Here is a 72,089-nt window from a genome sequence, read left to right as displayed (position 1 = left end):
AGTCATCGTTTCCGTCTGTGAATGTGGAAACGGCCCACCATTGCTACAACCTCACCTGCTCATCCTCATGACATTTTTGTGTGATGAAGCACAGAAGAAAACTCTACCAATAACAAAATTTAACTTGCCCCACGTATTGATTTGTTAAAAGAATTAGACTATAACAAAAAATTAGGCACAGGAAGGTAAGAATTATTTAAAATTATAAATTAAGTATATGAAGGTGAAATTTGTACTAGTCAACAAATTAAATATATTGATGATATTGTTTAGAATCCAAATGTACTATAAGTGTACAAAATAATTTCACTAAAAATATAAAAAATAAATAAAAATAAATATAGTTTCAATAAACATGTAGGAAATGCATAATATATAATAAGTTGAAAAATGAAAAATTATATAAATTATGTTAGTAAAAATCTAAAAAAGATTTTAAAAAGGGAGAATTTCATTTAAGGATCATGGATGTGACATTTTTAAATCCAGCCCAAAACATTTTGAAAATACTCTATTAGGAATTTTGGTTTAAAATGAAATAAAATTATTATTCAAAATGACTGAAATAACCTTCTTTAAAAGAAAGAAACAAGGCAAGGGCAACTTTACTTGTTAATTACTCAATAGGATTTGTTGATTACTTGTTAAATTCATGACTTTCTCAACTGAACTAGATGACTTGTTAATCACATAATTTTACTTGTTAATTTCATAATAAGACTTGTTAACTATTTAACTTTACTTTGTTGATTTGTAACTTCCTAAGCCCAACTACATTACTTGTTAAATTCTCAACTTTAATTGTTAATTTTGCAATAGCATTTGTTAATTTCGTAATTTAACTTGTTGGTACCATGACAAGACTTGTTTATTCTATTGATTCAAAAAGCAACTAAATTACTTGCTAATTGCATGACTTTACTTGTTAATTTCTTAATAGCACTTATTAATTTTCTATCATTACTTATTAAATGACACTTGATATCTTACTTATTCAATATCAAACCTGTAATAAATCCGTTACTTGTGAAATTATTATCATAAATTATAAACTACTCCCTACGTCTCAAATTATAGGGCACTTTTAAAAGAGTTTCTCCATCCTAAAATATAAAACACTGTGAATAGATTAAGGTTTTATTAAAATGCACTAATTTTAATATTACCCTTTCTCTCTCTATAATTAATTTTCATCCTTTCTGTTTTCAGTGTATTAAATGATAGGTATTTTTGAAACTTTATATTTTTGTTTTGAAAAAATAAGGTTGTTAAGTGTATTTAATAAGATTTATTGATACGTGAAATTTTATCTAAAAGTATTTTATAATTTGAGATGGAGAGAGTACATAACAATGTTGTCAAACTCGTAAATTTAACTAAACTCATGATGAGGAAGTAAACTTGAATGATAAAATTGGATCATAAATTTGTAAGAGTTTATTTTTATTAATAAATAGCCATTAAAATTATGCAATTAAATAATTAAAATATAAAATATGATTATAATTTGATTTAAATATATATATATATATATATATTTCAAATATAAATCATTAAAACTAAATTCACCCACATTGATAGATTTTCATACTCAATATAGAAATTTCAAAATATGGCAACTTATTTTTGTTGTTTTCTTTTTTATTAATATTAATATTTTTCTTTTTGAGTTTTATTTTTCTTTGAAACATGTCCTACCGTTTTTATGAATTGAGTTCTATATAATACATACCTAATTTGCTCAACTTGGTAAACAATTAATGAGTTTAGCAAGTTTAACCGAGTTTGTATATAGTTCAGTTTATGAGTAAGTTGACACATTTTTATAAGTTAAAAACTTAAAAACAGTAAACTCAGATAGGCAACTCGTGAGTTTAATTGAGTTTCATCTAGTTCAAATTGATGAGCGAGTTAATATAATTTTATGACCTAGAAACATAAAAATGATAAAATTAGAGTTAACTCAAGAGCTTGACAACTATGCTATATAATATTACTTGTTAACTAAATAACATTACTTGATAATGTTTGACATCACTTGTCAATTTACATTTTATCTCTAATTAAAAAAGAGCAATTGTCAAATACATTTTATCCCTAATTACATTTTAGCACAAGGAAGTTAATTTTGCTATCAATTTAAATTCCACCTCTAATTACAAAAGGGAGAACTTAAAAAAATGCATGCTTCAACTATGTCGTCACCTTTTCTTTTAGGCTGACTCAATATTTGAAATTAGTGAAAGGGTTTTGCATATGGATGATCCTTTAGTCACTAGAACAAGTCAATTTTAAGGCAGATACTTCATCTTACAAGACAGTCATTCACATTGTTAATACATATGCTACTTATAATAACATTAACTGTATGATATTGAAATAGATCTCAAACTAGATGCCTGCTACAAAGATCTACACTTAAGTTTTTCATTTAGTATCACTTGTTACTCTTTTATATATATAACACTTGTAAGTTTTCTAGGTTTATTTGTTATTATACTTCATACAATTCATAAACCAACAAATTCATATTCCATTCAATATTATCACTTGTTAATTTCCTATACCAATCTTATTAATTTTCTAGGTTTATTTGTTATTATGCTTCATACAATTTACAAACTAATGACCTAACATATATATTGTTAAATTGCTAGGCGTACCTATGAATCCATTGATTTAGGAAAAATATAAGTCAATAATAAAACTTTGATTACCTCGAGTTTAAGCAGACTTACAATCTATTAAGCCCTTGCAGTTTTTAAAAAGTACAAAGATGATGGAGAGAGTGAACAAAGATATGTGTGGTAGTTATTGACAAATTGTATTATATGGATCATCTCAGTAACTGCCTCAATAATTAATTAATTAATTAATTAATTTCACATTATCTTTGACTTGGTTAGTTAATAGATAGGGAACAACTAGCTATTATGGGGTTGTCGATTGGGCCTTTGTCTATCGGGTTCACTTGTGTACTTCACCTATTACGGTCTACACAAGATCATAAAGACTAATCTATTCTGGGCTTAATATCTAATTAATGCAAATCCATAATATATATATTATAAATATTTCAACAATCTCTTATTTGTATTACATTAATTAAATAACATTGGGCTACTAGCAAGATTCAGAAAATCATCATTGGATTCTATTGGGAAGCAAGTGATAATTAGACACAAAAGCAGTGTTTCCTGATCTAAATAGAATAGAATACAAAATTTTATCCCAAATACAGTTCAACAAGATAATAACATAAATTCACTGATTTTTATGAGGAAACAAGTGACATGTATAACATACCATAACAAAATCATTGAATCCTATGGAGATATAAATGATATATATGCATCTAACTAAATTGTACATAAAGCAGTTCTTCGAACCGCAATTCAATAAAGAAATGTCACAGAGTCACTAAATTCTATAAGGAAACAAGTGACATGAGGTGCACTAATACAAATAATTGAATTTTATGGGGAGACAAATGATATAAAACATCGTAACATCTCAAACCAAAAACTAAAGCTTAGTAGAGAAACAACACAACATCACTCCCAAGAGGAAACAAGTGATACAAGATGCATAAACACGAATCATTGAATCTTATAGAGAAACAAATGACATAAAGCATCTCATTGTTTCTAAAACAAAATAGAGCATAATAGCAAAATGACCTTAAACCATCAAATGTCCTTAAAAGGACACAACTCAAACTCGTACTGAACTAAAGCTATCTCAAAAGATCAATAAAACCTATATGGGTAATGTCACGCCCCAATATAGAGGGTGACCGGCACGGGTGTGAACCGTTCTCACATTCCCGTAAGCCTCCAAATAAACATCTATTTCATTTCATTTTGTTTAGAAAGTGTTGACATATTTGTAGAAATTTTGGCAGAACCTCCCCTGTAACTAGGATCTCCCGAAAATTCTACAACAAAATTTTTTACAACTAACAGTATAAGTCAGGAGCATAGCTCCTTCCAGCCAACAACCAATATACAGGCAACAATAAGATTCATCAACAACCTATGTGGAGCATCTACTCTTTCTTTCAAATCAAAAGACATACATACTATATATTTACATTAAAGCAACAATACCAATAAAAAAGGTCCACCCACTGTAGCTAGTTGCCCTTTAGAGGTCGATGGTGGGATCAGCATCAGCTAACAAATCTGAGGCCAAAATAATTTTTCAGTGAATAGCATCAAAAAAAAAATTCTCAAAATTTTAATCAATAATCTCTAATAATAGTATCAAATAGTTAAAACAATTCCACCAAAATTTATAACATGTAAGTCATGACCATTTTTATAAAATAAAATAAAAATAAATTGAAAACAATTTATGTTATCATGCTAAAAGAAGTCAATCTGCTCTCATATAACTCAAAACGATACCAATTACTAGTCAAAATCGGGTAAATTTCAAAAACACATATTAATTAACATTTAAATTTCTGAGAACTCAACAGAACAGGTTACAAACGTGAACACACAGTTCATGAGGGTAAATAACCAAACGCGGCTCAGGCCACGAAATCAAACGTGGACACACCAGTCCACGAGGGTGAATAACCGAACGCAGCCGTAGCTACGAAACAAACGTGGACACACAGCCCACGAGGGTAAGTAACCAAACGCAGCCGAAGCTATGAAATAAACGTGGACACACAACCCACGAATACCAAACGTGAGAATAAAACTCACGAAACAAACTAGCTAGTGTTTAACCACAGCGCGCTACGGGCTAACGGAACTGCCGTTAGCAACAGTGTTCTGTTTTGAGTCCTCTTAAAAATCACATTTCAAACATGCGAGAAGAATAATTACTGCTATAATAAGATTATCATTCTCAATGCCAAACTCGCATGAACTGTTTCAATTCTCAAAATTTGTGAAAATCATATTTTGTGGCTAATATACCAAACTTGCAATAATTGAATAGCCACTACATTCCAAAGCTTAACAACCATACAAAAATACTTTCATCAATCTTGAAAATACATTTTTTGAGCATAATAAATGCACGTATCATAACTCGTTTGTCCTTCATTGATATTTCATAATTTTCAAAATTACTATAATTCATAAGAATAAAATATTTCAGAAAAAGGCTATTGAAAATAAATTAAATGGAATGCTATTCACTTACTCGTCAGAACTTCAAACTCTTAAGGATATCCTTTCTTTTAATTCTGATCAGGGTCTCCTTCTTCCTCACCCCCTATCAAGAAAAATCATTTCATAGATTCCCAATCTTTAGAAACAATTCCAAATTAACCATCCTCATCTAAAATTTAAAGCTAAATTTATGATTTGAAATCGGTCCAAGTATTATCACTAATTCAATCGCTTTCCTTGGTTATACAACTACAATATCCATTTAATTTAAAACACTCCTTTCTATGTATGCACATGTAATCACAAGGAAGGATAAATATCTAAAATTTCAACCCCCAACCCACATTTATCATATATTGTTACTAAGTTCAAATGGGTTTCTTGCTTAATTTTAAATTTTTTTTTGGTCTTCTCTCTACGTATCAGTACAGGTGACAGCAGAAAAATTTGAAGCTTCCATAACTACACATAACCAAGAAGTAATAGCAAGGCACACACACTAACTTCTGCGTTTTCACGTACACACACAGCACTTATATTCTTACGCACAGCAACAGAAGCCTACATGCCCAACTCAGCAAAATTAATGACACAAAGATTGAAACTCCTCACCTCAACTTGACTGACCCAGGCAGCGACGGACAGCAAAGGAGGAAAAAGAAGGTCCTTAAATACTGAACAGAGAAGAAAACTGACGCTGCCACACGTTATGGAAGGAGAAAACGAAACTTGCAGTAAAACAGGGGATGTACGCCAATCTCCACTCACCAGAAGGAAGAGAACTGAATCAACTGAGACAACCCAGCTCTTGACAGCACATCAACTTCTCCGGTGACTTAACTTCTCATTCTGATAGTAAACCGAACTTGAGCGACGCAACCAGAACAGCAGACGAAAAGAAAAAAAACAGAGATAGGAAATATGACAGTGAACCTCTTTGATGCTTCAGAGCTGCAACGTCCTCCAGTCTCATAAGCGGCCACCAAAAACAAGAAAGGGAATTGAGGCACAGAAAAATGAAGAGAAGAAGTGCACCAACGTTCCAGACTTCTCTACCACTTTCTCATACTCTGTAAAACCGACTTAGATAAGAGAGAAGAGAAAATATATCTGAGGGAACAAGGGTGTTCTGGTAATTTCAGAAGAGCCAAGCAAAGTAAAAATCTCATTTGGTACGCCGGGGATTCGAACTGGGGACCTTATGTATGGAAGGTTGCTCAGCTGCCACTAGACCAAGTCTTTAACTTGTTATATTTATCTCAAAAATTAATATAAACACACTTTAAGTAAGTTACCCTATATATATATATTTATTTATTTAGTTTAAATTTTTTTGTTGGGGTTATTACATTCTTCCCCCCTTAGAAAATTCGGTCCTCCGAATTTAAATTTGTGCTTACCTTAATCCACAAATAGGTATGGATACTTAGCATGCATGTCGGATTCAATTTCCCATGTAGCTTCTTCCTGAGAATGATTACGCCATAACACTTTCACCGAAGTGATTTCTTTCGACCGCAACTTCTTAACTTGTTGATCCAAGATGGCCACTGGAACTTCTTCATAAGATAAGTCTGGGGATATCTGAATCTCCTCAGTTTCAATTACATGAGAAGGATCATATAAGTATTTTCGTAGCATTGATACATGAAACACCGGATGAATACCCGACAGTTCAGGCGGTAATGCCAAATGATAAGCAACTGCACCAACTCTTTCTAAAATTTCAAATGGTCCCACATACCTTGGGCTCAGTTTACCTTTCTTTCCGAACCTCATTACCCCTTTCATAGGAGATACTTTAAGGAATACTTTATCCCCGGCCATAAATTCTAATTCCCGACGTCGATTATCAACATAAGACTTCTGTCGACTTTGAGTTGTTATCAATCTTTCTCTAATTATTTTCACTTTCTCAATAGCATCTTGCACCAAATCTGGTCCCAAAAGCTTAGTATCGCCAACATCAAACCATCCAATAGGAGACCTACATTGCCTGCCATAAAGTGCTTCATATGGGGCCATTTGTATGCTAGATTGATAACTATTGTTATAAGCAAACTCTATCAAAGCCAAGTAACGGTCCCAACTGCCACCAAAGTCCAAAATACAAGATCTTAACATATCTTCAAGTATCTGAATGGCTCTCTCAGACTGGCCATCGGTTTGCGGGTGAAAAGCAGTGCTGAGATCCAATCGAGTGCCCAAAGCTTTTTGGAAAGATCTCCAAAATTGAGAAGTAAATTGAGGACCTCTATCAGAAATTATGGATATTTACAAAGAAGTACACAAAGCAAAATCTAGATCAAAAACTAGCGCATATTTTAGTATCCTCAGAGTCATTTACAGTGAAAATATACAAAATTCTTTATATGCAAAAAAAGGTCCTTCTTAATATTTATTTTGAGGACTTTGAAACTTAAACAACCTTACACCCCTAAACACAAGTATCAAACTAGGAGTATGCACTATATCTTAAAACACTCAATTGAAAATAGATTTCCTAAGAAAAATCAAGGATGTTGATAGACATATTAAAATGGATAACAATCATTGAACAAAATGTCCAACAAAATATTTTATATCAATGTGGCATGACCACGAGTACTTTATTTCATTTACTTAATCATTAGCTAGTAACTAGTTATTAAAATGGAGCATAAGAGGCAAAAAGGATGCTCTTCCCAACATTTAATAAATATAAACAAATATAAAGTATTCCAGGAAAAATTAAAGGAAGTTAATAGTCTTATCAAACTTCAAATATTACTGTCTAAAGACTTGCTTATTCCCAAACATGATTTTTGGTAGTTGCACATTAAATGAATAAATTGTACAAAACCATCTTATTAAGGTATTTTAATTCCTTGCCCCAAGTCTCTATTCATGTGAGATAATTTGATGGTAGATTATTATGACATCCATGAGTAATATGATAATGTCCTTATCATGTACAACAAGAAAGGTTTATACCTTGTAACTTCACCATTATTCATTTGGTTAATCATAAATTATTACTTTCAACAAGACATTATAGTTATACTAACTTTGTGAGATCATCTTAATAAAACTAACTCCTTACTATATTTCATATATATTTTTTATTTTAACAAGTGGATTCTTAACAATCTCATCTTCATTAAATGAAGCTAATGAACAAACAAGCCTAGATAAAGGTGCTCTTAACAAGTAGGCTAATGGTTTAAGCCTGTAACTCTTACTACTTATTTGAAAGTAAGATTCAAATTTGATTAACTTGATAGTGAATAATAAAATTGGCACCTTCTTAATCCTATGCAATAGTAAACAATAAATCCCTTAGTATATCGTAAGATTAAGCTTCATCAATTGAATATCTCACTAATGATTTCCATCCTAGTACAAATAATTTGTCTTATATTGTTTCGGACATTAGATTATTGGGTATCTAGTTCAATATGGATAAAGGATAATGAGAAGGGTTACAACAAAATGTATTTAATGTTACCATACCTATAGGGTACAAGGAACATCAAAACACTAAAACCTATATTTGCAAACTTGCCAAAATGAGTGCCTAATCAACTACTAACAATAGTAATATCTCATTTACAAAAAGCATCCTTAACCAATAGTGTTTATAAATAATTTCAAACTTTAACCACAAATTACATTGACAATGACATACTTATAAGGTAAAATTAATTGTCAATATAATATCTTCAAATATAATCTCAAAACAATACACTATCATGACTTGACCCACTATAGCAAGATACATATTTAGGGACTCTCACAAATGATTATAATTAGTCCAAAAAAAGAGTCTTAACAATAGATAGTTGCTCAAAATAGAAACTGAAATTGAAAAACATAATATGGAAAATAATAATTATGCATGTACAACATAATTATAGTACAAAATTTTCAACAATTGAATTTTAGTTATGCAACTATTATCATTCACTAAGAAATTCCACAATGGGCCTTAACAAAAGATAGTTGCTCAAAAAATAGAAACTAAAATTGAAAAAAAATTGAAAATAGTAATTATGTATGCATAACATAATTATAGTATACAGTCGCTAACAAGTAAATTTCATGTATGCAACTATTATCATGTAGTAAGAAAACTCTCATACCATATAGATTTGGCTCATACAAAGTCCATGCTAAAAAATCCATTAAATATTTTCATATGTATGGGGTACAACAAATATTTTATACATCATAAGTGCTGTAAGCCTATCCTCAAAGGTCCAAACTCCAATATTACATTAACAACATCTCCCTTATGTGTTATATTCATTATTAATGCAATGAGATCCAAAACATGACAAATCATAAGACTTCTATGACATTTAGGATCAACTAAAATAATTTCATGAATCTTTTAGGTCTACTAGGAATTAGGGATATATTTGGCACTTTCCTGAAATTTCTGAAAGTGTTTAGGGAAAGATAGAAATTCTGGAAAAGATTTGGGGTGAAAATGCAATTCTGGAATTTTAGGGATGAACTTGTAATTTCCAGAAACTTTCCTGCATTCAAAGTGTAATTTCTGTAAATCCTAGGCTTTAACAGTGAATGCAACTGGGTTTTACATCGTAATTGACTTGAAATTTTTTTTTCAGCCCACAACAAAGTCTGGGCCTATATGCCACAGAAGCCGGATCCCTAGAACCCAGGATTCGCTCCTGTGACCCGGTTGCAATGTCTGCAGATGCCATGACAAAAAAATCAAAGGGCGACAACTCAACCCCGGCGGCCACAACGGCAATGCTGACACCATTCTCCAGCAAATGAATGGGAGAACACGGCAGCAAAACACTCAGAAAGTGTCGGACGAAGACGTGACACCGTGAACCATAAAGCGGAGCAGGACGGCGTTTAGCACCGCGCCCACTCAGGCAACGCAACCTGCGAACTGGAGTCTGCCATCAGTGACTTCCAACAACGACGGAACCTACTGCGCAACCTTGAGGCTGCAATTTCCAATGTCACCCACGACGACATAAACGGCGGAAAAAAGGCATTTTTCTTGTTCCGACGATCCTGCTGTCGACGCCATATGATAGCAGATACGATGTCAAAATGCTCAAACCGACGTCGCAAATGAATTTTCCAGATTTATTAACCCATCAAACATGCGAAGAATTTAAAGCCATGATTTTACTTCATATTTGGCTCATTCAAAATTCAATCAAGAAGTAACAAGAATAAATCTGAAACAAGGTGATTGAAACAGTCACAGGTCCACTTGATGTCACAGAACGTAAAATTATATTAAACATCAAAGTAGCTCCTTTTAATTCGAAATTTCATGATAACTCAATATTTGGCAGATTAAATGGTAACATGCATTAAGAAATTCTTTCATCTGAAGAAATCTTAATTATCTCAACGTCATATACAATTATCGATTACATACATGCTTCTAACACTTTACATAAATTGTAATTATTCACAAAATTTTAGAGATATCAATTTATAGGATTTTATGTTGAGGCTGTAAAAGTCATGATTTCATCAAATTGATTGGAGATAATTAATTCAGACCACTGACATGAATATTTTCAACTATGTTCTGATACCAAATGTTGAAAATATTTCAATAAACAATATAAAATGATCAAAGTAAATGTTAGCGAGCATACCTGTGAATCCATTGATCTAGGAAAAATATAAGTCAATAATAAAAGTTCAATTAACTCAAATTTAGATAGCCTCACAACCTGCTAGGCCTTCATAATTTTTATGGAGTGCATATATAATGGAGAGAATGAAAAAAGATGTGTGTGGTAGTTATTGACAGATTGTATTATATAGATCATCTCAACAATTACCTCAACAATTAACTAATTAATTAATTAATTTTACATTATTTTTGACTCAATCAATTAAGAGATAGAGAATAATTGACTGTTGTAGATTGAATCTCTATCTATTGGACTCATTTATATGATTCACCTATCACAATTCACACAAAATTATAAAAATCAATATGTTTTAGGTTCAATATCTAATTAATCACATCCATAATATATATAGATATTCCAACAAATACTTGTCACTCACTCGCCTTAACTTTCTCATTCTTTAAAAGTCAGGTACAAAGTGGTAACCAAGGAGTATCAGCAGGTGATAAAGATTCAAGCAAAATATAGAAACACCTCATTCGTTATTTTTCTTTCCGAAAACCTTGGACTTTCCTTTCCTCTGACTTTCCACACATTATTATTTCTAAACACAAGCTCTCCATTCTACTCAACTCTATTCAATCAATGCTAACTTACTCTTCAAAAACCCCTTGAAGTTGTTCCCGCCGGCCACTCTCTTCTTCCTTGCCTTCCTCCTCCTCTACATGCCAACAAGTAGTGTCCTCTTCATTTCTTTCCAGCACAAGGTTAATAGAAGAAGATTCATACGGGAGACATTTTTTCTTGTCCTTTCTCGCAAAGCCAATTATTCTATTGTTACTCACAAAAGAAGCAACGAAAAATTTGAGGTTTCTCTGCTTCCTAGGGAACTTTTTGCCTGAAAGTTTGGAACTTTGGCTGAGGCTACTCCCCATTTGAAGAGCTCTATAAGGAAGCCACCCATTGAAGGTGGATCAGCATCTGGTGTAGATGAGTTGGTGCCTCGAGCCTAATTGCAGTCCCACTTCGGAGGAAAGAGAGTGGAGTGAAAATTGGAGTTAGAGTAGTTGGAGTGGAAAGATTCGAGGTCGACGCCATCGCCGGTAGGGATGCCCTTGATTGACCCACATAAAACCCACTTAGATTCAAGCACAAAGATGTATGAACCAAATGAAAATCCAATCGCGATATGATTTAATACTTGGCAAAAGTAACGAAACTTTAACAACAAGGACATTGAAATCTAAAAAAGGTCAGGGAGGGAGACCTTACCACTGCCCAGATGAGAGAAGGAGAGGCACCGAGAAGGGCTGGAGAACGAGAGGGAAGGGAAGAAACGAGAATCGCCGATTAACATGAAGGACGAGAGAGAAGGTCGAATTGAAGACACCATGAGAATTACTCTCATCATCTCTCTGCCTCTGTGGGCAGCCAGGATAGCTAAGTAGTATGTGCGTCCGTCCCTCAATTGTCGAAGAAGGGTTTTCTCGCATTTTAAACTAAGGGCAGTTCAGTCATTTACTATAGAAAATTATTTTCATTTTAGTCCCAAATGCCTGCAGTGTATTATCTGATTTCTTTGGTACTGAATTTTAGTTAAATTGCCACTGAGATCCCATATTGAAATCATCCCTTAAAAAAAAATGATTTTAGTAGTAAAAACACACTTTCAATATAGAGTATTGATAACTAATTCATAGTTTTCAAACAAGTTAGTTGAAACCTAAATTTTTTAAAAAAATTTACATTTTTTCAATTATACTCTCATTAAATATCCTATTTGAGTGCCTCAATAATGACAATTAAAATTTCAATGCATTAATTTTTAAAAAGAATAATAAATGATGTAGGGGTATAATTAAAAAATTAATTATAAAAGTTCTTCAATGCCTTATATTTTGGACCCAAGAAAGCTCATAAAAGATGTTCTATATTGTGGTTTAGAGGGAATAAAAATTAAATTTTTTGAATAAAAATTTCAATAAAAAATAATAGTTCATAATACTAAAAACATAGAGAAATCAAAGTATAAAAATATTGTTATTCTAAAATATCAATCCTTTCTCACTACCCATGATTGGCTATTCCAAATTTCCATCTCATGGACAATTTCACTCCTCCAAATATCTTAACTCAATTATACATCTTCGGCTTCCCTCCTCTCGCCTCTCCCCCCTCCACTAGCCCTAAAAAAGCTATGTATCTAGATAATCCAAATTTAATATTTTAAAAAATTTATAAATTTATACAAAATGTTAATAAATTTGGTCAGTAGTTTAGACATCTCAGGTTTAATATAGACTAAGATAACATAATAACATGCCTTTCCTCCTCATCCTCATCTTTAGTGGTGGAGATAGAGGATTTGGGGAGCCACTGTAATGTCTTCCTTACATTACTAGGACACTTAACCACACAAACATTTTATCATGATAATTAGAAGCTAACCAACCATAGTTAAAATTTATTATGATAGAAAAAGATAAAATATATTAAATAATTAAGACCTATAAAGTTGAGATCCCAAATTTAAAACAATGTTTTCAAAGCTGTTCGAGCTCAAACATTTCCAAAATTAGAGTATTAAAGCAATTGGAAGTATGGAAGAACAATAAAATGGGATAACAAATCAAAACAAGAGCCTTGCTCTTGGTTGCTACAGGAATAAGACTTGTTTGCACGCAGAAGATGAATGTGCTCTAACTTTTTGTTTGGATGAAGAGAAAAATAAGGAGAAAAGAAAACTAGATGAGAAAACTTCTAAAAATAGGAAAGGAAATTTTTCCTCCTAGTTTTCCCTGCTTTCTATATTCATCCCACTTTTCTCTCCATCCAAACCTAGCTTTTATAAAGTGGGTCGTAGCTAGGGGTGGAAATAGGTCAAGCCTCTAACAGCACCATTTGATTTTTAATTAATCTATTTTTTTTATTTCTAGTTATATTTTCAATTATACTGAATTTATATATTAATCTTAATGTTGTTACTTTGTTATATTGTATTATAGTTGATAAGTCCTTTCAATTATTATATATTGTAATTGATAAATTATATTATATATTATATACTATAATAGTCCTAAATTAAAGTATATATAAGATGCTTAAAACTAAAATGTGAGCTTATTTAAAATGCTTGTTTTTAAGTAGGCTTTTAAATAGGCTTTCAGGTCAAATTAGACTTTAAGTAAGCTCAGGCTTGAGCTATGAAAAAGCCTTATACAGGTTTCAGGGTAGGTTCAAGCCTTTGATTTACCATACAGATTCAGACTTATTTGATTAAAGCCTAGCTCAACCTAGCCTCTTTCTACATTTAGTTGTAGCCTCCACTTGCTGGTAAGCACAAGTCAAAAGTGTGCTAAAGCATACACATGTATCCCCTTTTATTTAAGAATGAGAAATAAATGATTTTTAAATAATTTATATATTTTATAAAAAGAAATTTATTTTATAAACTTTTCATAAAAGTTTGATATTATTTTATGTTTGGTTATAATAATAAAAAATAATTTTTATTTATTTTTTTAGATTTTGTGATATGTTCATGAATCTCCATTTATATAAAATATTTTTTCAGTTATTTTAAAATTTTATAATATTTTTGTATATCTCCCTATTTTTATGACATTTTCTCTTATCTACTACATTAAATTATTTGTAGAAGCTATTCAAAATAACTTCTTATAACAATCAGGAATTTATTTTTTCCATATTAGATTATTTTTAAAAAAATTTAAGCCAACAACATAGAATTTCATAAAATAAATTTTTGAGCCGGCCTTAATTCTCCTTGGAAAACCCCTCTCAGTTAAAATCGGTCGCCGCCTCCACCGTATGTTGCTTGTAGATCCAAGTAAGAAGCAAGCAAGCAAGCGCAGCTACATTAATCCTTAAAGTCTGGATTTTTAATTTGTTTGCAAGGCACACACACTCAAATCATGGCTAGTTTTCATGCTTTTTTGAATCACATCATTTTGGAAGCATTATCTTAACTACAAGGACACAAACTTCTTTTGGGATTTGAATCTAGTAAGTGATTTAAGTGTACTCACTCAATAAGTGTCTTATGTGGCGTCCAATAGTAACAGTTTGACTTAATTGTATAGATCATCGTCAGCATATATATAGCCGCCAATGCCATTCATATATATTGAATATAACAAGAAGAAGCAAATGCCATTTTGAATATCATGTACTCTTTAGTTTGGTTCAAGTCCAAGAAAACACTCGATCTTCTCCAAGAGAGAGCACAAAATCAAAAGCCTTCATGGTTTAGTGGAGTCTCGGATCATATATCCATTATATTATAATATGGCCATCACTTTTGAGAGTGTGTGGGTACCATTTGAAGTTAATTTCTTCCTATAACATGTTTTTGCTTTTCCAAGGACAAGATATTGAGTTGAAAATTGCGACACACTTTCACTAAAAAGTAATGGTATATTCAAGAGTATCTAAACATACACATAGAACCTTACTTCAAACCATTACGATAGCTAGGCATTATATATATGTTTTGGAATATAGGCATAATATGTTCACATATCTCAAACACAATTATTTTTCTACTTTTTCCTCTAAACAACCGAAAATTCTAATGACAAGTATTGCTTGACAATGTATAGCATCTTCTTCTTCATCATTTGATAATTTCTACCTTTTATCCCCGCTATATATCTCGCACTACTTCACTTGTATTTTTTGAAGAATGATGGTAATCCCTAACAAACTCAACCTCACGATGGTTATTATGAGGGTTACGTTTTTCTTCTGCAGCAGATCTCACTGTGATTTCGTGAAGGCTTCGTGAAGGAACAATTGGATTTATCTCCTTGTCTTTTCCCCATAGAACCGCATACACACCACACACTATCAACAACCCACCAATTATGCTGCAAATTTCCAATGCCATGTCATAAAATATAAAGTATGTCTCTCATGCGCACAGACTTAAAAACTCAAATATATTTTAAAAAAATTAGTGCGTATGATTGCGCACAACCATCAATGTGTGTGTATGCATGTGTGTGCAATTTTATGTGTTTATTCATACTCCTGTCCTAATTAATTATATAGTAAAGTTAACTAACTTTACAATTTTATGTGCATGCGAGTGAGTAGTTAATATCTTTAAATTTGTAAAAAAAAAAAATGTAAGACTTTTCAATTTTGCCCTTCACTAAAATTAATGATCATAATAAAGTGTGTTTTGGAATTAAAAGTTTAATAACAACTTGATGCAATTGAAGAGGGTAATATTGGAAAAAAATTATCTACTATATCTTTACCCTATATTCCATCCAGTGCAAAATATAAACATCTTTTAACGATAATTAAAATACTAATAAAATTCTCACTCTCATGAAAATATACATTATTTTACTTTTTTACCTTTAGTTTCAATTTATGATGAGTGAGAAAAAGGTCATCAATTCACAAACATGAGAATTTAAGTTAATAAATACAATGGGTAAAAATTTTTTTCTACAAATACTAAGTTGCTTATATTTTGGACCAAAATTAGTTATGACAAAAGGCTTGTATTTTAGATATGAATGAGGTGTGTTAGAATGGGAAGTGACAACCTGAAAATGGGAAGAGAACAAATGAACAAAGAGCAACAGAAAAATACTACATTTTAAATCAAAACATTAATACTCAAGTTGATAGGTCCTTTCATTTTATTATTAAGCTCAATTTTATTTGATATGAAACTTTCTATATTAATTTAAATTAACTCATACTTAAACATCCTAACACTATATTTAGGATCAAATAGAGGTTCAAAACTTTGCTCTATAATTAGGAGGGGGAATATGCATGTTGCGAATAACGTTTTATACAAATAGGCTTTATAAATGTGCGCGCTTGTGTATAAATTGTGTGCATATGTGAGTGTATGCAAGTTTGTATGAAGATGAAACATACCTTCCAAGATATAGCTTCTCGTCCAACATGGAAAAACCGACTAAGGCCACAAAGACAAGCATAAGAGGATTGAAAGCAGATACATAAAGTGGGCCTTTTATGTCTACACACCATGCCATCACCACTACCATTATTCCAGACACAACTATTCCCTATATTCATCATCATCATCATCATCATCATCCATATAATTAACAAAAATTGATTTATATGAATTAATAATAACACACCGAGTAGGCAGTAGTGAGAAGTCTGACATTCCAACCCAATTTCCATTGAGTCCAATCTCTCTCAAGACAAAGAGCAAAAGCAATAGATGTGATTGACCCTATGACACTCATCAAAGCTATGCTTGAATAATGACATGGGTAACTCTTGCTTATCTTTGTCTATATCACAAGAACAAAACAAAAAGGAAGTCAAATTTCAAGAAGTAAAATATAATCCCTTCACTCAAATTTATAAGACACTTTTGGATGTAATTCGGAATTTTAAAATATAAGATATTTTGATAAAATTAAAGTTTCATTAATTTTACAAATAAAGTTATATTAAATGATAGGTATAATTCTGAAAATTCATATTTGTGTTTTCTTAAAAAGATAAAATTATAAAGTGTATTTGAAAAATTTTGTTGGCAAAATAATTTTGCCCAAAAAAATTTATAAACTAAGATAGAAGAATATGTGGTTGGTATATTATTATTCATTTTGAGAGGAAAGACCTGAATGATGAGCCATAGAGCATAACTGAAGCTGCTTCCTAGAGAACAAAGTGTGCCCACCAAGAGAGCCTTATTACCATTGGAGTAGGATTGTGGTGATGCCACATGTATGTTATGATGATGCAACAAGGTGATGTGGATGGAGCCTGAATTTATATTTATACCTTTGAAAAATGTCAGAATCATAGCCCCACTTATTGCTATTAATGTTCCAATAATCTTGGCTTTTCCTGCTGTTGTACCTAAATTAAATCTTTCCAAACTGTTCACAAATTAAAACACATATATTTAAAGACTCTTAAGACATACAATAAAAATGATCAATTTAAAATTTCAACTCTCCCCCCTATGAACAACCTTTTATGGACCTTTATAGATCTCATAATCACTAGATCAAAGGGACATTACATATATAGAAGCTAAATTTAGAGGGAAAAAGTTTAAGTAAGGCAACGTAAAAGAAGGAAAACTTTGTGGAGGCGAACTTCGAAATGTGTTTCCAATTAATTAAAGTTACAACAATACAAAACCATCACGGAACCTAACCCCCCACACACACATATTTGTCAGAATAAGACAAAGAGTAAAAAGATTGAAAATAAGAATGAGAAATTAAAGAGAGTGAAGAATAAAGTATAAAAAAAAAAGAAAGAAAGAAAGAGAAATGCAATAATGAAACTCACCGGAAGAAGACGGCCATCAAGAACGTGATAGCTGGAGTAAGATTGGCCATGGCCGAAGCAAACGTTGCTGATGTTAAAGCCAATGACTCCAAGTATAGGTTTTGTGACACTGCTCCTCTATGAGTGACCATTATAAATTCACACATTGTAACATTAGTTAATTTATTCTATATTTACTTGTCAAGTACTAAAGATAATATCTGAACATTTCTATTTATAATTATTAGTTAATTTATACATTATAATTATATAAATTTCTCCTCCAATTTTTTGTTTTTGTTTTTGAATTTCAAATGGAGGCAAAAGCCCATAGGCTGAAAAAGGAATAAGAAGGTAATTAAACCCATGTTCCTGGAACTGTATGCAAGGTTATAGTTCATAACAGTTAAACATTGATGAAGTGGTTCCATAACAATGCGTTAATTTCCGCTCCATTTGTAAAACTAACACACAAAGCCTCTCATCTATTCCTTAAATGGTAGTCATTGCTTCTTTTATCAAAAGATGTAAAAACTATAAAAGGTCCCACACATAATAAAAAATATGTACAAAGGATGTACAAACCATCAATTTGACTGAAATTAGATAGCCACATTTCCTTTTATTACCAAAAGATGTACAAACCATGAATTATATTAAAATTGATACAATACTTCGGTAATTTACAAAATACACAAGAAAAATGTGTAATTTTTTATGAACATAGGTCCTATTTGGTTACTAGAATGGAATGTAATGAAATAGATTAAAAAAAATTAACACAAAAAATAAACTAAACCACCATTTTCCCCATGGTAAACATGATAAATTTCATTAATATACATTAATAATGTGGGAATTATCATGTCCCCTAAAAATCTCATAAATCATGATTTCTAATCCCATAAACTAAATTACTTCTCCTCTTATGAATGTGATCATCTATCTTCTTTAATCATCTTATTTTTACCTTTACTTTTTCAATCCATTCCTTTCTAGTAAGCAAATGAAGTGATGGTGTATATTTTATTCTTCATTTGTAGGGAAAGCTTGTGTTGGTTTTAAATACATAAAAAGGCAGCCTGTGTAACCATCAATGTATTATATAAATGTTAAATCTTTTTTTCCTATTACTCCAATGTGCGATTAAATATCCATGCAATTATGCACGGGGCAATGGTGGCCGGCGCTAACATAATTAATTACGAAAAGTCCATGTAATTGATTTACTATTTAATAGGATATCTAATAAAGTTTTGAAAATAAAGGAGATATTGGTGTAATTTCAATAAAATTTACCATGTAAATCATTCTAAAATTATTCATATATTAAAATTAAATTTTAATCCTATCATATGAATGCATAACTTTGCAGAATTCAGCAACATACATACTCTGAATAGCTTTATATAAATAAAATGAAATACAAGTGTTGCTTGTTAGTTATACGCAAAAATAGCAAACCATGGCCTACTCAGTATTTATAAAAACAGTCTCCAGACACAACCGATTGGACTTGAGCTGTGAAAATAAAATAAAAATAAAATAAAAAAATACATACATTTCTTTATAAAAATATTATTTTAATGGTGAGCAATGAGTGACAGAGAACAAATAAAATCTATTTTTTTAAAAAAAATTTGAGACCTAAAAAAGAGATTTAAATCCTTTAAAGTTGGGATTGGTGATAAATTTATGTGAATTTTTTTAGTTATTTTATTATTGTTTCCAAAATATAAAATCTTCTCTCCCTTTCTCAAAAAAGAAACTTCACATAAATTCAATACCAGAATCTGAATCCCTACAAAAGACTGCTTATTTAATTTCACGTAAAGTTACAAATGGAAGGCGGATATGTAAAGGGTCACGCATCGCCACGAAACTACTTCGATGCTTTGCATTATTTAGTTCCTTCTAAAACTGCTTCTTCAAGAAAAGGTGACAGCTCACATATCATCAATTTCCTTTTTAATTAACTTTTTGTCATTAAAAAAAATACATATTAATAAACTAGTTTTTACCATACATAATAATTATTAATTATTTGATACATACCCAATTAACCCGCATAGAGATGCCTGAAACAGTATGCTCCAAGTCATCTTTGGTCTCTTGTTCCTGCAAAATAATCAACCATTAGTCATAATTTAATAGAAAATAAAAAAACTCTAATTTCCTTTATTAAGCATATATATATATATATATATATATATGAGAGCACAAATAAGGCCTTTTCCTTCCCCCCCCTTCCCCTTCTCTTTCTTTTCTTGGGTTTTATTCTATTATCTAGCTCAAATAGAAGATTATTTAATTTCCATTACCACCATAAAATGCTTTGTCTTGTAGTAAAACAGCAAAAAACTAAAAATCTAAAGGAGAATGACAACAAAGTCTCAAAACTTGAAATTTTTGATAGTTAACTCTCAAAAAAAATTAAAAATAAGTTGCAACTGAGTTATATTTAAATTTAATTGTCTTATTTATAGTTAAAATTCTTAAATTTATAACTATTTAAATCAATATTTATAATTAATTTTTTTAAAAATTTTGTCAGGAACTTAATTGTCACAAATTTATTGTTTTAGGACTTTAATTTCATTTCTCAATTACCTATGTGCATACATATAACCAAGATCTGTGTTAATATTTCTTATTATTTGTTTATATGTTTACTTCTATTAAAAGCAATCCTATTCAAAACATTGTTAAATTCACACATCTCCTCACTAGAATTAAAACCTTTCCCTAGATACCCAGTTCCCGTTGGTAATATCAGTGTTCATATTATTGCTTCACAGCAACACAGAATGAAACATAGCAACATAGACACATAGTCAAAATATTGTCTGATATAGTGATGATTAATGAATGGACCTTTCCAGAACGAGAGCAAGAGGTGCAATGAAAGCAGTGGCGAAGATAAATCGATAAGCAATGACGACTCTCAGGTTCATGCCATCGCTGACCGCGATCTTGTACAGCACATTGACGCCGGCGAATGTTATCTGAAGCACCACCATCAACATCGCGGGCTTCAACCCAACCACCACATTCCACACATCCACCATCTTCAGAACCACCACAACCAGCGGCTGGAATCAGTTCGGGTTGCAGGAACAGAAGGGAATTGCAGGAAGAGAGTGTAACAGTAGGGTTTAACTTTAACAGTATATCAGTGAAGAGCTAGGAATTAAGGACGAAGGTGAAGAAGAAGAAGATGGTATTTAATTTATTATATGGATCGGAAACTATTGAAGATAAGAATTACACTTGACGCCATCGATTGCGTCTGAAACTGTGGTATTTGACACGTACTTGCTCTTCTGGTCATCTTCCACAGTCCATTCACCTCTCTGCCAGTGCTCACTCACATGACGACCCTTATTTTCTGTCCATTAACCTCCATCGGATGTTACTTGTGCACACAAGTCAAGAGTGTGTGCCGATGTATGCAAGATATGTACAAATCATAACCAGTTTTCGTGTGTGTGTTGTGTGAGATCCATTTGGAAGCATTATATTTTTGAGTAAGACAAATGTTGAGGTTATCCATAATCATGCATGCGTCCACACACATACGCTCGCATATATATATATATATATATATATAATTGAGTATTTTTTTTTTCTTGCAATGCACGGAAAGTATAATAACTTTTTTTTTTCTAAAAAAAGATTGCAGCTATATTTTTTTCTATTTAAATTCTATGAAAATATTTGGAAAATTAGTATTAAAGGTATCGGAATGAAATTGTGCATGCTTCAATTCAATTAGCCACTAGTGTAGAATTTATATTTTATAAAGAATTTTTAACATTAGTTAAAACACATCCACTGTTGAAAATAGAAGTGATAGTATTTTTATAATATTAAAAGCCAATATAAAACTTTCAACAGTAGGTAACATATCACCTATTGTTGAAAGTGAAAATTTAAAAAAAAAATAAAAAATTGTCACTTTCAACAGTGGGTGGCTCAAACCCATTGTTGAAAGTGAAACTTTCAACAACGGGTGAGAACCACCCACTATTGAAGTTCACTTATTGTTGAAGGTGGCAATTTAAAAAAGATAAAAAAAATTTCACTTTCAACAGTCGGTGGCTTTCACTCGCTATTGAAATCTAGAATTAAAAAAATTAAAATTCTTTATATTCAACAGCAGGTAATACTTCACTAGCTATTGAAAGTTAGATTTCAATAGTAGGTGATGTGTCACCTGCTGTTGAATCTGATTCAAATTTACATTAAAAAAATTGCCCCCTCCTTTTTCATTATTCATCATCTTCTACCCCACACCTCCACCGTCGGCCCCCACCCCTCCCCTCCCCTCCCCTCCCCTCCCCCTACCTTGTTGCCCCCTCCCTTCCCCTTCCCTCACCTCGTTAAAAGTAAACTTTTAACAGTAGTTATGACTAGAACTAGAGTTAAAAGTGGATTTTTAACATTGGTTATGGCTAGAACTACTATTAAAAGTTTTCTTTTTTAAAAAAAATTTCATGAGCAACTTTCAACAGTATACATAGACCTACTATTGAAAGTTTATTTTTAACAGCGATTATCCAACTGTTGTTAAAAGTCACATACTTTTAACATCTCTTGAAACAACAACGGTTGCAGAACTGCTGTTAAAAGTTTTTTTTACCTACTATTAAAAACTTATCCTGTAATAGTGAGCTATATGGAGAGAGTTAAAAGAATGTACATTTGTTAGGGTAAATAATTAATAGAGGGATTTGAATTCTCTTCATACTTTTCTTCAATATCTCTCTCTCCCTATCCAATCTCATCCATCTATTTAATTATTATTTTGATTTGATTGTTTGATATTGCTAATTATGACACCAAAATAAATAGGTTATTCGCTATTATCATTTAAATGCTTTTGAAAATATGATCATAATGCTTACTTATGATATATTTTTTTCAGGGTTAAGGTGTATTCTTATCCCTGAATTTTTTTTAGGAGCAATTTTACCCCTTATTATTTTTCTAAGGAGCGCTAGGCACCTTGTAGAAGCATTTTTTTTGCTATTCAAAAAAATAATTTAGGGGTAAAATTGCCCAAGTTATGAGTACAAGGATAAAATTGCTCCTCAAAAAAAAATTTAGGAGTAAAAATGCACCTTAACCCATTATTTTAATATCATAATTAGCAATGTTACACTATTAAACCAAATAAATAATTAAATGAATGGATGATATTAGATATGGAAGGATGCATTGAGAGATAGTATGGAGAGAATGTAATGTAAATTTGAAAAATTTTCATTTAAATGAGAATAAAATTAAAAATTTATTCTATTTTTAGGTAAAGTTAATAATTTAACTATCCCTTCTTAGTTTTAATGAGACAAGTGAGATGCCTTATAATAGAAACTTGGAGAAGTATAGGTTTTTTTTTTTTTTGGCTACCTCTAGTTAGATTCGGTGGCAAGTTTTGCATGGAAACTTGAATAACTTGAATTGGAGTCCTAAATTTTAAGATGTGGGTCTCAAAAGCTGAATTTTTTTTAATAAAAATACTATTATGTTGTAGAATGAACAATGATGATGTAACACCAACATTTGACGTGGCGACAATGCCTACATAACAATAAAGCTATCATTTATGCAATAACCCAAACGAACGAACATTTTTGAGAGAACTTTTTCTACAGAAATGAAACCACCTCCTCCCCTCCTAACCCTCTTATACAGTTAGGATCACGAGCCGCATGTTGACAGCTATAATACGAGAATAAGGCTACGATTTAATCCACCTATTATAAATATTTCATGTGTTTAGATTGCATATGTTAATAGCTATAGGTAGGTGCAAATGCAGATATTTAAACCAACTCATACATGATTCAACAAAGATTCGATCACTTATAATTGATAAGTTATGAAATTATAATTTTCAATTATAATTTTTAATATTGCTGATTTATGGTCATGTGTTATTTTGTTAGCAATTAAACATGTTGTATATATATATATATATATATAGGGTTAAGGTACACATATATTTTTAAAGTTTCCATGCAGATACATCTCATATTCTTAAGTTTTTTGGCACAATTTCTCCCCAATGTTTTTCAATTTGATATAATTTCACCCTAACTGTTAGTTGACCATTAACTTATTAAATTCAATCGTAAATGCCTCTGTTGGATGGCCATGTAGGAGTCCCTGTCCAAAGTCTTTTTCTATTTTCTTTGCCATGTCAATTCTTTTTCTTCTTCCTCCCTTCCTCAATTTGAAAACTGATAAACCAAAACAATTCCCAGAAACAAAACAATTCCTTGATAAACTAGAACAAAATCTAAGCTATACAATTTCAGTCCAATTCCCAGAAATCGATAAACCAGAACAATCACTAACCCAACAAATTAAGAACACAATTAGGGCAAGAACAATCATGCAGAAGTAGAAGACAGGGAAGGGGAAGGGGACTGATTCGATCATGGTGAGAGGAAATCAACACAAATCAAAATAAAATTTCACAACAAAATCAGATTACATTTTACAGCAAAATTTGACCTAGAATTAAAGGACCTTGGAACCAAAATCAAATCTGATTGTAGTTGAAGAAGAAGAATCAAAGGACCTTCGAACCCAAACCTTCGAACCTGGACCATCAACCTTTGTTCCCACCATCAACCTTTTGAATATGTTATTCTGCTTCAACGTTTGCCATCTCCTTTGCCTTTGAAGGTCAAAGGTCAACAGACCTAGTGGTCTCAAAAAAAGAGCAAAGGTGTGGGTGCATAACAAATCTGAAGACCCGCCGTCGCCACAGCGAAGAGTTTCCATCACCGCCACAATTGCAAGAAGAGAAAGGGACAAGAAGGAGGAGGAGGTGCCATCAAATCTCTGCTGTAATTGAGGTGTATGTCCAAGTCATGGCTTGTGACACTGCATTTTCAACGAACATCCCAGCGCACCCATTGATTCCTCTACACAACTGCTTAAGATTCTGGGAAGGGGGAAAAAAAGAAATTATTCTTCAAATCCAAGAGATATGAAGGCATAGATTCGAACCCAGATTTGATGAACGAAAACAATGGAAAGATGTATAGCAACCCAACTATGAGAACAAGCACCCTTGCAATTAATAACCCAGATCAAGATTGTCTTGAAACATTACCACAACATCAAAATCCCATCCACTCTCCTAGTTCGTAGCCTCACACACTGGGTTCATGGGTAGAGGAAGAAGACCAGGAAGGGTAAGGTAACTGGTTTGATTGGAAGGGTAGAAGACCAGATGAAGGAGACGAGGATGGAGAAGGGAAATTGCTTTAGAATATATGATAGAACACATTTATTACTCATTTTTATATGTCAATTAGCATCATTTATTATGTTTTATTAGCTTAAGGTGCACATACATTGCATTAAAAGTGAAATTTTGCCCAAGTGCTTAGGTTTTGTGTACTAGAGGTATTTTAATTCAAAAATTAAACTTTCAAGAAAACGTATGAAAAAATTAGTCAAAGTGTATTTTAAGTGCAGAAGAAGAGTGGTTAAATTATATTTTATAAATTTATTTTAGTCTGGAAGTAATTAAATAAAAATCAACACTTTTCATTGACTTTTTTAAGTGTGCTTGTTTGACCTAATTTTGGGTTTGCATTTGTGTGAGAATTTTTGTATGATTTTATGCACCCAAAGACTTGGATATTCTAATGAATTCTTTCTTCTAAATATGAATTTAATTTTGCATTTTAATTAAATTTTATGAAGCTACATGTTATTAAATTGAATTATGTATATTTTGTGATATAGGTAATATGTGACTTAGCTTGTGTATCAATTGGGTAAATGAGATCAAAGCTTCAAGGAGCCAAATCTGATCATTTTGGACGTGCTTCTCTCCTAATTGGGTAGACAAGATCTATTTAAAATGTGGATGAAGTATGGGATTAACTTGACACACATTAGAATCATCTATAAACTAATAGAAGAGTACCATCTGACAAGCCTCTTCCATGCGTTTTGGTCTCAATTGCTTTATAATTTTATTTTATTTTATTTTATTTTATTTTAATTAAGGGATCAGATGAAGCAACACAATATGCACGCAAAAAAGGCCACAATTTCAGATCATTCACTCATTTAGACAACAAACTCATTTATCTCTTTCATTTTCTCTCACTTATTCTTCATTTTCTCTTTCAAGCTTCTGCACATCCATCCACCTTTCCTCCATTTTCAGCTATCAAATTCACACAATTCTTCCACCATTCTTTTTTTCTCACTTGTGTAATATTCCAAAGTACATTTATAAAATTAGAATAAATAATAAAGTAATTTTTGATATTTTATTAATTGTTAGGGGGAGATCAATAAGATATGTTGGCCGTGCAATGGATTTTCTCTTGATCTTTACTTGTTAGGTTGTTCGTTCGAATCTTAGTGGTGCATGGAGAGAGAATTTTATTTTTTATTTTTTAGCTTAATCTAGATGAAATTACATGTTTGCCCTAAAAAAAAAAAAACAGAAACAGAACACAAAAGCAGAGAAGTCAGAAACGCAATTAATATACTCCTCCTCTGCCATTGTATTTTTTTTGGGGATTTCGCTAGAAGTCGAGAGAGAGAGAGAGAGAGAGAGCTGGATCCCTTCATTGTTCCTCCTCCCTCTCTGTCCGTCGGTCGGTGATCGTGGGTGCGCTTCTTGCCGCCGTCGCTGGAAAATCGAAGGTGCGCCAGATTTTCTCTTTTTCACTCTTCATCCCTGCTGCGTCATCTCATTTGTTCTTGCTTCTTCTCCTATCTTCTTCCTTTTGGTGGCTGGCGTGAGTTAGCGTTACCGGCGAGTGCAAGAGATAGTTGGATGCTGTTGGAAGATCGATTTATGGTTTCTCTCCTCCTCTGTTTCACTGTGATATCTTCCGACTTCCTCCCTCCCCATTTTCGCGTGACAGAATTCTCTTCTCTTTCTTTCTGGTTTGCTGCCCCTAATCTGAATCTGATGTGGAACGCCCATATGGTTGGGAAAGCTCTGATCCTTTCATCTCATCTCTCATTCATTCCATAGGTGAGGAAATTTCTACCTCTCTTCTCTTCCTCATCGGATTTGTGTGCGCATGAATGATGGGTGGCTGAAATTATGAACTTCTTTCTATGTTAAATTGTTGTGCGTGAATGAGTAGAGCTGTAGAGGTGGGAATCCAAAACTAGATGAGTTGCATGTTTTAAGAAAGCTCACTTGATTACTTTGGCTAATGTAAGAGGAGGAAAATGAATTTACGTTTGATTTTCTTTTTGAGTTTAAATTAATTCTTGGTGGGATGAGTAAATATACACACATATATGATAAATTCAAATATTGATGCTGATAATCATTGGGCAAGTAATTGGAGGTTAAGAAACTCCGTTAAATGGCTTGAAAATGATGTACATAAAGTGTTTGACATAAAGCCAAAGAAAAAGCTATAAACCAATGGAGTAAATACTTATGACTAAAATAATATAGAGAAATCTTAGGATATATATAAATGGAAGTGAATTAGGAAACTTTGAGTTACTTAATTTGCTTTTGATTATATAAATGTTGAATAGGAAATTGTTTAATTTGAACAAAGGCTAATAAAATTTATAAAGAAATTTTATAGGATTTGGAAGAAGAAAAATTTGAAAGGAACTTTGGAAAAGAAAAAAATATTTGACTGATAATTCAAATATCATGTTTGGTTGTTCTTATGGTAACTTTTAGGACACTTAAAGTATTTGATGAAAGGATGAAAAAAAAAAAACTGAAATGAGGTCAAGGCAAATGGAATAAGTTACAGTAAGAATTGTTTTATTATTATTATTAATATTATTATTATTATTATTTTGAAGACTTTAAAATTTTGAATATAGTTTATATATGTATTCTTGACATTTATTGATTAAACTTAACATGTAATTTTATTGTAAATGGTGACAGATTAGAGATTTTCTTCTCTATTGGTTTAAAATTAGCTTGGATTGAAGATTTTGGATTTATGAAATGTATAAAATAAATAACAATGATATCATTTGGGTGTTAGGGAATTAAGAAGCAGATAATATTATAAAAACAAATGATCAAGAGTAATTCATACACTTGAAAATATTTCAGGTAAATGAATAGCATCCCAGTGACTCGTTGGTAAATTCATTTTTATAAAAATATTGGTTTAGCATATTCATGCACCATCTCTTTTATTTACATAACATTTTTATTTTGCAAGAATAAATGATAAAGTATTTTATTTATTTATTTTTATGGTTCATAATCTTAATTTTATTTTCAACTATCATGCATGGAAATATTTTCATTATATTATACTTTATTATATTATATTTTTATGGAAATAGTTGGGATTTATCTTTCAATTGAACATCTAAAAGTATCTACTATATTGAAAATGTTGAGAAGAGAAAATATATTAATTTTGTCCACCAATGCACGTCTGATTTAAAGTGTAAGATTGAATCAAAATACTGGTTGCTAACAATAATACTGTTAGCCTTTGACGCGCCATGGTACACCTAACTAACAGGGTGCTTAGGAGGTGCTAACTCTGTGCAAAGGCCAATGCACATGGTATGGAGGGACGGTAATTCGTGAATATTGTATTCACGCTTGTTTTCGTAGGCCTATGCCTGCACTTGTTTCGCAGCTTCTATCTTCATTTAGTTACTTACCCTCATAGACTATGTGTCTATACTTGTCAATTGTTCTGATAAAGTTCCATTGTAATGTTAATTTTTAGAAACTCATTGTTTTAAATTTCTTTTTCTATTAAATAAATTGTTATTTGATCATAAATGATTTTATAAGATGAAATAACTCAATTGTAAAGCAAAGGGTATAATTTGAATTTTTTTTATTATCACCTTTAATCAACTAGGTATCTATTTGGTTCATATATTTAGATTAGATTGTTTATACTACGTAAAGTATTTTCGTTATAATAATAGTTATTTTTGTGAAGATCAAAATGTTTCATAAATATTTTCTCCCTTTACTTTACTGAAATCTAAATTAAGACATTATTTACTGAAAGTTTATTTTTGGTCTCAAATAATATAGCAGACATTGTATGTTCTGCTGACCACTGAGAGATTTTTTGCTGAGCAAGGTGGACATTTTTTTTTTGTAAATATCTCTTTTTCATATAATTATGAAATTTATGTATTATCTTGTGAAAATATGGTTAGGTACTCTACATAGACTATAATTAGGGTTCTTATTTGGTTATATACCTTGTCTGCTAGCTAGATGGAGCTATGCTCTTGATTTTAGTAATATTTTGCTTGTAAAAAATGTATTGCAAAATTTTTGAGAAGTCATATTTATAAGGGAGGTGTTTTTGAAATTCTTATAAAAGTATTAAGGCTAAATGGATATGTGTTTTGTATACATATCCCATGTTGGTCGCTTTTATAATTCATGATGTGACAACTTGGCTGAACACACCCCTTCCATTTGCAAAGACAATTGAACCTTGGATCCACCATTTTCATGGAGTCCTACAAGGCTAGGTCAAGTACTTGGGAGGGTAAGATGATGATGATATTTTCTAGCTAAATTCTAAATGGAATCCTAAGAAGGAGTTGATGGAAGAGAAGCATTGAAGATTATCTTTGACTAAGCTCATCCTAATCCTTATCTTGTTTCATTTTAATTAGTAGACTATAACTACGATTGAATTGCAGTTCATTTTGACTTCAGTATTATAGTTGGTTGTAAATGGTTGTATTGAAACAAGATTGTTGACTTGATTTTTTCTCCCTTTTGTCATTGGAATTTTGGCAACCTTGAGTTTATTACATTGGAATGTGATTTTCAATTGGTGATAATCTTGCATTGACTCTATATAGTTGTGTTTGGCTAGTATTTGATCAAATGCTTGAGTTACATAGTTTTGTAATTGAGTTACCTTTGGACCATGGCAATTTGGAGGAGAGATTTGACTAAACACTTGGTTAATTTCTAAGCTAAACTAGTGAGGTAACTTAAGGGCTTGTAATTTTGTCTTATGGAATTGAATTAGTGAAGCTAGGTTACCTAAAATAGTTGTTTTAGGGAATCATCATTTTTAGCCAAGGGAAAAAGTTTGAGTAAGCTGCCACATTCATTTACAAGCTAAGATTCTTCTATTAACAATATGCTAGGTTTCCTACTTGATAAGGGAAATTCATCACACACATTTTAGTTTAGGTTGCAAGTTTAATTCATTAGGTAATTAGGTAATAATTTCAATCATTTTGATTAATCTATTCACCTAGTTTATTTGACTAAGAAGTCTGAATCACCTCCTTTTAAGAGGACCTAGGGTTGGCCTAAATACTACATTTATGTTAATTCTAGTTTAATTTTAAGAGATAAGCGACTAAGTTCCATCCATATGACATGTGGGGGAAGGAGAAAGATTGACGTGGATATATTCTTTTTTTTTTATTTTTAATTTTTAAAATGTGAGGTGCCAACAAATTGAGTCAAAGTTAGATTAAAGGTCAGCACGATCAAAACTTGATGGCACAGTGAAATCATGCCAAATGAAAAAACATTGGGGTGAAATTATGCTAAAAATATCTTAAGAATCTAAGGTATGCTTATGTGAAAACTTTGAAGGTAGATTTGTATTTAAACCCTATATATACTACATGTGCATTTAATATTATTTTTATCTAATTATTACATTACTAATTCAATTGTTGGTGTAACCGATTAAATCATAAAAATTGAGACCCAATGACCTTTCCATTTCAATACTTGGTTTGGCTTTTAAAAGATTGATGAGTGAAAAAGAACCAAGATGCTTGAAGAAATGAGAAAAGGGACTTGAATGAGAGAGAAAGCTTTATTTCACATTTAAATTACAAAATACATCAAATTACTAACTTTTTGCTCTCCCCCTTCTTGTCACTCTTCTTCCTCCTTCTCTTTCCTCTCTCCCTTCTATTTTTACTCACTACGTTACGCCACTTCTCTCTTCACCACCTTTTTCACCACACTTGGCTTCCTTGTTGCCACTTCATTACGTTGCCCAAATAACTCACTGTGTCCTATTTATAGATGAAAAATGTGTGTGCCCTCAACAAGCCACTCTTCTTATTTGGAAACCTCCTTTACATTGTCTTGCTTTCCAAGTTGCATTTTAGTTTTATCATTATTTTTTTCCATTTAGTGAACCATTTAAATTAGTGATGATATTTAACAAAAATTAGAGATGCAAGTGTTGAAACTGAAATAACCAATTTAATGTCAAATCCAAATTATTAAATATTACACTGGATGTTACAATTTACATATAGATCCTTGCATATCATTCCTGTTAATTTAAGACTATAATATATTTGTACTAATAATGTGATCAGATATTCTTTCCGATTTTCCTCTAAACCACCAATTTAAGTGTATTGCTTGATATTGGTTCTTCTTCTTTATCATTTGGTAATTTCTACATTTTATTCAAGCTATCAGGAACTACTTCACTTGCATTCTGTTGAATGATTGAACGATCACTATGACTAACATATTCATCAACCTCATGATTGTTGTTATGAGGGCTGCTTTTATCATCTTCTGGTGATTTCACTTTGATTTCATGAAGGTTCTGTGATGCAGCAAGTTGATTCATATTCTCCATCTCTTTGCCTTTTCCCCATAGAATCATGTATAATCCACACACTATCAACAAGCCTCCTATTATACTGCAAATTTGCAATACCAAGTCATAAAATTATAATGTAAGTCCAACATATAATTCAAATGTAATGTGCGCATGAGTGCACACAAGCATACGTGTTCATATGCACAAAAAATGTTACACATACAAGCTTTTTAGAAACTAAAAAAACTCCCTCGGATGTGTCTTGTAAAGTCAACTAAATACGGTTTAGAATCTTAATTTCATCAAAAAGAAAGGTGAACTTCCAAAAATATCCTTTGTTTAATAAATGAGAGAGTGAGAGAAAGAAAAAAAATTTAAAGAATGAAATAATGAGGAGTAGTTTTTAAAATAAGCTTCATTAATACTTCCTCCGATCTTTAATATATATAAGACAAACTTAAACAACTCCATGCTTATTGATGAAGATAGTTATATCCTAAAAATTGTTTTTTTTTAAAGAATCCAACTTTTCAACTTTGCCATTCTTTATAATCAGTAATTAATCATGATAGATTTCTCTGTAGAAATTCAAACCATGCATCATAAATAAGTAATAGGTAAAATTTGAAAAGAAAATTAATTACTCTAATTTTGTCTTATATTAAGGACAAAAAAAAATTTCAAAGTTTGCCTTATATTAAAGACTGGAAGGAGCATCAATGAATCATTATTTTACCAAAAAAAAAAAAATCTTATACTTCCTTTGGTTCCATTTATAAGCTAGAGAGAAAGATGAACATTTTTTGTTCTAACTATAAGATATGTCATTAATCTTTATCACAAATTTTCACTCATCCATAATATTCATAAATAGGGGTAAATTTTGAAACTAATTAATTTTTTAGACAGAGAATTAATAAATAATTTTAAGATAAAAAATGTTAATAGTAACTTACAAATAGGACTAGATGGATGGAGTAAAATAGAGTGAAAGTAGTATTTATAAAAATAAAAAAAAACTGTGCGTACATGAGTGTGTGTTGCATTAATATGAAAAGCAAGCATGTGTACCTTTCAAGATATAGCTTCTCATCTAACATGAGAAAACCAGCAATTGCCACAAATACAAGCAGAAGAGGATTGAAAGCAGCCACATAGAGAGGGCCTTTCATGTCCAAACACCATGCCATCATCACCACCATTACTCCAGAAACAATTATTCCCTGTATTCAAGATTACAACAAATTTCATTCATCCAAATCAAATGAAATATAAAAATTTATTTTAACAAAATATGTCCATCTAAGTAGATAATGATCAACAAGTAGTGCATGAACATAAGGATAATAAGGAGTCATATTTTAACAATTTTGGAATAAAAATAATTCAAAATCGAGTTCAAAATATCAAAAATCCTATTCATAAAGTTGATAAGATGGCTTATAACATACGTATAGGCCATTCTAAGATTGCTAACAATCCTAAGAGTTGAAACTAATATACAACATACCGCATAAGCCACTGTAAGAAGCCTAATATTCCAACCTAGCTTCCATTGAGTCAAATCTCTCTCAAGGCAAAAAGCAAATGAAGTTGATAAGATTGCTGCTATCAAACTCATCAAAGCCGTGCTCGAGTAATAACATGGATAACTCTTGCCCATCTTAGCCTGTATTGCAACAACCAAACAAATGTCAAATTTGCAATTAGTTGAACTTCCATTTGATTAACATGATAATGTTGAACACACTTAGTTCAACTAATTAAGAAAATTGAATCATTTTATATAGTTTAATATCTTGAATTTAAGTCTTGAAATATATATGCACTTGCATTAAAAAAAATGTTAAAATTATGATAGATCTATGCAGTTGTTGTTGATAATACTGTTATCACATAACGGGAACTCAAATTAGTATGAGCAGATGGTAGTAATTCCACCAAATATTTTAAGATACTAAATGAATAAATAAAAAAAGTGAAAATCATGTTAAAAAAATCTCCTTTTTCATTTGAAAAAATTATGTTCATTTTCACTTTTTTCAGAGAAAGACCTCAACCTCATGTTAAAAAAAAAAAATCTCCTTTTTCATTTAAAAAAAATTATGTTGATTTTCACTTCTTTCAGAGAAAGACCTGAATGATGAGCCATAAAGCATACGTGGCGCTGCTTCCAAGAGAACAAAGGGCGCCCAAAAGAGACTTGATACTTGATGAAGATAGTACTGTTGGCACGTGGTTGTTTTGATGATGCATCAGGGTAACGTGGAAGGATCCTGTGTTTATTTTTGCTCCTTTCAATAACGTTAGGATCATAGCCCCTCCTATTGCCACTATTGTTCCAATGATCTTGACTTGTCCTGCTACTGATCTTAAATTCAATCTTTCCAAACTGTTCACAAATTCAAGCGCATACAATTTAAAATCACCAAATCAACATTATGAACATTAGTTAGAGTTAATAAAAAAATTAGATTACTCAAGTGCATTTAAATAAGCACCATAATATATAAAACTGAATTTAGGGAGGGGGAAGGGGTTAATTAAACAAAAACTACTAAAAATAAAAGAGAAAACTTTTCTTTATGACGAATTAAAGTTTAAATTTTTATGAAAAAAAATATTTATATTTAATGTTTATTATTGTTCTCAATAGGAGGATTGTTTTCAATGAGATGATACTGGATATCTATGAACAATGAAAAAAAAAATTTCTTTGATGCAAAGGTAGACTTGAGTTGGATATGTTACAAGACAAAACCATCACAGAACCAAGTTATATTTTAGAGAGAGGTATAGAGATTATATTGAAGCTAAGAAAAGAAATTAAATAAAAAAACGTATAAATAAATGAAGAGAAATGAAATGAAACTCACCGGAAGGAGACGGCCATGAGAAAGGTGACGGCTGGAGTAAGATTGGTCATCGTGGAAGCAAATGTTACTGATGTTAAAGCCAACGACTCCAAGAATGCGCTTTGTGACATTACTCCACTACGTCATAATTATATAGTTAATTTATGCCATTTGTTTCTCACTAACTAATAATAATAATAATAACAATATCTAAGCACTGTGTGTTTGTGAAGGAAATACGTGTCCTGAAAAGATAGTATAATTTATACTAAAATTATATTCATATGATCAAAATTAAAATGTTAACCTAACATTAATTACTAATCAGTCATTGTGCACATTCATTAACATACATAATCTGAATAATTATATATATATATATATATATATAAAGAATGAATGTGAAGATTGATCGTCACTTAATTAATAAATTGTACATGGAAATAACAAAACATTTTGGAATAAGTATTTAAATATTTATAGATATTATCTCTTGATACGTCACCGATTCCCACTCATGAGTGTGCAATGTGTGTTCCTCTGCAATTGTCCCCAAATAATAACGATGATGATGAAATTGACTCTCTCTTGGCAAAAATTAATGATAATGGTGATGATGATGACAATATATCAACCTTTTTTGTAAAAAGAAAAAATAGTTTAAACGGTAGTGAGTGACAGGGAAGCAAGAAAATGCTTTGATGTGCGTAAAGTTACAAAAGAAAGGTGGAACAGGAGTCAAGCTTCACTGCGTCTATTTATATGCTTTAAAAAAAAAAAAAAAAACCTTTGTCTTTAAAGTGAAGTTTAGAAAAAATGACAACAAAGTCCTCAAACATAAAATCTATAACAATTAAGTATCCAATAAAATTAAAAAAATTAATTACAAATATTGATTTAAATAATTATAAACATAAATACTAACAATAAATTTAAAGTTGTATTTAAAATTTAAATATTTTATTTATAGTTAAAACTTTTAAATTTGTAAATACTTGAATCAATATTTACAATTGATTTTTCAGATAATTTTATTGGGATTTAACTATCATAAATTTGTTGTTATGGGTTTTTAATATCATTATCCCTAATGTTAACTTTATATTTATTATTGTCAAACTCTTAAGTTAACTCTCTGAATTTATTATTTTCATATTTTTCACTTATAAAATCGTGTTAACTTATTCATAAACTCATATTAGATGAAACTTAGTTACACTCTTAAATTAAATCTCCAAGTTTATTGGTTTTATATTTCTAGCCTATAAAATCGTATTAATCCACTCAAACTAATTGAATAAGATAGATATATACTGCGTAAAACTTGGTTCACAAAAGTAATAGGACTTAGTTCAATGAAAAATAAAATTAAAAAATAAAAACCTAATATTAATAAAAAAGAAAACAAAAAATACCAAAAATAAGTTGCCCTATTTTGAAATTTCTATGTTGAGTATAATAATGTATAAATGTACAAGGATTTAATCTCAATGAGTTATATTTGAAATATATTTGAATTAAATTATAATTAAATTTTATATTTTAACTATTTAATCATATGCTTTTAAATGTTATTTATTTATAAAGGTAAATTTACCATTCAAGTATATATTTTAAGTTTACATCCCTACCATAAATTTATTTAAATTTATGAGTTTAATAACTTTGTTTGTATTCAATTACCTTTAAAAACATCCAATTGCCACTGAGAAAACATCATCCTTTAAGTGTCACATACCTAAAATATAGACAGCCCGCATCTCTCCCTTTTTCTTTTTTCCTTTTTTTTAAACATATATTTAAGACTTGTTTTTAAATATACTTTTAATTTTAATTTTCTTCAACACTCTCATCTCAACTTCATTAAAGGTAATTTAAAGAATTATAGAAGTTTTTTATATTAATTTAACTTCTTTATCTGATTTTCTTGATCTATGTAAAGTAATTAATAGGTTCTTACAGTAATTGCTAATTATTTTATACATACCCAAATAGCCCACACAGAAATGACTGAAACAGTACGCTCCACGTCATCTTTGGTCTTTTATTCCTGCAAAAAATGTGCCCAAATAAGCTATTGAAATTTCTTTCTTCCGCAAGCATATTGGAGCACAAAGATTCTTTTTCCTCTTTTTTTTTAATCTTTCTTGCCTTGTATATTGGGATTATGGATTTTAATTAAAAAAAATTACACCTGGGTCTCATGAAAGAGAATTTATTATTGACAGGTCCCGTAAAATTAATAAAATACTCCCAAATCTCTAATTATGCACATTTATAACCTCGCAAAGGGTATTTACAAGTTGTAAATACTCCTTGTCCAATTATAAATGTCCTTGTCAAATTGTAAATGTGTAAAATTTAAGATTTAAAAATATTTTATGAATTTTAGAAGACCTCTTGGCACGTAATAAATTCTTTTTTATAGGACCTAGATATGATTTTTCCTTTTAATTACTACTATTGCTATAACTGCTTCGTGAATTTTCTCAAACCGTTATGTCATGAGACATAGATCTTTGCCTCGCTCAAATGGTTAATTACCACTGTAAAGCTTTGAGATGCAAAACTGTAGAAAACTAAACAGAGAGTACCTATAATCATTTTCTTGTGACTTTCAAAAAATATCTTAATCCATTACCTTATCTTATGGGTATATTTCCAACTTATAACCAAGAAAATTATTTAATTTATTACATGTATGTATATTATTTTGAATCTTTCATAGTATGCAACAGAAACTAATTAATCTTTCTTATATACTCCCTTTGAATCAAAATATAAGATATTTGTAATTAATTTATAGTTCTAAAAAAATGTTAGTTGAAATTTTAATTTATTAAAAAATTACATCTTTTTAATTTTATCCTCATTAAATATCCTATAGAAGTGTTTTGATAGTGTTAATTAAAGAGTAATGAATAAAATAGGTGTATAGTTGAAAAAAACAATTATAACAACTATCTCATACCACTTCTAAAAAAATATTTTACATTATAGTCCGGGGGGTGGATTTTTCTGGTATATAAAAAGTTGGGAATCCAAGACAAGATTAAAAACATGTGAATAAGACCTCACTTCATTTGGGTCCCTGGTGTGGAACACATGCCGATAAGATTAGTGTTCGAGGTGGTAAAATAACCCTTAACCAAGACAGTACGAGGAATCATATATATATATATATATATAAGAAATGAGTTAACCTTTCCAGAACGAGAGCAAGAGGAGCAATAAAGAGAGTGGCGAACATAAAGCGATAGGCGATGACTATTCTGAGGTCCATGCCGTCGTTGACGGCGAGCTTTAACAGCACATTAATGCCGGCGTACGTTATCTGAAGTACCACCATCAACATCACCGGCTTTAACCCCTCAACCAAATTCCGTACGTCTGCCATCTTCGTCATCGGCGATTGTCAGAACCGGCCACCACAAGCGGCAGCAACGACCCAGCAATCAGTTATCGTTGGGAAGAGACATATATATATAGAGAGAGAGAGAGAGAGAGAGTAGCAGGGATTAATGGTTTCGTCTGTGAAGATGATATATCATTTATAAAGGAAAAGAAGATTATAATTTCCGGAGGAAGAAAGGGGAGCGTTACTTTCTTTACTGCGCATACATTATTGCGATTGCTTGTGGACAGGAAAATGCTGACCACATGCCTGCTACGTGATCTTCTCATCTTCCACTTCGTTAGTCTCACTGAAATTATATGGAAAATTTTAATTTTACTAACATTATACTCCCTCCGTCTCTGTTTATAAGAAAGATTATTATTTTTTACTTAATTTTTTATATAAATAAAATTATATATTTTAATAAGCATTTATTATATATTTTTTAAATCGCTCTTCATAATTTACATCAATGAAAAATAATTAATGTATGCTTATGTTGATTAACATAAGATATTTTAATCTAATTTTTTTAGATATAATTATTATGGTTTAATAACTTTTTTAAATGTGTGATATAGTTTTTTCGCTTATATATAGAAATGAAGGGAGTATATTTTAATTTTTAAATATAATTTACGTTTAAAATAAAAATAAATTATACTAATTAACCCAAAACTAATAATCAAATACATTATAGAGATTTTCAATTTTCTAGAACATATATTTTGACAAATAAATTTCATTATACATGTTTGGCCAAAAATATAAACATTTATATAATTGATGTAGTTGGTATATTTAGATGAATACTACACACCTCCTCTCTCCCACCCACCATAATATAGAGGCTAGAGTGTTTTCTAGAAGTCCTGTTTAGTTTAAAATATAAGGGATTGAGTAGGTTTTACATATTTTTTATAATTATACCCTTACTTGATTATACTCTAATTAATGATTTTGAATAAGACAAATGATTTATTTATTTCACTCTGTAAAATTTTTTAGAAAATCAAATTTTAACTAACTTTTGTTAGAAAGATAAATTAATTAACAATGAATTATATTATGTTCTGAAAAGTATATTTCATTATGCGTGTGTTATAAATTCTCATGTAACTTCTGAATATTTTTTTTAAAGAAAAAATTTATAACCGGTGCTTTTACACACATCATTTATCACATATTAGTTGGGCACTTTAGTGTCCACTAATTGGCTCTTTAATTATATTGATATTTCTTTAGAGGGATACATCGGGATCGACTCGGGCTTTCGCCTTTTGGATGGATGTTTTTTTTCTTGACTAACTTTTCAAAAGAATGACTTTAATCAAGATAACACAAGTGTCTCATCGACACAGATCCTCATCAACTACGTGCGCGCATGTCCAAGATAATGATAATAATGCTCGCAGAAAGTGAAAATACCATTTATAGGGAAAATTACACATAACTCCCGTGGAGCAAACTTATTTATAAAAAAATCTTACAAAATTCAAAAACTATAACTAAATCCCTTGAAACTTGTGTATAATTTGAAATTAAGATATAAAGACAATAATACCCCTATTTAATATATATACATTACATCAATCAAATAATTTACAACTACTTTATCGATAATTATAGCTATAATTTTAACTTTTTATAACTGTAATTTCATATACCTAATAATTAAATTAATTAATTTAAGTATTAAATATGTGAAACTGCAATTATAAAAAGTTAAAGTTATCATTATAAATTATTGATGAAGTAATTGTAAACAATTAATGCTACACTTTGTTAGTAACACATGATTATTTAATTATTGAATATGTGAAATTACATTTATAAAAAGTTGAAATTATAATTGATTAATTTAATTATTGAATATGTAAATTAATTATTTGATTAATGTAATGCATGTTTAATAGAGGTATTGTTGTCTTTACAGTATAATTTTAAATTACACTCAAGTCTTAAGGGATTCAATTGTAGTTTTTAAATTTTACAAAACTTATTTATAAATAAGTCTATTATATAGGACCTATACATAATTTTCCAATTTATAATGTCTTGTATTTCTATTTGGCGCATTTCCAAGGAGAAACGCACTCCCTTGTCAAAGGAGATATATGAGAAGTCTGAATTAAATTAAAGGATTAGTGGAGCCCAGCTAAAACAAGTCCAATATATTAATTATAAGCTTATTGGGGATCATGTTTAAGAACCAAAAGATTGAATTAAATCATATTTGACAACTCAAAAATTTAACTCTAATAGTGAATTTTTTTAATATGCCTTTCTAGTAAAATGATGGATTTTACTTATAAATTAACCGGTTATGAAATTGTGAATTAGGGAATAAGAGTATCAAACCACTGGAAGTCATAATATAATATTTTTGATAAATTAAATTTTTTTCCTTTTCCTTTATAAATAAACAAATTTCACTTGTAAATTAATTATTATGAAACTAAAAATCAAGAGTATCAAACTATTAGGAGTCGTGAAAACTATTCCTTTTTCTTTTATAAAAAGAAATCTCACTTGCAAATTAGTAATTGTATATATGCAAAATCATAAATCAAGGAACATGGATATCAAACCATGAGAAGTTGTGGTATCTTTAACAAGTTAATTTTTTTTTCTTTTTTTCTTTTTAATAAATGAATGAATCTCGCTTGCAAATTAGTGGTTATCAAATCAAAGAAAATTGTGGAGCAGATTGATGAGGCTTGGAGGAGGGAAGAAGTTTATTGGTGGTAGAAAGCTAGAGTTAATTGGGTCAATTTTGATGATGGTGATACTAAATTTTTTCATACTACTGTCTTATAGAGAAGGGCTTGAAATAAGGTGTTAAGGTTGAGGGATGATAATGGTTAGAGGAGCTTATTGAAATTGATAGTATTTTTTTAGCATATTACAAAAACATATTCTCTTCAGTTGGGGTAAGACCACTGGATAAGGCACTATAATATGTGAGGAAAGTAATTGCTGATGCTGATAATCAATCTTTAATGATGGCTATGACTAAAGCAGAAATTGAATAGGCAATTTTTCAGCTTAAAGCAACTATAATGGTTCTAGTACTGATGGCCTTACAAGTTTGTTCTATCAATCTTCTTAGACTACTGTGAAACTTGAGACTTTGAAGTTGGTTTTTCAATTTTTTAATGATGGAATTGAGTTGAATGATATTAATATGATGAATATTGTTCTTATTTCCAAAGTAGATAAGCCTGAAATTGGGAATCAATTTAGGCCTATTGGTCTTTGTAACGTTGTTTACAAAATTTTTGGCGGGGTAATAGAGAGGATGTGGAGGGAAGATACATTGGTTTGGGCTTTCAGGATTCTAAGGTTTTTAATACTACTATACTTGCCAAAACAACTCAATGCTTGATTCAAATCTAGTTGAATTTTGGTGTAGGATTTTAAAAGGGTTGTATTTTCTTAAAAAAACATTATTTGAGGCCAAAAAAAGGAAGAAGACCATCTTGGTGTTGGAGTTAGATTATGTTTGGCATATTAATAATGGTGAGTGTGTAAACTCGCAGTTAGATTCATGGATTCCTGGATTAAAAGGATTGAGATTGAAAGGCGAAGGTGTTAGGGAAGATATGAAGGTGGAGAAGGTCGCTAAATTGATATCCTGCAAGGAGTGGGACTTAAGTTCAATTGGTCACTTAATTTATGTTGAAGGGGAAAAAAATGAAATTCTTCCTTTTGGAATGGTGAATATACTGTGAAGTTAGGATATCATTTAGCAAGTGTTGATATGAGGAAAAGGAGAATGATGGACCTAGTTCTTCCTTTAAGCCTGCTAAAAAATTATGGAATAAAGTTTGGGGGTTGAGAGTTCCTCCTAAGATTTGCCATTTTATTTGGAGGGCATTGAATGGTGCTATTGCTACAAAAGTTGCCCTATTCAAAAGGAGGTATGTTGTCAATTCCTTATGCCTGATCTGCTTGATGGAGGAAGAGACAACTGAACATTTGCTTTTCCATCATTCTTGGGTAAGATCTTGTTGGTTTGGTTGTTGTAGTTTGGGAATATTGATATCTAATATTAATATTTCTATAGTCTCTAGTTGGTTGATTGATATTTTTGGTAATAATAATGTGATTGGGGCTTTTGAAAGAGCACTTGTTGCTTCAATTTGTTGAAAAATTTGGAAAAGTAGATGTAGTTGGGTATTTGATGGGAAAACGGTGAATGTTAAGAAGGTTATTATAAATCTCTGAATGAATATAAAATTTTAAAAATCCAAAGTAAATTGAAGAAATGGGATATATTAGAGGAGACTTTTACTAAGGGGTGTTAAGATTAATGTTAATGGCTCTTTTGATGATGTCTTGAAGTCTTCTGGTATTGGCTTTGTTTGTGATGAATTTGGGAATTCTTTGGGTGGTTGTAGGAAGAATATTGTTGTTGTTTCTACTCTCATGGCTAATGCTTAGCTATTATGGAAGGTTTGATAGTGGCTCAGCATTATTCTGATCAGATGGTCTCTATGGAAATGGACTGTGGGATTCTCTCTTGAATAATTGGTAAACTTAATTTTGATTATGATTGAAATGTTTTGAAATTGTGCAAGATATTATTATAGCTAAAGAATTGTGCAACGATGTTTGTCTCCCCTTAGTAACTCACTAAGGTAATGAAGTAACTAACTTTTTAGCAGTGATGGGCTCTAAAAAGATGTGTCCAATGGGACGGTTTTTTATAGCTACATTTTCTTTATTTGGGTTGGTACTTGTTGATTTGGAAGCTTCAAATTGCCCTAATTTTTCTTTTGCTTCTACTAGTTCCTCTCATAATAAAGAGGGTATTAGTTAATATGTTGTTTTGGTTTTTATACTTAGACTATATTGTTACTGTTTTATGTTGTTATTTTGCTTTTATTTTATTTTGTGAGTTGTGTGTTATGTTGTATCTTAGTTTTTTTTTCGCTTTGACTATTAATTATTGTAATTTTTTTTGGTAATTAATAAAACTGGCTCTTTTTTTGAAAAAAAAGAAAATGAAATTGCAATGTAAGGAATAAAAATATCAAACCATCGAAAGGACCTTTGATCCTTATTTTGGTTTTCTCAAATCTTTAATTTGGTCCTAATATTAATACACGCTCAAATAGGGCCATTCTTCTGGTAATGAAGTTTAACCCATTACAACTTAAAAGCAAGATAAATGGAGATAATTTGACTCTGTTTTTTTTTTTTTTTGGACGAAGAGATGACTCTAGTTGAACATCAATTGAAAAAGCCTTCAAGTTACACAGTACATCTTGCAAACTTTAAAGCAAACCACTTTAGTTTTCTTCAAGCCATTAATAGCCTTCACACGTCATCTCCGCCTAGTAGCTGGGCCTCCCAATGAATCTTGAGTTTGGGTCTTTATTTCACTTACCTAGGAATGGACCCATGTCATGTTGTGTATGACTCGGCTAATAACTTGATGGTCTTGCATGTCGCCCAGGACTTGGATACCATGCCAGACACCAACTTATACCCTACATATAACTTGAGAGAAATTCTTGTATGAACTCTATGCACTATATTATCCATATTTTATTTAATAAAAATATAACATGTTGTGCCAAGTTTAATCAAATAAAAATTTATATTTTATTATTTTTAATGACATTTTTTTTAATAGGGTGTCTTTTTTCCCCTCTCTATCACTACCAATGGTGGAATTAATTTTTATTTATAACCATCAGATATTACATGTTTTTATTGGATATGATATGGATAACATAATGCATCGAGTTCATGTAAGAATTTCTCATAACTTGAATGCCATTTTAGATACAAACCAGGATGCCATCTAGGACCATGCAAGTAGTCCATGATTATTATAAGGGAACATTCAAGGATATCCACACAGATATTATGTTTACACAGATATTATAATTGGTCATGCTTTTTCTATATCTCAAGCAGTACCATTTTCTACTTTTCCTCTAAACCACCATACATGCTGATGATGACAAGTTTTGGGGGCTTCTGGAAAAGGATCTCTCTTATTATAGGCGATTTACAATATTACATATTCACACACAAAAAATCTTTTCGGCGTTACTTCATATTGCTTCTTTCTCCTCCTAATATATGGTTACCACCTTTCATTATTTTGGCTTAATCATGCACTACTTCACTAGCATTTTCTGTCGGATGATCACGATCCCTAAAAACTTCAACATCATTATAAGGGCAGATTTTGTCTTCTGCAGGAGATCTGGTGACTTTGAGTTCATCATGAAGGCTTTCTGATGAAACAATAAGTTGATGATTCATCTTCTTCATCTCTTTGTCTTTTCCCCATAGAACCACATATAGTCCACATATTACCATCACCCCTCCTATTATGCTGCAAAATTGCAATACCAACTTATTATAAATTATAAAGTACTTAGTCAAACATATAACTCAAATATATTAAAAGCATACCTTCCAAGATGTAGCTTCTCGTCTAACATGAAAGAGCCAGGGAAGGCCATCAAAACAAGCAAAAGAGGGCCAAAGGTAGAGACATAGAGAGGGCCTCTCATATGCACACACCATGTAGTTACCGCCACCATTATTCCAGAAACCACGACTCCCTATATTCATGATTAACATTCACATAATTAATTAAAAAAATTGGATTACCAAAAACTTCTCATATCAATTATAAATATAAAATCTATTGAAAACCCACTAATTTTTGGCAAAATGACAATAAGTTCCAAATTAAAAGAACTAATTGATCACAATTAGGTCCTTGACAATTTTTTTAAATGAATTACAAATATGGATTTAGACAATTATAAATTGAAGAGTAACTGAAATTTCTATTTGTAATTGTATGAATTGATATATGCAATTTTTTTTAAAAAAATTAAAAACCTAGTTATCATTAAAAATACTTTTTTGGGGACCTAACTACCATTCTCCCTTAATTATTCATGTGTCATAAACAATGTGGTTTCTTCATCAAACTTCATATATTATACACTAAAAATCCACAAGGGTTACCGCATAAGCTGCTGTGAGGAGCCTGATATTCCAACCCAACTTCCATTGAGTCCAATCCCTCTCAAGGCAAAGAGCAGAGGCAATAGATAAGAGTGACCCCATCAAACTCATCAAAGCTGTGCTTGAGTAATGACATGGGTAACTCTCACTCATCTTTGTCTATATATGTTGTGATAATTGAAGAACATATCATTAAATTCGTAAAAAGCAACAGAGACATGTAAAAGAAGTAAAACAATCATCCGTGGTGATATATTATTAATTTTCAAATAATTAATTAAAGACCTGAATGATGATCCACAAAGCATAAGTAAAGCAGCTTCCCAGGCCACAAAGAGCACCTAAGAGGGATTTGCCACTAGAAGAGTGTGATGATGACACGTGTCGTTTATGGTGATGCAAGAGGGTGATATGAAAGAAGCCAGTGTTTATTTCTTTCCCTTTGAACAATGTCAGAATCATAGCCCCACTTATTCCTATTATTGTCCCAATGATCTTGGCCTTTCCTGCTGCTGTTCTCAAATTCAGTCTTTCCAATCTGTGTTCACAGATTTAGTGTGTTTAGATTGAAATTTGTAAAGCTAAACTTTTCTTAAATTTAAGTTTGCAAGCTGAAGTTAGAGTAAAAGCAACAAAAAATGGTTTCCACATCAGCCTTCATTTTGAACCCAGTAGTCATTTAAGCCTAATATTTATTTAAACATAAAATTTTACCTCCAACCTTACTTTTGGATTCCAAACATCAATTTGGACCAGCAAAACATTTGTTTGATGGTTAACCACACCTAGCCTTAAGCAGATCAATAAAAATGGTTACGTTTCCCTTGATTAAAAAATATTAAAATTTTCTTTGATAGTGATTTTTTCCCATGCACGATAACAATTTTTTTTTTTCAAATCAAAGAATATGAATTCTCTTCTATTGGGAAATATTAATGTTACTTTGTAACCATTTTAGAGCTAACTGAATTTTATTTAGTCATATGTAATTTTGAATTAGATTAATTCATTATGATCTGAATTCTGGTTCCTTTTTTATGTTTCTATACTTTTAAAATAGAGAATGAAAATAAATTTTAAATTGAAAATTTTGTATAGAAATAATGATATAAATAAATAAATAAATAAACCATCAAATTTAAATAGTCTCAATTAAGTAACAATATTTTGTGCAACTATTTAGAGAACATTAATTCTCTAAATAACAGTGCCATTGCCATTCTACAACAAATTTTCGGATAGCTTCGGACTTTTAATATTTAAATTCATAATATCTTAAAGTCTAAATATTTCAATGTTTTTGTTTTAAAATGAAGAAATATAAATTAAAAATAATTTAAATAAGAAATGTAAAAAAATGTCTTTTCAATTTCAATACAAAAAAATGTAAATTTATTTAAGATAACAATAAATTCTATTCAAATATATTTAAATCATCAGCATATTATATATATATATATATATATATATCTATAGGGTCAAAATCAGCATATACTATATAAATTTGCTTTTTAGTATTTTTAGTACTCAGAAAATTTTGTTAGTGATGGCAAAACTAATGGCAAGTAAATATTAATGTTTTTGGAGTATCATTCTAAATATTTATTAAATTTAAAAAATGAATTTATTAAAATTAAATACATAAAAACAATAAAACAACTATAAAATTATAATAACATAAAAAATAAAATTATCTTAATATAAGAAAACTTTATATTGAAAATGATAGGATATGTAGTAGCTACTAATATCATATGCTAATATTTTTTTGTTGAAAAGGATCATACTCTTTTAAAATAAATATTTTTAATATAACCAATTTAAAAATAGTTTCCATTTTATGTGAAAGTATTAAAAATAGTTTTCCATATAGTTACTTTTTAATCATTAAAAAAAGTTTCTTTGAGGAATTCATTAAGGCCTCATAAAAGAGAATCTTTGTGGAGGTAAAATTTGGAAGTTTGTTATAAATTTCAAGACAAACTACCATAATTGAATGTACCCAAATTAAAGTTGTGGAAGAAAATAGAAAAGAGTGGGAAAAAGTATTCAAACAAAGAATTGGAAAGAATAAAAAAACAAAAAATAGAAAGGAAAAAGTAAAAAAGGATTGTCACCTGAAAGAGACGGCCATGATAAAGGTTATGGCAGGAACAAGATTGCTCACGGCCGACGCAAATGTTGCCGACTCTAAAGCCAGTGCTTCCAAGTGCAAGTTTTGTGACAATACTCCTCTTCATGATAATTTATTATATATTAAACAATTATAATATTGGTTAATTAAATATATCTATTAATTTGTCACTTCAAATAGTATCTGTGTACTATGTATATGTATCAAACAAAGACATATCATGAAATTGATAAGAAAAAATATAATTTAAATCCCTACATTTTACTTGCATTTTCCTATAGATTTCTGTATTTTTTTTCGATATTCCTTAGAGGGATCTAGAATATTAAAAAATAAAAGTGCATGAACCTATAATAAAATGTGAGTAAGGTATAGGAACCCAAAGTTATATTTTCCTAATAAATAATATTAGCTTATGGTAGGGTGTAGACAACTATGCATGTAAACGGTTACAATTTGAAAATTATTCAATAAACCATACTCATTTTTTTAATATTATACAACACTTTTTTGGAAAGATTATATTAAAAATATAAAATATTTTAAGTCTTACAATATATAATTAATATTTTTTTAATTAAAAAAATATTAAATAAGGATAAATATTAAAAAAATATAATTTTTAATGTTATTAAATAATTTATTAACATATATAAATTAATTAAAAATTTTTTATAATGTATGTAACATAGAGAATATAAATTTTTTAACATAGTAACATTTTCTTTTGATACATACCCAAATAACCCACATAGAAATGCGTGAAAGAGTATGGTCCAAGTCATCTTTGGTCTCTTGTTCCTGCAAATAAATCATCATTTGATGAAAGACAGGCTCTTAATTTCTTTAATTTCTTGCACACAAATAATAAACATCTTTTCTTTTCTTTTTTTTTTTTCCTTCGTTTTGCTTCCTGAATTCACACTTAGTCCCATCCAAAGAACGGAAAAAAGACTTTCAACTTGGCAACAACACACATTGACATTACAACAACAAATTCCCTCCGTTCTTCAATTAAATGCAAGCCTGGTTTGATTTTTTCCATGGTAGCTTGCCAAGGCAATGGTGCTGCTGATGCATTAGTAGCTGCTGGTGGCAGAGGGATGGAGCCTAATGGGTGGCTGGAAACGGCACCTCCCTTATCTGATGTTTTGAAGGCTGATTTGACTAAAGCAAGTTTTATTGATTTGATGAATTTCCCTGTTAGTATTAATAGAGTAGGGGTTGCTTAAACTGTTGTTTCCTCTTTGTTTTGTTTTTTGTTTTTGGGTGATTTTTGCGTGTTAGGTTGTATCTAAATGTTTTGAGTGTTTTCTTTTGTTTTTTTTTTATTTCAGCTATTAGTGTGTCTTACTTTGTTTGGTGATTAATAAAATGAACTATCTTTTTTGGCAAAAAAAAAAAAACTCCCTCCATTCTTATACATAAAATATTTTCTGAAAGCTTATTATGTCCAAATATATAAGAGATGTCATAATATTTATAAATAATTAGACAATTTTTTCCTTATCTTGAAAAAAGGAAATAGGTATTAATTAATTGTGCGCTTTTACTCACCACCATCATGATATTAATTAACATTATTGCAAGCAAAATTAAAAAATTATTGTAATTTAATATAGTTTCAACTAAATAACAAACTTTTATTGTATGTAGAATTATATGGAATATAGTAGGACTATAGGAGGAATATTGATAATATATACTCTCTCTCATTAAAGTGTATTTAATGAGTTTTATTCATATGCATGATTTTATCTAAAATTATCTTATAATTTAGGATAGAGAGAGTATAAGTTACTTTAAAAAGTATATCATTAATTATTTTATTCCAATTTCACCCTTTCATAATTTTCGGTAAGTAAAGAGTAAGAAGTTAATCGGTAAAAAGAAAGTGTTTTTAAAGATGATCCATTTAATAAAAATAAATTATAATTTTTTATTTTTATAAAACATTAATAATTTAATCATATCAACTTGATTTAAGTAAAATACTCAAAAATGAATAATAAACATAACCTGTGTATAAGTGAAACACAACAATAATTCAAGATGGATTTGGATTCGGTGACCATACTTAATACAAGTATTGAGTACCTATATTATCTAAACTGTTAAAATTTATATCAATGGTTATGAATTTATACTTCACTTAAAATTAATGAATGAGTGAATTTATTTGAACTATTGATCTAGATTTTAACTGCTCAAATGGAATAGGCACTTAGTATCTGTACTAAGTACAGTTATTGAATCAAAATCCATTCAAGACAAGCACTCTGACATAATTATTGCAACATATATAAATGAATATATGGTGGAAATGTTTGTGTTTTTATACATATACATACATATACATAAATATATATATATATATATATATACATATATATATATATATATATATACATACATGCATATACATAAATATATATATATATATGTATATATATATATATATATATATATATATATGGTAATAATGGAATTACCTTTCGAGAATGAAGGCAAGAGGAGCAATGAAAAGGGTAGCGAAGATAAAGCGGTAAGCAATAATGACTCTCAAGTTCATGCCATCATTGACGGCGAGCTTGTACAGCACAAGAAGGCCGGCAAAAGCTATCTGAGACGCCACCATTAACACCGCCGGCTTCAACCGATGGACCATGTCGTCCTGTACATCTACCATTGTCGTCGTTGCAATCACCACCACCACCACCACAAGCGAGGACGATGACCCACAACGATATAAGAATTGGTTAAGAGTTGAGAATAGAGATATTGAGAGAGAGGGAGAGGAAGGAACATGGTATAGTTGTGTAGGGTCTAATGGTCCCTGAGCTTAAAAGTTTAAAGTGAAGAGCATATTTACAATTGCAATGGGAAGGAAAGAAATGGTCTTTGTTTATATAGTGATGAGAATTTTGCCTGTGTGCTTGTTGCTATAATGATATTTTAATCGTCCAAATTTAAAATGGGAATTTGGCATATCCAGATTTAATTTTTTTTCCTTTCTATTTATATTTATTAAAATATAAATTTATAAAAATTTTAATGCAGATGTTTGTCAGCAATTTAAATAGTACATATTTAATTTGAAAATTTTAATTTAATATTAAATTTTTTTCTAATTTTTATAAATTAACATCCAGATATACTTTGGATAGTTCAAATTTAATGTTAAATTTTAAAAATATTTTATTTTGATAAATAAAATATTAAAAATAAAGATAATATCCTAACTGACACTTTTTTCAAAAAGACATAAGTTAAAAATTTTAAATTTGGATAAATTTATAAAAGTTTTTGATAGGGAGAACTGCAATAAGGGCCCTCAAAACACAAAAAATTACACTATGAGCCCAATAGATTCTGATAATGTAATTGTAGGCTTGAAGGCCTTTGTTGCAATTTTTGTTGCGAGCAAAAGTATAATTTTTTTCCTCTCAAAACTAACCGAGCATGATCTGATCTTCCACTTCATCTCTCTTCCTTACTATCTTCCTCTTCCTCCTCACACCATTGCATTTCAGTTCCCTAATTCTTCCATTTTCTCCTTCGTATTCTCAATCTATCCATCCCTCTTGCAATGAGCTAACATACAAGAGCTAGCTTTTGTGCATCTCTTGAGCATCGACAAGCTCCTTAGTGTCAAACCTCTAGAACTCAAAGTTTGTTGTAAGTTTTATTCTAGATCTATTCATCTTTCCTTTAGATACATGTTTCTGAAGCTTTTAGGATTTATGGGAATTTCTATAATTGCCACAAAAATTAGGACTTGATATCATTGAGTAGTGAATATCTAAATTTAGAAATTCTAGATCTAGAATTTAAATTGTAAATTGTTGAACCTATGCTTGTAAATATTTGGATATTAAATTGTAAATTTGTGAACTTTGACAGCACGTCAACTTTGAATCTTTGTTTGTCAAAATATGAACTTTCACTTGTACATATTTGAACTTGTATTTGTGAATATTAAGACTTTTACTTCTACATTTTTGAATTTTTCTTATTAATGATAGAAGAACCTTGTGTAGATGTTCAGGTGTGCCATATAGAAGGATCTTATGTTGTTAATAGATGGAACTTATCATGTTATTTGTAAATGTTCAACTCAACTACATGGACCATATAAAACATATAAACATTGATATTGTTCAAATAGACCTTGTCATGTTATATACAAACTTTGTGTTCATAAACCTTGGAAACTTTTATAAATGTCCAACTTAATCACTTGGACTATGTGAAATAAATGGACATTGTTTTGTTAATAAATGAATATTTTCATGTTATATACGGACTTTCTGTTGTTTGTAAACTTAAGAAACTTTTACAAAAGATGTAAAACTAGAACTTGTCATTACTGAGTTGTGAATATCTAAAGTCAAAAATTCTAGACTTTGAATTTACAATAGCTAAACCTATGCTTGTAAATATTTAGATGTGTAGATGTAAATTTATAAACTGTGACAACACGTCAACTCTGAACCTTTGCTTGCCAAAATATGGACTTTTACTTATAAATATTTCAACATGTACTTGTGAATATTAGAACTTTTACTTGTACATTTCTAAACTTTGCTAATTTGTGCAGGAATATAAAATGGTTAGATGTGACAATTTGTAATAGCTAATGGAGCATTCCAATAATGTCAAAGCTTAAAGTGCCGTTGCACTCACAGCAAGTTAGTAAGAAAATGAAAATAATAGGATGAAGTATCAAATTATTCCTCTAAGATTTTGTATATGCTATTTTAAGTTAGTTTTTGGTTAATGTATGTATGGCATATATTATGGTGTATGTTTGGAGAACACTTGTTGTAACGTAAATGAAATTATTTGCAATGATCATTTGTACATGTTGTCCAAATTTATGAACAATAGAAAGTCCATAAATAACATGAACATGTTCATTTATTAATAATACAATATCCATCTATTTTATATGATTTGTGATTAAGTTAAACATTTATAAAAGTTTCTCATTATGAATAACAAAAATTTCATATATAACATGATAATGTCCATTTATTACAAAATAATGTCCATCTATTTTACATGATTTGTGTGGTTAAATTGAACATTTGTAAAAAAATTTCAAGTTTATAAACAATAAAAAGTCTGTATATAATATGACAACATTCATTTATTAACAATACAATGTCTATATGTTTCATATGGTCCATGTGGTTAAGTTGAATATTTACAAATAACATGATAAGTTCCATCTATTGACATTATACAAGGTCCTTCTATTATTAATAAACAAAGTACAGAAATGTACAAGTAAAAGTTTTCATATTCACAAATATAGGTTTAAATATGTATAAATAAAAGTCCATATCTTGACATGCAAAGATTCAAAGTTGCTGTGCTGCCAAAATTCATAAATTTACAACTTAATATCCAAATATTTACAAGCATAGGTTTAACAATTCACAATTCAAAGTCTAGATCTATAATTTTCAAATTCAAATATTCACAACTCAATGATGGAAAATTTTAGTTTTTGCAACTACTATAACAATTCGCATAAATCTCCAAAAATCCCAAAAACATGTATCTGAATAACATGACTATTAGAAGACCAGAAGCTGAAGTTCTAGCAAATACTACTATATAATGGGATATAGAAGCCATCTTCCCTATAATCTAATTCATTGAGAGTTGTAATTAACTAATTCACAATAAAATATTCATAAATAACATCAAAATGTTCATATATTAACAATACAGGATCTGTCTATATGATACGCATTAATATTTGCATAAGTTAATTGCAAAATTTGCACAACACAAACTCCTTAAATAACAATATAAAGTTTATAAATAACATCTACATCAAAACATGTATATCTACTACAAAAAAATCTATATCAAAAACAATAAAAAAATCCATAAATAACAATTTTTCATTAAATGAATATGAACATGTACATTAGGACTACATAATTTCATGCCAGTATCGGCCCTTCTACTAAAACAAATATCAACATGAAATCTTGCATCAAATTTCATGTCTAATATATACAAAAATACAACAATTATAACCAAAACATCTAATGCTTGCTTGTCTATATACATACACAAAAAAATTGCCATCCCCAACAAATTTCAAGTACAAATACAATATCAAGTCAAAGTATATGTATTCACAAGTAGATGCTTGGATATTCAGAAGTTAATTGCTGGTAGTGAAATTCACTAGCAGTTAAAATAAAAGTGATATGGCTCATGCTCTCTCAATGTCTTATTTTGACAAAAAAAAAAAGCTACTCAGAAGCGGTGATTGCTTTGTAATATGCAATAATTGCTTTAGTTCATATGCCAAAATGAATACACCACTTGATTCATTCTTTTCACATTATGGTGGATCGTTCTGAGAAGCTAGTTGGCATGAGAGGGTTGTAGTTGGCTGGACATCTGACCGTTCCATCTATAGCCATTTGGATAAAAGTAGATGGCCCACTCATACCCTTCAACTAAAAATGCTTCAAATGCAAGCTTGAGGATGAAGAGAAAGAAGGAAGAGGGAGGAAGAAGAAGAGAGGGAGCACAAAAGCATGATGGAGAGAAAGAAGAATTTGGTTAGTGCATCAATGCTGGAAGAGGAAGAGAGAGAATGAAGGAGGGAAGAAGAAGAAGAAGAAAGTGATTGTTCAATAGCTAATTATAGGAGGGATAAATTGAGCATTTCACCAAAAAAAAAAACATAATTAGAAATGAGATATTTAGACCTTTAGAATAATTTGGATTCCATTAAGCCTTACCTACAATTTTTTATGTTTTGAAGACCCTTAGTGCGATTCTTCCTTTTTGATGTTAAATTTAAACCATCCACATTAAATCCATACGATCCAAGTTAGTGGTAAGCATATCTATAATTTTTTATATTTTTTATAATTTTTATTTTAATACATACAAGATAAATATAAATTAAAAATATAAAATTTAAACCGTCTAAAGAGTGGTGATGCTTATCCCCAAGTGAGCGCTGAAGATTGGTCCCTCCTTCCTATGAGATGGTCCCATTAGAGCATAAACACCATGCACTACTTCTGCATACTTTTTCCACGTTACTGAAGTTTATTTTGTAATCATTTCATGTTGTAATTCGTGATTTTTTTTTTTCATATTCTTTGATTTGTTATCTTCTCCATAATAAACACAACCTCTCTATTTTTGGATCATTATTTTCCATCCACTTCCAAAAGGAGTTATAGATGCATTCTCACTCTTTAAGATATTTGGCCAAAATCATTTCCCATCCATTTCCTTGTGAAGTACGCTATATTTCCATCTTGTTTTGATGAATCTATTGCTTGAATCTCGTTCAGCTTTCCATACTGATTGTTTTGCCTTTAGAAGCACCGCGAACGGAGGTTGGAATCATGTCGAGCGCAAAAACATTGATTTTTCGTTTTAGATTTCCGGTCCCTTTTGGAAAGTTCTGAACTTAGGTTTTATTCGGTTTGAACACCCGATTTTATTGTCGTTGAAATTGCAGTCATCGGAGGCTGGGATCGTCGGAAAAAGCCGGCTTAAGTTACGGGCCTCGGCGGGTCCATTGCTGTGCGAATCCGGATCAAAGAACCCGTCTGGTTGAGTAAGACGAGCTAGACGACGGGACGTTTCCGTATGCCGGAACGCGTCTTCCTCAGCTACCCGGAAGAACGCCGTTTTGCCCATGCGTGAACGCACCGTTTCAATAATTGTTTTTTGGGCTACAGTCGTGTTTGGGTTTGGTGGTCTTTTTCTTTTTCATTTTCCCCTGGACTATTTTTATTTTGGGCTTAAATTTTTCCAATTCTGTTTTCCTTCGCTTAGGGCTTACGTTTTAGGCTTTTTTATGATTTCGAAAAAAACATTTGTTATTATTCCCGAAATTAATTTGGGTCATGGTTTTCCACGTGTGTATTCAACATTTCAATTGCCCCAAATCTATTTTGAAGTTTAAATGTTTTGGGTCATTTTGGTTTCCTTCCTGAAAGTTATTTGAGCTAAATAAATCACGTTTAAATTTGATTTTTCTCACATATATTTGTTCAGCATTCTGTTTGTATATGTGAGAATTTATTTTATGTTCTATTCAATTGTTTAATGTTATGGGGATTTAATTTTGTCTATAAAATTTTGAAAAATTATTTTATGAATATCTAATTGTCTGAAAATTTGGGAAATCAGTTTTAGGCAATTATATGATTGATTGAGTTTTCAAAGTTATGTTTGAATTTACTGAAATTAATTATTTGGTACGTTACATAATAGTGGGAGAATTTTTTCCAGTTATTTAATCGCATAGCAATATTGTTGATTAGATTGATTGATTAAATTCTCATTATGAAACTTATGTGGATATATTTGATGTTTGTGCACCTTTCTTTGATTAAGGAGCAGCCACAGCATCCTTATAGGTTTATTGTAAGAAGAATTACATACAAGTCCCACTCAATATAATTAATTACCTCAAGATCCACTAACAATTAAGTTTATAAGAATATCAATGTGTTGTCACTTTTTTAAGCTCAGTTGTCAATAGATTTCAGGATAATTAATTGTATTAAGTGAGACCTTAAAGTAATGAGCTCAATTTGTCAATAGATCTCGGGGTAATTAATTGTATTAAGTGGGACCTTAAAATAATTTTTCCTTTGTTATATATATAATTACTCACTTCTGGACTTTGAAATATCAATTGTAATTAAGTATGTGATTATAGTTTATGTTTGCCCAAAAGGAGATAATTATTGTTGCATAATTAATTAGGATGGAATAGAATTGGCCTTATATTTTCCTAATTAGCCCATGGGTACTAGGGATTGTAAATGCATCCTAGTTTCATTATACTGGACATAAATTTGTGCCATGCTGAAATCTTTGCCCATAAGTAGGTTTCAGTGACGTGAAATTTATGCTTTACATTAGTAAACATATACTTAAATGTGATGGTTGATTGCCTCATATACTTGTATAAGCATGATTATTATTAAATTTCTGATTTTAATTTGCAGTATTATCATTGTCTTTTAAATTGTTAAAATTCCCAGGATTACATTGGTTAGAGACAATTGCTGAGCCTAGAAGGAGTTACACACAAACAGTTTTTCATATAAATTTTTTTCAATAAAGATGATGTTGACATAAATAGAATTCTGTTATCCATTAATATCAATATGTGAGGTCAAGAAGTATTGTAAGATCAAATTTCACGGTTTTAATAGAAAAACCTCAATGACTAGTGTTGGCTCTTCCTCAGTTGCCATTATTATGCCTGCATACTAGTCAAAAGATTCCCTCTCATATTTATTTTTATTTTCTCTATTGACTATTTATCTTATGTTTTTTAGTTATGGTAAGACTAAAACTAAGAGCTCCGCAACAAATCATTTAGTAATGGTGAGAGGTAACCTTAAGTCTTCCTCTGTATTTCTTTGGTTTATGAGAATTCTATATAAATATTTTTAATAGAGTTTGCCCAACAGGCTAACCTCTAGAACATTCTTAAGAATACTTCAGGCTATAAACTCCCATGTAATGCATCTTTATTATTTTGGAAGAATGAATAGATTATTGAGAATTCTAAATTTTCAAAACGAGGAGTTTATCGCGTGGGCTGAGTTTTCTTTACAGACTAACCCCATCATGACTTACATTTTGCAACAATATCATCCAAATTGATTTTAACCACTTCTAACAAAATCAAAATGTTTCTTGAAATGTTCTCAAGAGGCTTAACACTACTACTTATAGGCTTCTAACTTAAATTACCATTTTCCTCTCAAAGCCAATTTATTATTACATTCTGGATGTTTGCATAATTCTATTCCATAATTAAGATTGCAAATAGGCATAAACAAACATGCTTTTCGCATATTTCAAACGCCATCTCTCAACTTTTCCTCTAAACCCCCAAAAATGCTGATGACAAGTGTGGAGACTTCTTGAAAAGGATCACATTCACACATAGGCTATGAACAGCAACACATCATATATAGATACTTCACGTGCGATGCATGTTTTGTTGCATGACTGAATGATCACAAATCCTAATTATGATTTTTGTTTTGAGGGCTGCTTTTCTCGTCTGTTGGTGATGATCTGACTATGATTACTTCTGGAAGGCTACTCTGTGATGGTACTAAAGGATTCATCTTCATCTCTTTGCCTTTTCCCCATAGAACCATGTACAATCCACACACTATCAACATCCCTCCTATTATACTGCAAATTTGCATTGCCAAGTCATAAAACAATATAAAGTCAGTCGAACACCCACACAAAACAGCATCAATGCACGTGTGAGGAGTAAGCATACGCACGCACACATACCCCCCTACCTTCCCAGATATAGCTTCTCGTCCAACATGAAAGAACCAGCAATGGCCACAAAGACAAGCAAAAGAGGGTTGAAAGCAGATACATAAAGAGGTCCTTTCATGTCCACACACCATGCCATTACCACCACCATTATTCCAGACACCACTATTCCCTATATTCATGATTAAATAATTCACATACTTCACAAAAGTGCAATGTAACCACTCATCAATGTTTTTTTGGTTGGAAAAATCACTCTCAAATTCCATACAAGAAATCTAAATATACTAAAGTCTTAAGAATGCACAAAATTACTCTAAAATTTCATGTCGTTTTGTGAAGTTGATAACAACTGTTGGATAATTTTTAATAGAGTTGTTCAAGTAAAAACTAAGTGGCAATATTTGACAACTTCAATAAAAGACACGATAAATGAGACTTCAAACTAATTTTATAATTTTATGATAATTTTCTATATTTAGATTATTTATGTAGGACCTGAGATTGAATTTTTCAAAATTTTTTGTTTATAAAAAATATTAAATTTATAACATACCGCATAGGCCACAGTAAGAAGCCTAACATCCCAACCCAACTTCCATTGAGTCAAATCACTCTCAAGACAAATAGCAAGTGCAGTTGATAAGAGTGCTGCCATTGAACTCATTAAAGCTGTGCTTGAGTAATAACATGGATAACTCTTGCTCATCTTAGCCTATATTCCAACAACCAAAACAATCTCAAATTTGCAGTCAAAACATGGGAACAAAATGAGTGTCAGTTAACATCCACGTACTAAAAGCCGAATTGATAAAGACACTGGTTTAGGGTTAATTATCAAAATCATAGTTAAACTTTGATCAAACCAGTCAAGATATTAATTTAATGGTTTGCCAGTTCACCACGGACGGGTCTATAGTTAACATAATACGGTAATATTCATCTTTAGAAGAAGACCTGGATAATAAGCCACAAAGCATAAGTGGCACTGCTTCCTAGAGAACAAAGGGCACCCAAGAGAGCCTTCATACTAGAGGGAGCTAGTAGTGATGCCACTTGTCCCTTTCGATGATGCAAGAGGGTGATGTGGAAGGAACCTGTGTCTATTTTCGTGCTTTTGAAGAATGTGAGAACCATGGCCCCTCCTATTGCCACTATTGTTCCAATGATCTTCACTTGTCCTGCTACTGTTCTTAAATTCAATCTTTCCAAGCTGTTCACAAGTTCAAACGCATGCATATACTTCAAAGACACCAAAACATAAAATTAAAAATATGAATTTAATTAAACCATTCACTTATAATGAGACTATTGAAATTAAGAATTGTAATGGAAAGTAATAAAAAATCAATCACAGAAATTAAAAGTGGATTGAAACTCCCCGGACGGAGACGGCCATGAGAAAGGTGACGGCTGGAGTGAGATTGGACATGGCCGAAGCAAACGTGGCGGATGTTAAAGCCAATGACTCCAAGTAAAAGTTTTGTGACATTACTCCTCTGCGTCATAATATCACAATATCGGTCAATTTAAGCTATTTTTTCCTCACTAATAATACCTATAAATCTCCCCTCTATTTTAAAAATAAATCTCTCTATTATAAGTCACTCGTAAGTTGTAGCTAATTCACAAGAATCCAGAAAAATTAATTACATCATTAAAATTATTTAAGAATTGCTTTGATTTTTATTTTTATCCTTAGTAAATACCATAAACTTAAAAAAAGATATCTACTCGTTAAAAATTGAGAAGGATATATTTGAAATAAAGTAATTGATACTATACAAACTCTAGCAAAGTGATCACTTATATTTGTTCTTCATTTTTAGAAGATGATGTCTCTGTTAAAAATAATAAAATTAGTTCTCATAACAAATAATGGACAGGGTTGAAGTTGAAAAGACAAGAACCTTTTATTTTTTTTAATAGATTATTTTATCTGGACGCTAAATTTTGAAAATAGAGGATATATCAGTGGAAATTGAAGAAAAATCTAGATATAATTTATTTTCAAACATTATCCATAAGACAAAATTGAATTTCATCCCTATCATATTAATCTGTCATTGTGCACAATTATTGACAATTATTTGACAAGCATACATATAATCTGGATGCTGTTTTGATAAAAAAGATATACGAATTGAAGTATTGATTGTGACCTAACACCATACTATAGTCTGTAGTACATGGAAATAAAAAACAATTCGAAATAAATATTTATCTATTTATGGAGACAGTGTAATAAATCCGAAACAGCTTGTCCCTCTGGACACATCCGATAAATACGCAAACGTTTGGACTGGAGTGAAAAATAAAATAAAATAATATATCTACAATTTTATTAAGGGATAGGTGGAGAAAGAGGGACTTGGTTTTGATGCTCCACCCGTCCGGTGCACCTCCACTGATCTGAGGAGAATATCTGGACCGTTCAGATCTTCTCCCTGATTTAGTGGAGCTGCGGTGGAGAGGCTTGTGGAGGAGCAAAGCCAAGTCTGAGAAAGAGTCACGTATCTCTACGATTATATTCTATGCTCGATAACTTTGTATTCCCAATCAAGAAACGGAATAAACTATTTTAAGTCTCTGTAACAAAATAAAAAGGAAAAAATAGCGACAGTTCAGTAGTCAATTTCTTTTTCTTTTTTGTATTGTAATGGATATCTTGCCATTGAAAGGATCATTCCATACTAAACTATTACCTTATAAACAGAAAAAAAAAACACACAGATATAACAATTTTCAATTATTTATTTTGGGCCTGAATAATTATTAGTTATTAATTAATAATGATTTGATACATACCCAAATAACCCACATAGAAATGCCTGAGACAGAACGCTCCAAGTCATCTTCGGTCTTTTATTCCTGTAAATAATTTACCATATATGAGTCGTCTAAAAAGCTCTTAGATTTTATTTATTATATTGGGTTCCTTTGAACTGCAAAGCTTTGAACTAAAGTGCGTGTAATCATTTTCCAATAATGACTTTCAATAAATATCTCTACCCCACTACCTTATCTTGTGAATATTTCCAACTTTATATAATCAAGGGAATATTTTTTACCGTTTTCTAAAAATTTGACCAGTTATTAAATGATCAAAATACTGATTTGAAGAATAATGACCAAAACTAAAGTCGAACTATGATAAATCGACCATTTATTAAACTAGTTAAAATATTGTTTAACGGTTAATCTTTACGGGTTGACTCAAATTTATATAATATGATTTTTAGTTCATACATGTTATACATACATACAAACATACATGTATGCGTGGGCACTTTTTTCATACAAAGAAAAAAGTCATGAGCGTGAACCCAGATTATCAAAAATAAACCAGACCACCACTTAAGATCAGTGTCCACTGTGCAAGACATGCAAACTATCTATGACAACATAACGACATATGTTGTACGAAGATTCATATGATATTACTCTCTCTCTCCATTAATATAGAACACCGATTCAACACAAACTCTGATATAAACACCGTGGAGTAATTGATCAAAAAATAAAAAAACACCGTAAAGGAAAACAAGCACACAAATAAAAGAAATGAACTAGCCTTTCAAGAAAAAGAGCGAGAGGAGCAATGAAGAGAGTGGCGAACATATAGCGATAAGCAATGAGGATTCTGAGGTTCATGCCGTCGTTGACGGCGATCTTGTACAGCACATTGATTCCGGCGTATGTTATCTGAAGCACCACCATTAACATCGCTGGCTTTAGCCCCTCAACCACATCCCCAACGCCGCCTAACTTCCTCATCTTTAATTGTGATTAGAACCGATAGAGAGAGAGGGAGGGAGGGAGGGAGGGAGAGAGAGAGAGAAGGAAGGAAGGAACAAAGAGTGTAGTACGGTTTAATTGTTCATCCGAGGCAAGGAGACGCTGGTCTTTTCCTTGGAATCTTATATATAGAAGTCGCTTCTAATAATTATTTTACCATCTCATAGAAATTAAAATAAATATATAAATTATTAATATTTCTTAAAGAAGTGAAAAAATTATTATTGTTCAATATATTATCTTTAAAAATAATTTTTATTTCATATATAATTTTTTCTACTCAAGAAAAATTGTAATAGAGTAAAGTTTAAAAAAAATAATCCATAATTATTTTAAACAATGTTCGAATTTTTGTATATTTTTATATTTAGTATTCTATTATATCTTGAATATGATTATGGAGGAGGATATTCATGAGTAATTAAAAAAATAATGATCAATTTTCTTAAAAAAAGAACTTGTAGAACATGGCGCACTTATTCACGGAAGAAACAGAGAAGGAAAATAAGGGAAGTGTTGTTACATCCCACGGCACGTCATCCATTGACTACATTGCGCCACCTGCTTGACACGTAAGAGCTGGCCCTTCTCATCTTCTTCCACACTTCCACTCAATTAAATTCATGCTTTCAGTTCACCGCGCGACACCATGCTCATAGCTCATACGACGTCGGTTAAACGTAATTTTCTTTTCTCAAATCAATAAGTTAACTAGATTTTATAGCCATGCAATACATAAGATATTAACTACTCGTTGCAATATAAGGGAATAAAGAGGACAGAAGATTTTAATGAGCTTTATAAAAATAGAAATGATTTGGTATTCTAAAATATAAAATACTTTTATAAAAATAAAGTTTCATTAATTATACCTGTTTCCACATTATCCTTCCCTCTTTATTATATTTTATTTCTCTATTTATATTTCACAAATAAAGTTATATTAAATTTAATATATCTTTGAAAATTTATGTCCATGCTTTAAAATGATAAGATTGTAAAGTATATTTAATAAAATTTATTTGTATAAGTAATTTTGTAAAAAAATATATTATAAATTACTTCCTCTAAACTATAATATAAAGCATTGATAATCACTTCATGGTTCTAAAAAAAATTTAGTTGAAACATTAATCATTTTAAAAAAATTTACATCTTTTTAACTATACCCTTATTAAATACTTTATATAAGTGCTTTGATAATGATAATTGAAATTTCAATGCATCAATTTTTTTAAAAAGAGTAATAAATGAAGTAGTCATATAGTTAGAAATATAACTATAAAAGTTACTCAATACCCTACTATGTTATCATCCAAAGGGAATATATTTTAGTATTAATTTCATATTCACCACTTATTTATCATTGTGGGTCCCATACCCACCTTTTTTTAAAATTATAAAGCCATTGTAATATTTATTTTTATTTACTATATAATAATGAAAAATTATTATAAAAAATTAAAAAAAGGAGGTCAAATGGTTATTGTAGAACTACCACCACTACCACAAGAGACCCTATTACTTGACAGTTATTTTAACCTATATTTCATAGTTTTTAACTGTCAAGTAATAAGACGCTATATATTAAGGCCATACTTACTTGATGATTAAAAATTATCAAGCATTGGGGGCCTTACTTAACGATTATTTTTAAATAACCGGTCAAGTATATCCTTACATAATTGGTTATGTAAGCAAATACATGATGATTATTTACAAATGATCGTCAATTATTTTGGAGTACTTGACAGTTATTTATAAATTACCGTCAAGTAATTATGGCAAAAATTAGGCCTCATTTTTCTAGTTCTTGCCATAATTAGTTAAGAGTTATTTATAAATAACCATCAAGTATACAAATATCGCAAATCTAAGAATAACCAATGCTTTTAATGGTACATCTTACTACGTCTTGCTGTGAATCTAACATGACTCCATTAAACTATACTCTTGTAATATCAAGTGAGCCACATGCAACATCTTTTTGCTTAATGCATCAACAACCATAGTAGCCTTACACAAATGGTATTCTAACTTAAAGCCATAATCTTTGAGAAGTTTCACATCAACTTCTTTGTCTGATATTCAATTCTTTCTGATTTACTAGATATTTCAAGCTCTTATGATTACTGTATATACTAAACACCACACCATATAAATAATGATGCCAAATCTTCATAGTAAAAACCATAGCTACAAGCTCCAAATCATGTGTTGGATACTGTTACTCATGCAGCCTCAATTGTCAAAATGCATAAGATACCACTCATTCGTCTTACATCAATACACATCCTAGACCTTTTGAAGAAGTATCTGTATAAACCTCGAAAGCCAACCACATATTAGGGATAATTAACACGAGCATTGTAGTTAACCTTTCTTTCAATTTCTTAAATACATCTTCACACCTATTATCCCATATAAATGGATGATCTTTTTTGGTCAATTTGGTCCAAGGAGAAATAGTCTAAGAAAATCCTTGAATAAATGGTCAGTAATATCTAGCTAATCTCAAAAAATTGTGTATCTTTATGACTGAACTAGGATGCTCCCATTTCAACACTGCATCCATTTTATATGAATTAACTGAAATCCTGTCCACAGAAACCATATGTCCTAAAAATCTAATTTTCTTAACCAAAACTTGCACTTGTTTTTAGCATAAAGCTAATTATATTTTAGAATCTAGAGTACAATCCTAAGATGTTTGACATATTGTTCCTCATCCTTAGAATAAATCAAAATGTCATTGACAAAAACTATGACAAAACTGATCCAGATAACATCTGAAGATGTGGTTCATATAATTCATAAATATTATAGCCGCATTTGGGTTTAGTGATAAAACCCCAGCAGAGCTTCATAATGAATACAATATTTTAGTTTTTGAGCTTTTTGAGGCCAAGACCCTTAACCTTTTTATCAGAAGTAATGCATTCCTAAGAGAAAAGGTAGGGTTTTTTTTATCCCATCAAATAAATCCTATAAGAAGTTTCTAAAAATTTTATCCAATTCTACCAATACATTCACTACTACATAAAAACACTACAGTGGCGTTTAAAATTTTAATTTTATGGTGTTTTTAAAATGCTATAAATTTCAATGCTATTAAAAGTCTTAAGTGTCATTTCACTAATTAATGAAATGCCACAAAAAGCTGGCACAGTGATGGCATTTCTTCAAATAAAAATACTACCTCTCAAAATTTAAAAAAAAAATAAAAGGAAAGAGGTGGTGTTTCTTCTAATAAATGGCACCTTTCTTCCTTTGTTTTTTTTTTAAATTAGCAAGCATAAATTTATATATATAATATTTCATATATTCATCAATTTATATACATAAATTTTTTAATAAATATATAACTAAGTTATACAATAATTTTTATCTATACAATTATCATAACTAAATAATTAATTTTTCATTATACAAAATTTCAATAAACTTACTATGATCATAAAAAAAAATCATGAGAGTACCTCAAATACTTCTTTTATATATTTATTGAATCTGTCAAAAATTTGAATCAAAGTCAGAGTGACAAGATATTCAAGATTATATATATATATATTGCAGAGGTAAAAATATAAAATTAACTTGCCTCTATATTGAACTTTTAGCAAATAGCAGCATAGCTAGGATAAGATAACCATAGAGCAATGTGTCTAAAAAATTATAATAAAATAATTATTTTATTAAAAAGCAAAAGGGTGGCATTTCTCAATGCAAGAAATGCCACCTCTCTGCTTTTAGTTATTAAAAAAATTATAATAAAATAATTATTTTAACTTATAAAAAAAATTAAATAGTACAAAACAAGAGAGGTGGTGTTTAGCTTTGGAAACACCACCTCTCTCAATTTATTAATTTATTAAATATTAATATATAATAATTATAAATTATAATTAAATACATAATAATAAAATTTATTGAATCCAATAAAATGAAATACTAAATTAATAACAAAGTATAAAGATAATATTTTAAAGCTCAATAAATGCCACTTCCTTGACATTTTTTGTTAAATAATATAATATACTAATTAAAATTATTAATTTAATAAATTATAATAAAATCATTATTTAATTTGATAAAAAATAAATCAATAATAGAGTAAAGAGGTGGCATTTTTAAGTTTCAAAAATGCCACCTCTCTGCTTTTTAATTATTAAATAATAATATACATTAATAATTTATACTAATTAAATAACTTAGAATAACATAATCATTTTAATTTTTAAAGAAGTTAAATAATACAACAGAAGAGAGGTGGTGTTTTCAATATTTAGAAATGCCACCTGTCTCCATTTATTTATTATTAAATATTATTAAGTATTAATTATAAATTTTAATTAAATAATTAATAAAATAATTATTTAGTATGATAAAATAAAATATTAAATTAATAATAGAGTATAAAAGTAATATTTTTAAGCTCAGCAAATGCCACTTCCTTGACTTTATTTGTTAAATAATATGATATACTAATTAAAATTATTAACTAAATAAATTATAGTAAAATAATTATTTGATCTGATAAAATAAAATAACAGATCAATAACATAGTAGAGAGGTGGTATTTTCAAGCCCAAAAATGCTTCTTAATGATTAAATAATAATATTATATGTTTTTAATAAGTACTAATTAAATAAAATAATTATTTAAATTAAACAAATTAAATAACATAAAACAAGAGAGGTGGTGTTTCTAGCTTTGGAAACTCCACCTCACTCAATTTATTAATTTATTAAATATTAATATATGATTATTATAAATTCTAATTAAATACATAATAATAACAATTTATTGAATCTGATAAAGTAAAATGCTAAATAAATAACAAAGTAGAAAATGACACTTTTTTAGCTTTTTTTGTTAAATAATATGATATACTAATTAAAATTATTAATTAAATAAATTATAATAAAATAATTATTTAATTTGATAAAAATAAATCAATAATAGAATAGAGAGGTAGCATTTTTAAGTTTAGAAAATGCCACCTTTTTACTTTTTAATTATTAAATAAATATATGTATATATATATATATATATTAACAATTTATACTAATTAAATAACTTAAAATAACATAATCATTTAAATTTTTAAAGAAGTTAAATAATACAATACAAGAGAAACGCCACCTCTCTTGTATTGTATTATTTAACTTCTTTAAAGATTTAAATGATCTTTGAAAATGCCGCCTCTCTCTCCATTTATTTATTATTAAATATTATTAAGCATTAATTATAAATTTTAATTAAATAATTAATCAAATAATTATTTTTAAGGGAGTATAAAGGTAATATTTTTAAGCTCAACAAACGCTACTTTTCTAACCTTATTTGTTAAATAATATGATATATTAATTACAATTATTAACAAAATAAATTATAAAAAAATAATTATTTTATCTGATAAAATAAAATAATAAATCAATAACAGAGTAGAGAGATAGCGTTTCCAAGCTCAGAAAATGCCACCTCTCTACTTTCTAATGATTAAATAATAATATATATTTTTAACAAGTACTAATTAAATAAATTAATTATCTTAACTGTAAAAAAATTAAATAACATAAAACAAGAGAGGTGGCATTTCTCAGCTTTGGAAACGCCACCTCTCTCCATTTATTAATTTATAAAATATTAATGTATAATAATTATAAATTTTAATTAAATATATAATAATAAAATTTTATTTAATTTGACAAACTATTAAATTAATAATAGAGTATAAAAGCAATATTTTTAAGCTCAACAAGCGCTACTTCTTTAACCTTATTTGTTAAATAATATGATATACTAATTAAAATTATTAATGAAATAAATTATAACAAAATAATTATTTAATTTGATAAAATAAAATAATAAATTAATAACAAAGAAGAGAAGTGACGTTTCCAAGTTAGAGAAATGCCATCTCTCTGCTTTTTAATTATTAAATAATACTATATATTTTTAATAAGTACTAAATAAATAAATAAATTATTTTAATTTTAAAAAATTAAATAATAAAAAAATAAGAGAGGTAGCATTTCTAAGCTTTAGAAATGCTACCCCTATCAATTTATTAATTTATTGAATATTAATATATGAGGATTATAAATTCTAATTAAATACATAATAATAAAATATTATTTAATTTAATAAAATAAAATACTAAATTAATAACAAAGTTTAAAGGTGATGTTTTTAAACTCAGCAAATGCCACAATCCAGTTGTTAATAAGTCTTGCAGTAATTAATTTTTTTATGTGCGATCTCACTGTAATTCTCTCAAAAATATACGTTCAAATCATGATCTGTTTTTGTGGATGTTGTGTGAGAACCTTTTGTATATAATATATATTTGTTCTAGTTTTTATTAGAAAGACAAGTCTCCCACGGATGTCGATCCTCGTCAGCAAATAATAATAATAATAATAATAATCTAAGCATCGGGGAGCATTAACGAAATGTTTCCCAAAAATTAAAAGAATACTCTAGCCAGCTTGAAATGAGTAGCATTATTTGAAATAAATTGGTGTTATATTTATGTTTTACTACCTCCTGTCAAAAGGACATATCCAGAAACATGGAGGACAAATATGGGGGCCTAACACTAATTTTTACATTTTTTTATAAGTAAAATAAAAAAATTCCAATATTTTCCAAATAATTAATCAAATTATGGGGGCCAAGCTCCCCTCTCCCCCTACATGCATCCCTGATATAAGATTTATTTGAAAGTTTCGAGTTGCTCCTAAAGATAAGGTGTCATTTTTTTTTTCTATTTACCAAAAGAAAGTCTCATTTTTTTCTTGACTCCTATATTAATTTTTTTTTTGGTTCAATAACAACCGTATTTTTGAGATATTTTTATCTCTATGCATTAAATTTTAGTCATTAAATTGGAGGGCTATTTTTAGAAAAGTGTCACAAATTCTCTACATATATATTAATTATAACCTATCTAATTAATTTTTTATCTCTTCAATTTAGTTAAAAGCATTTTATATTTAAGACTTGGAAGAGGGAGTACATATTAATTATTTCTAAATAGAACCCATATAGAGTACAACAAGATTAGATCAGTCGAATAAATTCAACCAAAAATATCAGTGAAGCGAGTGATCCAACTGTCACTGATTTGGCCAAAGTAACCTTCGATTTGTTTTTTTTTTTTTAAATACAAGGTAAAAACCGTGCACGGGATAAAATTATGTTATGCCAGAGGTCATGAGTTTTCTGCACTGTTGGATCCTCGAGGATCATAATATCAAAATTTTCTCCAAAGGTTTGGTGGGCAATCATGTTAGCACATTCATTAGCTTATCTGGAGATATGGTTAAAAATAACCGTTCAATCTCTCATTATAAGATTTTTAATTTTCTTGATAGTTTCAAATAAAAGATGATCCTTGGTGGAGTTGTTGAATGAACAACAAAGAGCATCCATTCAGAGTAAATGTTGATTTTGTTAAACTTGGCATTCCAACAAATGTTGAGACTTACCCAACGTACTCAATAATTCCATAGCAATGCTAATTGTCAAGGTGGCGACCAAGATATCTGGAGAATCCTATAAACCGTTGTCTATGGCACCACGGATTGACACCACCACATACAATTGCCCCAATTGAAAGCTTTGGCTGTGTCAATTCAAAGCAATAATTTTCATGCCCACGTCCTATTTCCATTCTTACCAAGTTTTAGTGGCGTCTGCGGCTATAGGACCACTCCATTATAACTAACATTATTTTAATTGAGCTGTATTCCAATAAGAGATTGGGAAAAAATTGATTTTATATTGTAATCGCCTTCTAATTAACTTTATTATATTGATAAAAATTTATCAATATATATATATATAGGAAATTTTTTACCGTATAGAATATATAGAATATGTCAAGTTCTACCTCTATTTTTTTGTACCAAGCTCTACTAGAATAGTTAAAATTCCGATACGTCGTGGTGAGTTATATTCCAAAAAATAATATTCGGATTTTAAGGAATAATATTTTTACTTTTAGAAGATTCGGCCTAATTTTGAAAATTTTATCTTGTAAATTTGTCAACCTCTAAAATATATATATATATATATATATTCATATGAATACTTTATAAATACCCATTTTATGCAACTCTCGTTTTGGAAGAATGTATGGCCTTCCAATTCTGAATTTTCAGAATGGGGAGTTTATCTCTTAGCTTGGTTTTGAACAAAAAAAAAATATTTATGACATATCAAAAAAGAGAAAACACTATCAAATCTCACATAAACAATCTAAATATAAAATAGCCTTACGAAATCACAAGATTACCCTGAAGTCTCATATCATTTATTAAAGTTGTCAAGCTTGTTAATTATTTCTGGGATAGTTATTAGTGATGTTTTTCATTTGACAAGTAATAAACAACAATATAATTAACAATTATCCAATAGTAGTTATTATAATTTACATATAGATCATGCATCGTTCCATTCCATTTTGGATTATTACCAATAGGTATGATCGAATATGCTCTTTGAATGTTATTTCAAACACCATTATGCTTCTCCTTTAAACCAACAAAACATTTGAGGCTTCTTCAGTGAAAGAATCACATGTAGGATATGAACAACACATCATAGCTAGGCTTCTTCAATTTATTCAACAATCTATCATGTATTACTATTACTACTTCACTTGCATATTTTGATGAATGATTGAATGATCACAATCCTTAGCAAATTCAACTTCACAATTGTTATGATGACGGTTGATTTTATCATCCGTTGGCGGTGATCTCATCACAATGACTTCATCGAGGTTTTGAGATGGAATAAGTTGATTCATCTTCTTCATCTCTTTGCCTTTTCCCCACAAAACCAAGTATAATCCACACACTATCAATATTCCTCCTATTATACTGCAAATTTGCATTGCAAAGTCAATATATATATATATATATATATAAAGTTAGACGAACACACACACATATACACATACGTAACATCATCTATGTATGTGTGAAGAGTAAGCATGTGTATGTGTGTATATATATATAGATATACCTTCCAAGATATAGCTTCTCGTCCAACATTAAACAGCCAGCAATGGCCACAAAGACAAGCAAAAGAGGGTTGAAAGCAGATACATAAAGAGGGCCTTTCATGTTCACACACCATGCCATCACCACCACCATTATTCCAGACACAACTATTCCCTGTATGTTCATATTGTCATTAAAATTCACATACTTAAAAAAAAAAGCAGAATAGTGAAACTAAAATTTTCTTTTTATAGAAATGAAATACAAAATTATTGGGAACAATTGAGGAGTGAATACTCAAAACTAGGGAAAGGGAACAAATGAGTAAATGCTTGAAACATGCCACATTTTAATTCAAGATCTCAATATTCGAGTTTGAGTCCTTAATTCTATTTCAGTATATATTCCATTTAAAACCCAACTTTCTGATACTGGATTTTTCCCATCAATTAAGTCTAATTACATATTGGATGTCTTAACCAAAACTTACAAGAAGCTTAATTTTTACAGGTATATCAACAATGTACGTTAACTTGGTTATTAAATTTTATTCGATGCATCAAGAATCCAGACAGAGTTGAAATTAATATCAGATATCATACCGCATAGGCTGTTGTGAGAAGCCTAATATTCCAACCCAACTTCCATTGAGTCAGATCACTCTCAAAACAAAAAGCAAATGCAGTTGAAAACAATGCTGCCATTGAACTCATTAAAGCCGTGCTTGAATAATAATATGGGTAACTCTTGCTCATCTTCGCCTGTACTCCAACAGCTCAAACAATGTCAAATTTGCAGTGATACACAACAACGGTAAGCAGGCAAAACAAAAACAGAAAAAAAGTGTTGATTAACATAATAATATTATTCATTTTGAGAGATCGAAGAATGACCTGGATGATGAGCCATAAAGCATAAGTGGCGCTGCTTCCTAGAGAACAAAGGGCACCCAAGAGAGCCTTAATGCTAGAGGGAGCTAGTGGTGATGCCACGTGTCCCTTATGTTGATGCAAGAGGATCACGTGGAAGGAGCCTGTGTCAATTTTTGTCCCTTTCAAGAATGTTAGGACCATAGCCCCTCCTATTGCTATTATTGTTCCAATGATCTTGAGTTGTCCTGCTACTGTTCTTACACTCAGTCTTTCCAAGCTGTTCACAAATTTGAAACCCATATACTTTACAAAGACATCAAAACATAAATAAATACAAATAACTTTGAATTATAATTTTCAAAGGATGATGACAAGAAAATAAAAATTAAAAAATAAATTTAGGCCTTTAATTCTCTTATAAACGAAACAGTGCAAGTATATAGATAATCACTATACTACTTACAAAAGTAGATAGTCAAATTACTCAAGTATATTTAACAAAGAGAAAAGGCATTGCAATGAAATTAAAAATAATAAAAGAAAATAAAGGAAAAATTAAAAATGAAAAGGGAAATGCAATAATGAAACTCACCTGAAGGAGACGGCCATGAGAAAGGTGATGGCTGGGGTGAGATTGGCCATGGCCGAAGCAAAGGTTGCAGATGTTAAAGCCAATGACTCCAAGTAAAAGCTTTGTGACATTACTCCTCTACGTAATAATTATATATATCTTAATCAGTCAATTTATGCTATTTTTCTCTCTCTAATAATGTAAGCACTGTGTGTTTATGTGTAGGAAATACTCTCACTACAACATTTTGTTGCTATAGCAACAACTAGTTTTGCAACAGGTAAAGAAGTGTTGTCTAAGATTAGAATAGGCAACAATTTTCTGACTATAACATTTGAATGCCACTTTATGCTTGTTACAAATTATATTTTAAATGGAGAACTAAAAAAACCTGTTACTTATTTATTTACAATCAATACCCGCCCCCTAAATAATTTTCCTTAGGGGCGTGGCTCCCTTTCTTGAAGATTGACGCTCT

General features: G+C 30.1%; 5 protein-coding genes across 6 annotated transcripts in view; all 5 read right to left on the bottom strand.

Annotated features, from left to right (window-relative positions):
• Positions 1-15,416: 15,416 nt before the first annotated feature.
• LOC129304740 (WAT1-related protein At1g25270-like) lies at positions 15,417-21,129 on the bottom strand. The gene is made up of 7 exons (XM_054944506.1): positions 20,936-21,129; positions 20,117-20,179; positions 18,083-18,199; positions 17,400-17,661; positions 16,906-17,064; positions 16,676-16,827; positions 15,417-15,639 (listed from the first exon to the last, which is right to left on the bottom strand). The coding sequence occupies exons 1-7, from the start codon at positions 21,127-21,129 to the stop codon at positions 15,417-15,419; spliced, it is 1,170 nt and encodes a 389-aa protein (XP_054800481.1).
• Positions 21,130-31,263: 10,134 nt separating this feature from the next.
• On the bottom strand, positions 31,264-38,015 carry LOC129305079 (WAT1-related protein At1g68170-like). Its single transcript, XM_054944997.1, has 7 exons — positions 37,697-38,015; positions 36,481-36,543; positions 34,515-34,631; positions 33,775-34,030; positions 33,149-33,307; positions 32,710-32,861; positions 31,264-31,738 (listed from the first exon to the last, which is right to left on the bottom strand). Exons 1-7 carry the CDS (start codon positions 37,897-37,899, stop codon positions 31,486-31,488), a joined length of 1,203 nt encoding a protein of 400 aa, XP_054800972.1. The 5' UTR covers positions 37,900-38,015; the 3' UTR covers positions 31,264-31,485.
• Positions 38,016-44,016: 6,001 nt separating this feature from the next.
• LOC129304736 (WAT1-related protein At1g68170-like) lies at positions 44,017-49,718 on the bottom strand. The gene is made up of 7 exons (XM_054944500.1): positions 49,522-49,718; positions 47,768-47,830; positions 47,013-47,129; positions 45,181-45,433; positions 44,896-45,054; positions 44,329-44,480; positions 44,017-44,248 (listed from the first exon to the last, which is right to left on the bottom strand). Exons 1-7 carry the CDS (start codon positions 49,716-49,718, stop codon positions 44,017-44,019), a joined length of 1,173 nt encoding a protein of 390 aa, XP_054800475.1.
• A 6,924-nt stretch (positions 49,719-56,642) lies between these two features.
• Positions 56,643-61,168, bottom strand: LOC129306817 (WAT1-related protein At1g68170-like). 2 transcript variants are annotated; one of them, XM_054947563.1, is made up of 7 exons: positions 60,927-61,168; positions 60,161-60,223; positions 58,736-58,851; positions 58,310-58,566; positions 57,909-58,067; positions 57,373-57,524; positions 56,646-57,256 (listed from the first exon to the last, which is right to left on the bottom strand). In XM_054947563.1, exons 1-7 carry the CDS (start codon positions 61,127-61,129, stop codon positions 57,082-57,084), a joined length of 1,125 nt encoding a protein of 374 aa, XP_054803538.1. In that variant the 5' UTR covers positions 61,130-61,168; the 3' UTR covers positions 56,646-57,081. The 2 variants fall into 2 exon arrangements, with proteins under 2 accessions (XP_054803539.1, XP_054803538.1); XM_054947564.1 differs by lacking the exon at positions 57,909-58,067 and having other exon boundaries at positions 56,643-57,256.
• An 8,477-nt stretch (positions 61,169-69,645) lies between these two features.
• LOC129307096 (WAT1-related protein At1g68170-like) overlaps positions 69,646-72,089 on the bottom strand; it is a 5,567-nt gene continuing 3,123 nt past the window's right edge. Inside the window, exons 3-7 of the mRNA XM_054947961.1 lie at positions 71,633-71,749; positions 71,062-71,317; positions 70,771-70,929; positions 70,191-70,342; positions 69,646-70,045 (exon numbers count right to left, since the gene is read on the bottom strand). Of these exons, the coding sequence (XP_054803936.1) occupies positions 69,814-70,045; positions 70,191-70,342; positions 70,771-70,929; positions 71,062-71,317; positions 71,633-71,749 (916 nt within the window). The 3' untranslated portion in view covers positions 69,646-69,813. The remainder of the gene's footprint in view (positions 70,046-70,190; positions 70,343-70,770; positions 70,930-71,061; positions 71,318-71,632; positions 71,750-72,089) is intronic.

The sequence above is a fragment of the Prosopis cineraria genome, unplaced genomic scaffold, assembly GCF_029017545.1.
Source record: "Prosopis cineraria cultivar Desert tree isolate PC_DT_omini unplaced genomic scaffold, ASM2901754v1 PC3, whole genome shotgun sequence".
Taxonomy (NCBI): Eukaryota; Viridiplantae; Streptophyta; class Magnoliopsida; order Fabales; family Fabaceae; genus Prosopis; species Prosopis cineraria.
Note: the sequence above shows the minus strand (reverse complement) of the source record. Positions and strands in the feature narration are given on the sequence as shown.

Coding starts and splice junctions, on each gene's coding strand:
- LOC129304740 (XM_054944506.1), bottom strand. CDS start 21,129: ATGGTGGATGTGTGGAATGTGGTGGTTGGGTTGAAGCCCGCGATGTTG. Junction 20,180..20,935: donor CTTGCTCTCGTTCTGGAAAG/GTCCATTCATTA, acceptor ATTATTTTGCAG/GAACAAGAGACCAAAGATGA. Junction 17,065..17,399: donor CTCTATGGCTCATCATTCAG/GTCTTTCCTCTC, acceptor CTTGTGATATAG/ACAAAGATAAGCAAGAGTTA.
- LOC129305079 (XM_054944997.1), bottom strand. CDS start 37,899: ATGACGAAGATGGCAGACGTACGGAATTTGGTTGAGGGGTTAAAGCCG. Junction 34,031..34,514: donor CTCATGGCCGTCTCCTTCCG/GTGAGTTTCATT, acceptor ATTTGTGAACAG/TTTGGAAAGATTGAATTTAA. Junction 32,862..33,148: donor TTCTTACAGTGGCTTATGCG/GTATGTTGTATA, acceptor TCTTGAATACAG/GGAATAATTGTTTCTGGAGT.
- LOC129304736 (XM_054944500.1), bottom strand. CDS start 49,718: ATGGTAGATGTACAGGACGACATGGTCCATCGGTTGAAGCCGGCGGTG. Junction 45,055..45,180: donor CTTTGTGGATCATCATTCAG/GTCTTTAATTAA, acceptor CAACATATATAG/ACAAAGATGAGTGAGAGTTA. Junction 44,249..44,328: donor GAGAAGCTACATCTTGGAAG/GTATGCTTTTAA, acceptor GCAATTTTGCAG/CATAATAGGAGGGGTGATGG.
- LOC129306817 (XM_054947563.1), bottom strand. CDS start 61,129: ATGAGGAAGTTAGGCGGCGTTGGGGATGTGGTTGAGGGGCTAAAGCCA. Junction 58,567..58,735: donor TCTCATGGCCGTCTCCGTCC/GGGGAGTTTCAA, acceptor AACTTGTGAACA/GCTTGGAAAGATTGAATTTA. Junction 57,525..57,908: donor TTCTTACTGTGGCCTATGCG/GTATGTTATAAA, acceptor TCATGAATATAG/GGAATAGTGGTGTCTGGAAT.